At 31.1% G+C, this 71933-nt stretch overlaps 6 protein-coding genes and 1 long non-coding RNA gene across 12 annotated transcripts; 2 read left to right on the top strand and 5 right to left on the bottom strand.

Annotated features, from left to right (window-relative positions):
• Positions 1–3890: 3890 nt before the first annotated feature.
• Positions 3891–11421, bottom strand: ADAP (ARIA-interacting double AP2 domain protein). 2 transcript variants are annotated; one of them, XM_085758250.1, is made up of 8 exons: positions 11184–11421; positions 11010–11092; positions 10843–10851; positions 10460–10548; positions 10167–10240; positions 9889–9939; positions 7945–8021; positions 3891–4668 (listed from the first exon to the last, which is right to left on the bottom strand). In XM_085758250.1, exons 1-8 carry the CDS (start codon positions 11321–11323, stop codon positions 4202–4204), a joined length of 990 nt encoding a protein of 329 aa, XP_085614376.1. In that variant the 5' UTR covers positions 11324–11421; the 3' UTR covers positions 3891–4201. The 2 variants fall into 2 exon arrangements, with proteins under 2 accessions (XP_085614376.1, XP_085614377.1); XM_085758251.1 differs by having other exon boundaries at positions 3891–4665; positions 11184–11408.
• A 16487-nt stretch (positions 11422–27908) lies between these two features.
• LOC146925796 (cell division control protein 2 homolog C-like) lies at positions 27909–31728 on the top strand. Its single transcript, XM_085758248.1, has 4 exons — positions 27909–28760; positions 29544–29613; positions 30663–30801; positions 31314–31728. The coding sequence occupies exons 1-4, from the start codon at positions 28127–28129 to the stop codon at positions 31404–31406; spliced, it is 936 nt and encodes a 311-aa protein (XP_085614374.1). The 5' UTR covers positions 27909–28126; the 3' UTR covers positions 31407–31728.
• A 600-nt stretch (positions 31729–32328) lies between these two features.
• On the bottom strand, positions 32329–34808 carry LOC146925795 (Eukaryotic aspartyl protease family protein). The gene is made up of 2 exons (XM_085758247.1): positions 34417–34808; positions 32329–33853 (listed from the first exon to the last, which is right to left on the bottom strand). Exons 1-2 carry the CDS (start codon positions 34706–34708, stop codon positions 32580–32582), a joined length of 1566 nt encoding a protein of 521 aa, XP_085614373.1. The 5' UTR covers positions 34709–34808; the 3' UTR covers positions 32329–32579.
• Positions 34809–53536: 18728 nt separating this feature from the next.
• Positions 53537–57667, top strand: LOC146925794 (uncharacterized). Of its 2 annotated transcripts, none has more exons than XM_085758245.1 (6): positions 53537–53748; positions 53990–54235; positions 54584–54757; positions 55277–55383; positions 55656–55978; positions 56851–57667. In XM_085758245.1, the coding sequence occupies exons 1-6, from the start codon at positions 53614–53616 to the stop codon at positions 57417–57419; spliced, it is 1554 nt and encodes a 517-aa protein (XP_085614371.1). In that variant the 5' UTR covers positions 53537–53613; the 3' UTR covers positions 57420–57667. The 2 variants fall into 2 exon arrangements, with proteins under 2 accessions (XP_085614371.1, XP_085614370.1); XM_085758244.1 differs by having other exon boundaries at positions 56827–57667.
• A 574-nt stretch (positions 57668–58241) lies between these two features.
• LOC146925793 (Snf1 kinase interactor-like protein) lies at positions 58242–61229 on the bottom strand. The gene is made up of 3 exons (XM_085758246.1): positions 60979–61229; positions 58971–59296; positions 58242–58678 (listed from the first exon to the last, which is right to left on the bottom strand). Exons 1-3 carry the CDS (start codon positions 61055–61057, stop codon positions 58454–58456), a joined length of 630 nt encoding a protein of 209 aa, XP_085614372.1. The 5' UTR covers positions 61058–61229; the 3' UTR covers positions 58242–58453.
• A 2087-nt stretch (positions 61230–63316) lies between these two features.
• Positions 63317–64327, bottom strand: LOC146925792 (uncharacterized). Its single transcript, XR_015033941.1, has 2 exons — positions 63810–64327; positions 63317–63557 (listed from the first exon to the last, which is right to left on the bottom strand). It is a non-coding gene; the product is annotated as an uncharacterized LOC146925792 (long non-coding RNA).
• Positions 64328–65555: 1228 nt separating this feature from the next.
• Positions 65556–70490, bottom strand: LOC146925791 (COP1-interacting protein 7-like). Of its 4 annotated transcripts, none has more exons than XR_015033939.1 (3): positions 70230–70485; positions 67935–68006; positions 65556–66066 (listed from the first exon to the last, which is right to left on the bottom strand). XR_015033939.1 is itself a non-coding variant. In XM_085758242.1 (3 exons), the coding sequence occupies exons 1-3, from the start codon at positions 70306–70308 to the stop codon at positions 65872–65874; spliced, it is 393 nt and encodes a 130-aa protein (XP_085614368.1). In that variant the 5' UTR covers positions 70309–70490; the 3' UTR covers positions 65556–65871. The 4 variants fall into 4 exon arrangements, 2 of the variants coding, with proteins under 2 accessions (XP_085614368.1, XP_085614369.1); XR_015033940.1 differs by having other exon boundaries at positions 65556–66113; positions 67935–67978; positions 70230–70484; XM_085758242.1 differs by having other exon boundaries at positions 65556–66113; positions 70230–70490.
• Positions 70491–71933: the final 1443 nt, after the last annotated feature.

Genomic DNA, 71933 nt, shown 5'->3' with positions numbered 1-71933 from the left:
TGTCACCAACAATATAGAAAATATAATATAAATTCTTATCTTTTTGAATGACACCAACAATATAACATTCTTATATGCAAATTTCTTTAAGGATATAAAAGTGAAAAGATCACCCAAAACCATGTATTTCCTTTATATGTAGTATAGAAGTATAGATATAGCCAGGACCAAAAAAAAAAAGAAGTATAGATATAGCTGAAATATGTTTAATTGTATATATTTAATGTACTCGTACCATATTTTTCTTAAAATCATGTATCTCATACTTTTTATCGTGTACAGTACCTTGGGTCAACCAATGAAATGTTTAGACTTGTGTGTCAACTAAACTAATGGTAGTCCTCGTCTTAATCATATTATTAGAATTATTTTGTTTGTGCATAATTGTTGAGTTTGAACAACAAACTTAGGAGTCAAAGTGAAGATAAAAAATTTAAGTTGCAAGCTGACAAAAATAAATAAATTAAGAAAAAGTTATTAATATAGAATAACACTAGTATAATAAATGACCATTCAAAATAAAGAAAGACACTTTGTTTCAAAAAAATAAAAATAAAGAAAGACACCTCACTACATATCACACAGATAAAGATAAGAAAAATCATAACAAGCTACACAAGACATATACCAAGAATTATTCATTTTGTTGATATGGAATGAACTAAAATTAAATAACTTAAATCCTTCTAATAATTAAAATATATATGTATATATACACACGCATGCGCGCACACACATACACACAATTAATATATCATAGATCTTAACTTAAAAAATCAATTTTTAATATTAGATAAATAACATAAATTGATTTTATCTTACTATCATGTATTAAACATGACATTTGAAGTCATTCAATTTAATCACAAACAACACCACTAACAACATGCACGAACCACCAATATATCTTGCACATACCATATATCTTCTTCATTCTTCATGTATTAAATAAGAGTGTTTGAGTCATGTTAAGTGGAATGAATATTTTTTTTTGAAGAAATCAAAATGAGATATATTACCACAAGGTGTTTCCACTCGCACAAGGCGCGCAAAAGAAAGAAACACCGCAAATATTTACCACAAGTGGAATGAATATTATATATATTAGAAATACAAAGTGGCTATAAATTTTAACTTCTACATTTATGCATTATTTATTTATTATCATCTATCAAATAATTGTTTAAATAATCACATAACAATTTTCTCTAAAAAAAACCATATAAAATTTTATAACATTTTATTATTTTATTGACAAATTATAAATTACATTAGTTACATTTTAAAAATTAGAAAAAAAAACATCAATGTCGATTATTTTTTGGTATCACATTTGTCTTCATCTGTTTTTTTTCCTTCATTTATTGTCTTTCTTCTTTTTGTACACATTAATAATATATAAAAAAAAGTTTAAGAAAGCATGGGTACAAAAACTTATTATCACTTTAACTATTAATGTACACTATTTTTAGAGGTATTAAAGTATACTATTATACAAAATGTAATGACCCATGAAATATTGATACATATTATACATATTATTAGACACTAGCGGAAACACATGCACTCACAGACCGTTTTTCCATTTTTTTTTATCTCGCCAACGCGTTTAAATTATGAATGGTATTTTATCTGAAATTTTGATTTTGTTTAAAATTTAAGTACAAATATTGGTGACTTTCAAACTGTAACAAATTGAACAAACCGTGTTTATCTTTTACAATGATAACAATAATTTAATAAATATAATATAATTCTTATTTTTTTAATAGCACCAACGATTAATATTTATAATATAAAAACAACATAACATTAATATAGAAAAATTTATTTAAGGGTGCAATCGGAATAATAAAAAGTCATTTCAAAATCCATATCCCCTTTGTATATAGTATCGATAATATTGCTCCTATTGTGGTGTTATATTACTATTTTGATGGGATTTAATTTTTTTAACTAAAACTTAAAATAATATTATTAAAGGATAAATAGTAAATAAAATAGAATAAATCAAGGGTAAAAAAAGTAAGAAAAAATTCAGCTCAAACTCATGTATTCTCTTTATATATAGCATATATAGTATAGAAAATATACTCGATCTAGTTTGTTACAATTTTTAAAGAATAAAGGAAAAAAACTGGACATATATTCATATCATGTTTTATTTTGAGGGACTCATATCATGTTTTTTCTTTTTCAATTTTGTTTGTAACCTATTGGTAGTTTAGTTGGAATATTTCAAAGATGGAAAAATGAAGGTTAAGATGAATTCTCAACACATGTATGTTCACTTTGGACATGATTTCTACCGATATTGCAGAGGTTTGTAATTGCCAGTATGACCCTAATAGCATGAATATCGGTAGTTTTTCTGCCATTCCTACATTAAAACTAAAGATTTATTTTAACAAATCTAAACTAAAATACAATTTAACAATGTAAACAAAGTTTTAATAATTGTCGATCATAATTAAATATGTGTAATGTATCATTATGGTTATATTTATTTTAAACAATGTTTGAGAAAAGAATTTCATTACAAACTTATTTTGTAGCCATATATACTACTATGTCTATATATAAATCCAAGATAATTTTATAAGAGTATCTTTACAAGTTATAGTTACACAATCCGTTAATAGAGTTTCATACCTACAAAATCTTAATATCACTTTAACTTTAAACTATAATAGTTTTTTTTTTAGCAAAAAACTAAAATAGTTTATTCAAGTGTCCTTGCGTCTAGAATTATGCTAAAAAATATGTTTCTATTCAGGTATCTCATTATTTTGGATTTTAAACTGCAATCATGTGTCAATTGGAAAATCAAACACTAGGAGTTCAAACTTTTTTTACGCTTGAAACTTATGGATGGAAATGTCCTTGCTAACCCAAATGGTGCACAACATGATATTGTACATCCCATACTTTAAATGGATACATAATTTGTATATAATAAAAAGGTTATTTGTATCTAATAAAAATATTTCTCTTATATATGATGACCTGATGCTGAAACATAAGCATCCTACTAAGAAGATTTACGATGAAAAACCTGGAACGTGTTTCTACAATCTAGGACCGACTTGAGTCATACGACATCACCTGGTAACTATGATTTTGATTTAAATCGTTTGTTTCTCAAGAACGCTGGTATATAGTTTCATTTCAATGTTTCTAATCCTTGATAGTAGTAGTAGTAATAATAATAATAACAATAATAATAATAATAATAATAATAATAATAATAATAATAATAATAATAATAATAATAATAATAATAATAATACATTTGACTTCACATGTGTGACTTTTTTCTTCTAATATTTAGTAGTGGGTTAAACGATGAAGTGATGAAGAAGAGTTTGGAGTTTCTAAAATAAAACTAGGTTAAATTTTACTAAATAATATAAGTAAAGTTTAAAATTTGGTGGCAATAAAAACCAAATATTTTAATCTCTAAAAAAAACCAAATATTTTAAATTTACAAGGGGAAATATATTAAAAATGTTTAAAGGAGATCTAAATTACATTAACAAACCAAATTAACTACAAATTTAATAATGGCACGCATCACCTCTTAAGAATAAGGAAATCAAGATCTCCATGGAGTTTTCACGCATTCACGCAGCTCAGCGATTGTTGGAGATAAGATGATTCATTTCTAAAATTTAGTTTTATTATATATGGTCAAAAATCAAAATTTACAATGGTGAAATCAAATCTAGACCATCAAATTCTAGATTATGTTCACCAAAAATTAACAAAAAAATTAGAAATTTATGTGAAAAGATAATTAGAGACAAAAACAATCATTTAATAAGATTAAAAGTTTATTTAACTAAAATAAAAATTCAATGAGTGGAGGACTATATGAAAAAAAGAATATATGATGGAGAAATATATGATAAAAATAAATTCTTAATCCCCTAAAAAATTCTTAAAATCAAGCTCTTACGTGTCATCTTGTTGGATCACAGTTGTAAGAAATGATTGGTACAACAATTACCCAAATTAACAAATTCATTTTTTTTTCTCTTTAAAGAATCCCCATTCTCTAAATTGTTTACTCTCATTTCTCTGTTTTTTTTTCTTTTCTAATTCCCTTGTCATCTATTATTAAATGATGAGTTGAAAATAAAGTATATGGTAAATAATAAATAAAAATTGTACACGACTAAACCATAATTTCTCCTTCTAATCAAGCATCAAGCCCATAATGAAAAATTGGTGCAGCAATTGAGCTTAACTCACCAAATATGTTGTCATCATCATTTTCAGTGTAGATACTTGAATCTTGTGTTTCAAAAATTGTTTGAATATCTTCTGGAAATGTCCGACGTGGAATGGTTGATTTGACAGGCGGTGGAGTGTAACTATCTTCAACCGATGACGATGAATTTTCTAACATGTCTTCGAATTTTGGTGATTCTAAGATAAGATCAGTCGAAGATGCTGGTGTGGCACCACCACCAAGTTCTTGATTAAGATCCAGCTCTTGATTATTGCTAGCATTTTGACCACGGTTGTTACTATCGTCGTTGTCTTGTGGTTTAGGATGTAAGTAACTAATATAACGACTAAGATCAAAGTTTGTAACGGCATTAAGCCCTCTATACTCTATTGCTGCCATGTCATAAGCTGTGGCTGCTTCTTCTTGTGTAGCTGCTCCATAACACAAACATAAATGGATACGTGAGTAAAAGCAAAAGCAAAATTATTATTTAATGAACACAAAAAATATCATTATTTAATCAATCAGTTATTTCTATGGTTACATATATTGTGTAATTATATGAAGATGTAATATAAGTTGATTAATCTCAAATCAAAAACCGAGATAAATTAATACATACTTACTTTTTTTTGTGTGTAGTAAATCCGGATCCCTCAATTATATAACAAGAGAGTCTGTGTCAGTTAGATCTATTATTATTATTTTTTTAACTAAATAAGATATATTTTATAGAAAGAAAATGTGTGCCTAAGTTTGTCAAAAAAAAAAGTCTAAGTAGACATGAAAGGAGGTGAGTGCAATTTTCCAACAAATATGAATTGTACTATATTATTTAAACAAAAAAATTATAAACAAAAAAATTAGATTTTAGATTCATTCAATTAATGATGTATAAGGTCTTTATTATAGACCACATACGTCATTTAATGAATGAATTTAAATGTTGATTTTTGCTTATAAATTGTAATAGTGACTGGAGGGTGTAAATGTTATAGTTTGAAAATAAAATGGATGTATATATTATTTAAACAAACTTATTCTTGAAATGCTAACCCCGTGAAAGGAATTTAACCTTGCAATATTAAGTGACAATATTAAAATGATAGTTAATGTTAATTTAATTAATACTCTCTTTGAAGTTCAGTCGACAAAAGTTGATGTATATAGTTCAAATTTTAAACAAGATATTTTAACTTTTATTGATTCAACATTCTCTTGTATATAAAATTGGAGACATAATCCGTCCATTTCTTTTTTATATATAAATTGAAAAAGCTTAAAAAAAATTAGTGCAAATTTGCCTAATTAGTAAGTAAATTAATTAATCTCAACATGCGGAACCTTACTCAAAGCTTTTTTTTGACTCACCTTACTCATAAGCTTGCATAAGAGAAGAATAGTCAATTAATACGTCGTCATAGGTGGGTTTGGTGTTTAGTTTGAATGAAAGACCTAGGGTGAAAGAATGATATCATTCATTATTAAAAAAATAGCTTATTTATTAAGCAGTTGAAGTTTGGTTATCTATATTACAACCAACTAGATTTGATTGCATATTTTGACCTTTGGATTATCCTACTACTATTTTGTTATCTTTGTAGGACCATTTTGAAATGAAGTAGTAGGTACCTCTCTTGATTGCATTTGAAGGCAGGCACCGTCAAATAGATTCCCGAAATTTCAGGGGTAGATACATCATCTCTTAATTAATCCATTGAACTAGACTAGTTTGGTATTGTTTAGCTTCAATTAATATATAAAAACTTATGCTATAATTGGGTTGTTTAAATTTTCTATAGAAATCTATCTGTTTTTACTCCCTCCGTCCCTTAATGTAACCACCCATTTGATTTTATTTTTGTCCCTAAATGTAACCCCCTTTTCAAATTACTAGATGCATTTATTACTTTTTTCCTAAACATACCCCTAATTAATACTACTAACTTATCTTGAAATATGAAAAGTCAAATTTAATACACCTACAAACAAAGGACAATTTGGTAATATTAATACACAAAACAGACACATTAATTACACTGACAACTTTTCTTAAGAAATGTGAAAAATGCAAAGGGGGGTTACATTAAGGGACGGAGGGAGTATTTTATGGGCAAATGTTAACTTGTGCCCTCAAGGGCACATGTTAAGAAGCTCATTATAGAAATATACATATTAAAAGTCGTGCAGTCAACTTCTAAAAAGTTAAAATGCTATGTTTCTCAATGCAAAATTGTTTTTTTTGGGTTCCTTAACATGTGCCCTTAGGGCACAAGTTAACATGACCCAATATAGTAAAATATTAAGACGAGTTGTTCTCTAAAGTTTGTTGGGATTAGAGTGAATTTCATGACTAAATTTTTTTAGTTTCAATTAATGTATAGAAATATAGTGCATGTTTTGTTTCTCTTTTAGATGGATTAGAATTGATTTTGAAAGGAGAAATGATATCCGTGCAACCACTTTATTACAATTTTCTCTCTCATACTCATATTATATTCTTATTCTCTTTCTTCCTTTTTCTTTCTCTATTGCTTTGGACCAATAAGAAAAGAGAAAATGAAAGTTGTCATCAAAGTTGTCATAAATGGTTGTACATATATCACTACTTTTTTGGAAGTGGATAATTGATTTCGACATGTTTAGTTGTTGTCGAGTAGAATTAATTATGCCATTGGAATTGCTTTTCCTCGTAGTAGGACTTGCAACTTTTGATTTTATAATTGATTTTCACATACAAATTTATAGTTCAATTTACTTTTACATTAATGCATCCAAATATATATTACTTTTAGTTCGAATCAATTTTAACCAAAATCAATTATACATAATCAATTTTATCGAAATCAATTCTCCCCACTGCACGACTAAATGCACCTTTAGTATAGTAACTTGTGTGTTTAATATTTTATTAGAGTTTTTTGGTAGAGCTTGTGTGTTTAAATTTACAATTATTATACTCTTTCCATGTGTCATCAGGACACATGAGACCTATAAATGCTTCCAAATCCAAATATGTGAAGCCATACACCTTTGTCCACGAAAATGGGCAGAAATGATGCGCCAAATGCATATGAAAATGACATTTTCTTTGTTTAAAAAAAAATATATATTTTCTGTCCAAATTAAATGTGTTTGCTCGCTCACTCTTTGGAATATTTCTTTCAACATACCATAGTATCTTTTTTTGTTCTAACATATTAGTACTTTTTATTATTAATTAGATGAATTTAATACGGGTCTTAATCACATGGACAAACTCTAATTAGTGAAATTGACATGAAACCTAAGAATAAGGTGTGTTAATAGTAGTATGTAGGTACAATTCATGCATGCACCTATATAAGTACCTATAAAAACAAAATAAAAAAACATACTACCTCCGTCCTTAATTATAAGACCCTTTTGAGAAATTTTTTTGTCCCTTTTTATAAGACCCTTTTGCTATTTCCAACTACATTAATTTTTTCTTTACATACATGCCCCTATTTATTATACATCTTTTTCTTCAATCAACAATAAATAACATGTTGAAAACATAAACCAACCCTCTTTCTTAAAGGATAAAATTGTAAAACCAATAGTAATTACAAACATATTTAATATAAATATCGACTATCTTAATTCCCGTTATTTTTTCAAAAGGGCCCTATAATTAGGGACGGAGGTAGTATATTCTTTTGAAAATCATATATAGTGAGTGGAAGTACCATAAGTTCCAAGGTATAAATATTTGTTGCCGAAGACCCTGCCAATTCGAGCTTCCCATCTTCCATTGTGGTGGTGTCTAAACATTTTTAAAATCAAATGAAAAGTCAGATTATTTTCCACCAATTTAATTACCTAAACAGAAATATATGGAGGGTAATGTAAATGTCAATAGGAATGGACTATAAAGGTAGTTACCCATTTTTTTGTCATAAAAAAAGGTAGTTACCCATTTGTCACCAACTACCTTGTATTGAGAAATGCTAAAATTCAACATGAAATTTATTTGGAAAAAGTTGAAATTTATTAAGTACTATTCAATGCATTTATTTGTATAGTTATAGTAGTAACTCATAAGGTCCTTCATACTTATTAGTTTTAGGAAATGATAAAATGTGCCCTAAAAACATAATATGTTAAAGAATCTACATAGAAATTTTGTTTTAAAAATTGTGTCAATTTATTTATCAAAAAAGTTAAAAACTAATATTTTTAAATAAACATTTATCATTTATAAAATGTTTAACATGTATCTTAATATTTTTATAAATCTTTACTATTTGACCCTTTATTTTTTACTATTTAGTTTATTATAAATTTTTATAAACCACTTTTTGTAGGATCTTTGATACATCACACTAATTTATTAAGGTAACTTAACAACTTCAACCATTCAAATCTACTATGAGACTAATCTTTACGTTACGTTAATAGTTAGAATTAGAATTATAAATTTTTATTTATAATAGAGTTCAAATCTCAATTTTTATCAGTAGCAGACCACGTGGGTATCATGGGTTAATTTGTAATAGCCTACTTAAGCACATTTTGACTAAAGTTCTTGCCTATAGTATTTTAATATTTATGTTCAATGCAAACCAACTAAAATTCCAATATTTATTGAACTTGAATTTGATCCATAAAACTCGGGCAAAGATACAACTAATTTCTAAAAACATAAATACAGGTGTTCATTGCTGTAATCTAGAGAGAATAAAAAAAAATCCTTCAAAAAAGAATATAAATGTACATATTTTTAATATTTTTAATATTAGTTATATTGATTAAGTATCTTTTTTTTTTTTTTACAAAATTAGTTATATTAATTAAGTATTTATATATTAATTAGTTATATTAATCAAGTGTTTTTTTGAAATATTTGAAAATTTGTAGTGTTTATGTGTGGCAGAGTTGTGGGTAATTTATAATCAGGTGGTTAGTAATATGTTTATGGTTGTGGTCAAGAAGATTCGTAAATTGTTGACTATGGATTGAGAGGTAAAAGTTTGTCACTCCTATCGTGAAGTCAATTATTATGTCGATGTTCTAACAGATATATAGAATATGAGAGTGATTTTTCTTTGGTTCTCTGTGGACATTTCTTCCAACTAGCTTATTTTTTACTAGTGACCGGATGGGAGTTGCTTCTCCCATATTGATATCTTTGTAATTTCCTTCCTTTTCTAGGCTTAGGTCCTCTTTCTTTTCTAAAAAGAAAATATAGTAATAAAAATATCAATTTCTGTTTGGAAATTGAGGGAATCTCTACTCTAAAATTCGATGCTTCGAAATCTTGATTCAAATGAAAAAATCTCAAAATATGATGAGATCAATTCGCTCTGTTTATACACTTAAACAACCTATTTGTGAAAGGTAATATCAAAAAGGGTAATATCGTATATCTTATACAATAAGAAAATTAATCTCACCAAATTAAAGAGAGTATATCGTAAGTATTTTTCTTTTCTATATGTTACATTGTCATATGAAATTTGTTTGCAAATTATAACTACTATTTAATTTCATTTTACTAACTCAATCCTCACATTTTAAAACAAAAATATACCAATATATTGTTTGATTCATTTTAAGGACATTGACAACGAACAACAAAGAAGAGATACAAACAATAGAAAACTTTCATTTTGCAATGAAAATAGTGGTACCTTGCTACACCTCTGTATTTTGAGACTCCTCTAGAAAATCCACTGCTTTTTCTGTAAATCGAAAAACGATTAATCAAAATCAAAATCATATATATACCATAATAAAAGTCATTCAGTATCTCTGATCAACCTCTCCATCAAAGTTGTTGAATTAATCTAGTGGTCAAATTTATCATATCATGACCAACCATTAGATTTAATATAAGGATTATAATGTGATTAGAAAAATTGTAGAGTTTGTGGAGAATCATATATTATAAGGATTTTAATAACTAAACCTTCTTAAGGATCCAATATATTCTTCTTTTGACTGGCCTTCCATCCCTTTGAGCTCCTCTTGATAATTTGATACCTAAAACCAAAATAAAACACACACATATAATACACACATATAATGCATATATTTTCTATTTTACTAGATGCATATAAATTTCATATAATGCATATATTTTCTATTTTACTAGATGCATATAAATTTCATATATGGTTTATGAATAGAATTCCTTTTACCAAATAATGATGATATATTGCTCCAAAAAAATGAAGATATATGAAGGATAAGAGAATTTACTTGAAAATTGAGAATTGTGTCTTGGCCCCAGTACTTCAATGCTGCCAAGTCATAGGCACGTGCTGCAGCTTCTTCATCATCATATGCCCCTAACAAAACAAACCCAACTTTGCAGTCATTAAATATTTCGATCCCACTAGCTACTATCCACTTTCAATTCTTAAAATGGATTTTGGTAATCCTCAGTTCGACTACGATACGAAACAAGTAAAATTTGATCAATGATTATTTTCGTTAGGACTCGAATTTGGATTCTCCTAATTCGACCTTCACTAAAACTCATTTGACATTTGAATCCAGCCATTTGGTTTCTCAATGCCAAATCAACAATTTTTAAAACAAAAGAAAAACACAACATATATAAAGACACAAATTAATCATACCTAGGTATACTGCATATCCAATCGATTTCCATTGCCATCACCAACAAAAACAACATAACAAAAGATTACATCAAATCAAATTATTAAGTGAATGAGATCAGAACGATAAAACTTAATTATATGATGATTAAAGATTAATTAATTCAATTAATTTAGAATTAAATCACCTTGTCTTCCTTTCTTGCTTTGTGATTCATTCCAGCAATTCTTATCCCACAAATGAGCTTCATATCGACCGGTCCAACGATGTCTATAACAATATTATGAATGCTACCAATTTTAGAGGACACAAAAACATAAAATCAAAATGAAAAACATCAAAATTTGATTAATTAATTAACCTTGTGACACCCCTATAAACTGAGCTTCTTTGTGGAGGTGAGTTTCTTGGAATGCTTTTACGTTTACGTTTCACCGCGGTGGTGGAAGAGGAAGAAGAAGTAGAAGTGTTTTTGAGATTTTTCTGAGATTTCTTAGCCATGAATGGAAGCTTTTACTCACAAGAAGATCAGAGATGTTAACACTTCAGTACATACGTATACAGTTGGGAAGAGTGAAGGAAGGGAAATAGTTATATAAATATATGACTAAGTCATCATCCAATAAAAAAGGCATTAATTAAATTATTTACAAATAGTGGAGGAGAGTGAAAAAGTAGGTCTAAATCTTTATTTCTATGTTTTTTTTTTATTTCTCATTCTATATATTTTTTATTTTATTTTTCAATTTTCATGTGGTAGTGTAGTTGGTTTTTTATTTTATTTTTCAATTTTCATGTGGTAGTGTAGTTGGTAGTTGAATTGGAATATTTCAAAATGGAAAAGTGAAGCTTAAGGTGAATTCTCAACACATGTATATATGTTCACCTTTAGACCATGATTTCTACCTGTATTGTAGGGGTTGTGTAATTGCAAGTATGACCCTAGGTGAAAATCCTACTTTGGTTTAATTATGTGATGAACATACGTACATGCCAATGTTGACTCATATTGGGAGGCTAGTAAAGGAACCATGTCTATATAGCAGACAATGGGTAATGGACTATATGAATATCTCAAAAAATACTCACAAAGAATGGTGTGGATAAGTCCATTCTATTGCATGTAAGCCCATATCAAACTAACCCGTTTTAGTACTCCTAATATTCCTTAACCTATTTTAGATTAATTACTTTTATTCCACCCAAACTCAAGCAAAGAAACATAATGTGTTTGAGTTCACGTTGGAACACAATCTGTATTTATGTTTGAATTAAAAAATTTCTAGAAGTCTCACATATGAAAGTGTAGGTATACTTTGCCATGAGAGATATCAAATTTTGTAAATGAGAATTGGCAGACTAAGTATTTCCCTACAATTGTTGATAATAAGTCTAGATTTACATGAGTCAAACTTGTAACTACTAAGAGTGAGATTAGGAACGTTTTGACTAGTTTTATTTAATATATTAAAACTCAATTTATAAAAGAGTAAAAGTCACTCGTTCATACAATGATCATGAATTTATTGTGATAACATTTTATCAAAATGAAGCAATTTTACATCTAAAAATTTGAGTTGAGACACCTCAATAAAATGGTGTTTTTGAGCGTAAACATTAACATATTTCGAATATTGCTCGTAGTCTTTTTTTCCAATCAAATTTACTTTTATTTTTTCGAATTATGTTATCACTCATGTTGTTTTTGTCATGAACTTACTTCCTTCAAAACATTCAGATAACAAATCACCATATATGATTTGAGGAGTGCTAGAAACACTCTATTTAATACTCACTCTTTTATTGAGTGAAGTCTACGTTGATCCCACATAAAGTGGTGAGACTTTTATGTGGGATCAACATATATTTCACTCAATGACAGAGTGAGTGTTAGAAAGAATGTTGAAAAGAGTGTTTTCAACACTTCATATATGATTTTTCACAATTAAGTTCAAGTCTTAACGAGAGGTCTCCATGATGCAAATATGACACCCACAAATTTTGAAACCTAACTCTATGAATTAACATTCGAAGCATATTTATTTTTAGTTCATATCCACTAACCATGAAATGACTAATAAATATAGGAGAAAGAGCAAAAAATAATTGGATCATAGTTTTTTTTTAGGTAAGTTGAATCTTAGTAGCTCAGTAGAGGCAGAAAAAACTTTAAGACTCAAAGAGTATTGAAAAAGAGCCAAGTACTATTATCATAAGCTAGATGAAGAGAGATAACGAGAAAGGGGTGAACAATAGTGTATCAGTGGTTGGTGGTGGCGGTGGTAGGTGATAGCTGATGAGTTTGAAAAGTTATTGTTGAATGATATGATATATAGAAGGAGGGGGTAATTTGATTTTTTTTTTATTGGTAAAATTGGGGTAATTGGAAGATAAAAAAAATACATTGAGATTGTTTAATAGGCCCATGAAATGCTCACATGACCTTCAAATATCCCACAATACCCCTCTATGGACGTAACTCCCGATAGCCCCAATTTGTTGGTAACTCCTGGTCCCATGATACAAATAGGACACCCACAAATTTTGAAACCTAACTCTATGAATTAACATTCAAAGCATATTTCTTTTTAGTTCATATCCATTCACCGTGGAATGACTAAGAAAGATAGGAGAAAGAGAAAGAAAAATCCGATCATAATTTTTCTAGGTAAGTTGAATCTTAGTATTTTAGTAGAAGTAGAAGAAACTTTAAGACACAAAGAGTATTGAGAAAGAGCTAAGTATTATTATCATAAGAGAGTGTGAGATAAGCTAGATGGAGAGAGATAAAGTGAAAGGGGTGCACAGTCCTGTATCGGTGGTTGGTAGTGGCGACGGTAGGTGATGGGCGATGAGCTTGAAAATTTATTGTTGAATGATATGATATGTACAAGGAGAGGGTGATTGGAATAATTTTTTTGGTCAAATTGGGGTAATTGGAAGATAAGAAAATACGTTGAGATTGCTCAATAAACTCATGAAATGCTCACATGACCTTCAAATATTCCATAATATTCCTCTCGGGACGTAACTCCCGATCGCAGTATTTTAGAGGTTACTACCCGATCATTTTTTTTATAAGGATAATGATTCATGAACCAACCCGTTCGGAGGTTAGGATCCGAACCTTTCCTACATCAGACTAAAACAAATTTACAGAACCACCAATCTTAATCCAACCACAAACACAAACAATCATAAATCAACAACAATTACCAAAAACTCATAATTCAACAACAATCGCTAACATTCACAATTCAATTCAACAACGATAACCACCACACATAACTCAACAACAAACACTCATAATTCAACAACGCAATTTGATAATACAATTTAAAATTACAAACAATTTAACCAATCTTAACTAATACTTTTGATACTTGTAGTTTAAATGAACCCAAATATATAACATTTCATCTTCATACACCATCTGGGAAAACACAGAGTATGAAAAATGACACATTTCTTGTTATCAACCTTTAGATCTCTACATGAGACTTGAATTGCAATATGAGACACTGTTTGATTTTAATGAGTCTCAGAAATGGTTAGGATTTAATATGGTGCTTTCAAAATAATTGAGGAACTTTAGAAAGTTTCTACACACTTCTCGAAATTGCACAACAGCTTCAACGTATGATTCTTCAAAAATAGACCGCGCTATATTTTTTTTTATCTATTTTAGCCTCTGTGACTGTTCGGATTGTTAGTGCTCGAAAAGGCTCTTATGTTTGGCAAGTTGCTCAGGGAGTTGTTGGCTTGTGGATTTTGATACCGTGTTGGCATTTGATCCATACGCCAGTTTAAACCGTAATTGTTCTTTGCTTATGTTCATTCTTCAAATTTTGTTGTAATCTGGTTTCGCACTTGTACACGGGTTTGTTGACGCACTTATGATGGGTGATTGTCTGTTACGGTAGAATAGGATTCATCCACTTAATTTATCAAGATGTATTCCCATTTATCATTGTTTGGTGAAAATTACTATTAAAGATAGTGGGGTGCTATCTTGTTTGTTTGTTTGTGAGAATTTAATCGTAGGGTTTGGTGAAGATTCTTGTTGTAAAGATAATGGGGTGCTATCTTGGTTTGTATGGAAAGATTATTAGGGGGCCTTGGAGTACGGTTGCTTGTAACAAAGATTCTAGCATAGTGAATTCCTTTACACGGTGTTTAGGGAGTTGATGTAAAATTAGGTTATAAGGGGAACCACTATAATTTCTTGTGTCCATTTTCTCTTCCCAACACTCTTTATTTTATGTTTATTTTTCATTTCCTTCATACCTTCATCATAACTTTCCGGAAAAAATAATAATAACTTACATAATTGGTATAAAAAAAATCTATAAATATTCACTTCATACACTATATTTGACAAATCTAATCAATCAAAAGAAGTTATTTCAAATTTTTATCTTTATGCCTTTATCTGTATTTTTTATGCATTTTGTATAGTCATACTTAACGCTCTACTGCATAAGTTATGGAACCCACGTATGAGAGACAAAGTTCCTCCCTTAGAACAAGTCGCTTCAAGCAAAGGGAATTACACTTAAGGACATTCGGCCGAACCTCGACAAAATGCTTGCTCCATTAACACTTACTAATAAAAAAAAAATTAAGCATTAACATGTATGTGATTTGGTTCAATGTTGAAAAACCAATCCAAAATCAGATTCGAGCAGTTTTCAAACAAGGACATCGAAACAAATTAAAAACAATATTTGGTTGTGTTTTTTCATTTTTCCAAGCTATTTACGGTTTTAATTTGCATCGGTTTGCTGGAGTGATTCTTAGAGTATTGCGAGACATTGAATTGCACAACAATTATATTTAATTTTTCGTAACAAAATGGATTTGGAACGTCAAATTTATTTAGACAAGAAAACTATTTAACTATTTAGATTCATTTGCGTATATCTTTTTATTCGGAGATTCTTTGACTAAATTTGTTGTTTTGTCGTTGACTAAGTTATTATTTGACTTTGCTTTAGTCTTAATTTACGACGCATTGATGACATTGTTCACACATGGCTCTAATACTTACGTCACATACTCTCATCTCTCTAGGATCAACCGATAATACAATGCATGTGTCATTTGTTTACACCTAAAATAATCAGGCTTAATTGATCATTTGGTCCCCTAACCTAATTCTTTTTTTCCGAATTAGTCTCTTAACTATTAAACATTTTAATTTGGTCCTTTATCTTTGTTTTTCTCAATCAATTTGGTTCTACTTCATTAATTTAAATTCCCTCAAAAAGAAGAATGTTGGATTACGGAGGTCCATCTGATCTAACAATGTATTACCAACACTTAATTTATATTGTCAACTGCAATAGATCCCCCTCTCTCTTTTGTGAGCCGTCAGTTGAAACTCTAATTTCTTCTCCTTCATCCACCAAAGAGGGGTGGTTTAGGGGAAATTTTTGACCCAAAATCACCCCTCTAAATCGTTTTTCTCATTCCCTGTTATTTAAATAAATGATTTTCACATCGAATTAGGTTTTCCTTTTGTGATTTTGTCGTCTTAGTGCGACGCTGTTTTGTTTGTCGTCTTTGTGCGACGTTGTTTGTCTTTTCCCTCTTGTTCAGGTGTTTGTTCGGTTCAGATTGTCAGATCAGCTTCGATCCAGTGCAGATCCAACCAATGACTTTGGCGTCATCAACGTTGCAGATCCGGAGGCATAACTATTCCGGAGATTTTAATATAGTCATATTTGTAGGCTTATGTACTTTGTTGTTTTATTCTATTAACATGGATGATGTGAGTTTGTTCACAGATTCATCCTTTTTGTTTTAAGCAAATTTATATTGCATCGATGTACTCTATCAATTTGAATGAATGAATGTCGTTTGTTTTGTGTCAAAAAAAAACACTTAATTTATATTAATTTCTACATCTTCTTCCTTCATCCTTATCTTCATCTTCACCTTCATATAACCATCTTCATCTTCATCATTTTCAACAAAAAAACCCAACTTTTTTTCTTTCAAAAATTTATCATTTCAACTTCAACATAAACAACATAATCAAACTCTTAAATCCATAAAATGAGATTTAAAAAAACCCAAAATCATAATCTTTCCCCTCCCAATTTTATTTATTCAGCAACAGCAATAACAAAAAATCTTTCGTCATAGCTTCAGAAACACAAATTGTTCATCATCGCTTCAGTTGGAAACACGTTCAGGGAGTCAACATCGCATATCATCCAAACTAGCTTATATCATCCAAACTCAACATCTAGAAACCCCTTGGAGCTCTCTCACAAATAAGGTACTTCGATTATACTGCTTCAAGTGAGAGAAAAAGTCCTAACTTAAGAAGGTTATATGAAATTCATGAATCCTAAATTATAGAGGTTTATACTGCTTCAAGTGATCAAACCTAACCCGTTCGAACTCTCTCTCTTGAATCCTAAATTGAAACTCATAAATCCTAAGAATTCATAAATTGAAACTCTCGTAAAACCTAACCCGTTCCAAAATTAAAGCCCGTGAATTGTAACTTGAAGTTACTGAAAGCAAGATTTAAAGGAAACCCGAAAAATTCTAGTAGGAAAAAAAAGAAAAAAAACTTGTTTACAGGGAAAAAAACTTAGAAGGGGGTGAACTTTCTTATACGATTTTGGTTGAATCTGAAGGGCTGAATTTTCTCGATGCTTGCAGCTCAATCATCACAATATAATGGGTCAAAATTGAGATATGGATTGAGGTTAGGTTTGAGAATTGTGGAGGAAGAAGGTGAAGGAGGAGATAGGCGATAATTGAGAGACAAAATAAATTAGGTTTTGGTTTGGTTTGTGGGTGACAATGATTTTTTTTTCTCACTTGGAGTTGATTGTGTTGGTTGGTGAATAAAAAAAATGAGAGTGGACGTATGATGAAGAAGATTATAATTTTGTTGAAGATGATGATGATGAAGATGAAGAAGGTTATATGAAGGTGAAGATGAAGATGAGGATGAGGGCAGAAGATGAAGAAATTAATATAAATTATGTGTTGGTGAGACAGTGTTAGATCTGACACACCTCCTTAATCCAACAATTTTCTTTTTGAGGGGATTTAAATTAATGAAATAGGACCAAATTGATTGACAAAAACAAAGATAAATGATCAAATTGAAACGTTTAATAGTTAAGAGACCAATTCAAAAAAAAAAAAAAGAATTAAGTTAAGGGACTAAATGATCAATTAAGCCAAATAATTATCTTGTTAGCCGATCTCATCAGATACATAAGTAGACTATTGGCGAGGAAGCCTCCTAGCAGATGGAAGGTTAGAAAATGATAAGGCAATCGAGTGATGGGATATGATTCTCTCTTATGGTCACTTACTCAGTATGTGAGTTGTAGAAGCCTTAGGTTGAGTCAAAACGTAGTGGGACTAAACAACGATGCACAAATTCCACACTCCATGCTTTTAGCACCACTAAACACCAAGAAGATGAGATGAATGCCACTATCTTCAGGGAGCTTCGCCTAAGGATGATGTCAACAGATCACACCGTAAAAAGGGAGACCAAGGTCGAACACGGGGAACCGCGATCCCATGAAAAGCGGATTTTTCACGCACAACTTATGAAATTAGTCGAGCAAAGACTCGTCGTTATAGGTCACGTAGTTTGGCTAATTGGCAAAGTTATTTTTTCTATAAATACTCACTTCATACATTGTATTTGATACATCCAATCAATCAAACAAGACTATTTCACTTAGTGTAACTTAAACAATCCAAAAACAATCGTATTTAACGCTCTATTGGAGAAGTTATGGAACCCACAACTCAGAGACAAAATTACTACCTTAGTACCAATCGCTTGAAGCAAAGGCAATTACAATTGAGGACATTCCTACGAACCTCAGCTAAATTCTTTCTCCATTAACACTTACTAATAACAAATAATTAAGTATTAAAATGTAAATATTTGATTTGGTTCGCTTTGGTTCGATGTTGAAAAATCAATCCAAAATCATATCCGAGTGGTTTTCAAACAACGACATCCAAACAAATTAAAAGAAATTGTTTTGTATTATTTTCTATTTTTAATCGATTTAGGGTTTTAATTTGGATCGGTTTGCAAGAGTGATTCTTATAGTTTTGTGAGACATTGAATCACACAATCACAATAATGATATTTACTTTTTTGTAACAAAATGAATTTTGAACGTCAAATGTATTTAGACAAAATTATTTGACTATTTGAATTCATTTGCGTAAGTTTTTTAATGCAGGGATTCTTTGACTAACTTTTTTGTTTTGTCGTTATTCTTTGACTTTCATTTATCATAGACATTGTTTCTCTTTCTTCTTTTACCATGTGATAAGGACGAATAATTTAAAAATGGACAAAACTTAGGTGTATTATCTTAGGTGTTTTTCATATGATTCTTAACTAAATTCACCGTGATTTCTTCAAATCCACAAATTTCTTAAAGTTTGTTAAATCCAAAAAAGATATATTTTTAGTTGAGAACCATACGAAAAACACGTAAGAAAATGCATCTATGTTTTGTTATTTAAAAATCTCAAATTTCTTACCAATGACAATATATTTTAATGATATGAGAGTTGTGAAAGATTGACCGTGTAAATTTTGAAATTGATAATACTCTCTTTGCCTCTAATTGTAAGTCATTTTCAAGAATTATTGTTCCTAAATATAAGATTCTATGTAATTTACTAGGTGTATTTATTATTTCCCCCCGAACATACCCTTACTAATACTAATAAATCTATCTAGAAACGAGAAATTTTAGAACTTAAGCAAGCAATCGAGATAAAGTGGTTAATGAGCTCCACCAAAGAATGAATCATTCTAAAGAACTCGAGTTCAATTCCTGAGTAGAACAATTCTTGATCAAATTATATTTAACTCACAGCCGATCTCCGGATTACCAAGACCCTCTTTCCCTCAGAACCTGAGGGTTAACACAAAATGAAAAAAAAATAAAACTTTGTTAATAGGGAAAGGATATTTTTGGAATATCACATCCAAAATAGTTCTATATAAGATAAGTTCACTTGTCATCTCCACTCATACTCCTCAGTCTCCCCCTTAGAGAAGTTACAATTGCAACTTCTCTCTAATTTCTCATTTTTTCCATTTATCGTCTTTTCACTCTTATTTTTCATCGTTTGTGTTAAGAAGAACGTCATCATCATCATCAACATCATCATCATTGTAACTGTAAGAACCATATTTTTTCTCTTATCACTCGATATTTTGTGATTTGTGTCAACTGTATCATGTTGTTTATGTTTGATTTTTTTTGACAAAAATGTTTATCGATATTGTTTTCTTTTATTTGTTATCAACAAATATTATTATTGATAAAGTGTTCGCCATGTGGTTTGAATTGGTTTCAAGGTGAAAAAATGGTTCGATCCAAAATAAAAATCATGCGCGGTACAATTCGGTTCGGGTGACACTTTTAATTTTTTTATCTGATCTAATTAATTGTAGTTTTATTTGGAACAATATATGGATATCCAAAATATAATTGTAATTTTTTTATTAATATTACACAAACGCAATATATTATAGGTATAATATAAAATATATTAGAAAGTAATATTACGGAAAGATTTTATATTATAGGTATAATATAAAATATATTAGAAAGTAATATTACGGAAAGAAAATGACCGATTATGTTTGGAATACACGAAGTAGTAAAAAGATAGCTTAAATTAAACTGATAAGTATTATTTAAAAAAATAAAAATCAATAAATAATAGATTAATGCAATATATTATGTCAATAACAAAATATATAATTATTAATTTTACTTATGCGGTTTGATTTCGTTTGGCTTTATTTTAAAAAGGTTGCAATATATTATGTCAATAACAAAATATATAATTATTAATTTTACTTATGCGGTTTGATTTCGTTTGGCTTTATTTTAAAAAGGTGATCCAAAACCGATCCAATCTATTTTTACCAAATGATATCAAATCATATTTAGGTATTAGGCGCTTTTCGATTTTTTGGGATCATTTTGCGGTTTTATTTTAAGTCAATTTGGATTTGAACGTCCCTAATTATTGATGTATAATATTTATTGATGAAGGGGTATTCAAATCAAAATAAAGCCATAAACTGATTTAAAAAATCAAAAAAACCGTACAAAATTGAATATTATTGGATGTGTTTAGATGTTCTTTAAAAAAATAAACTGCAAGTATTTTCCAACATTGAACTAAACCGCGTACATATATTTTAATATTTATGTTTATATTAGTATTTTTTTTGTAGAAATGTTTATATTAGTATGTTATATTGCATTAATTTATTATTCGTTGGTTTTTAGTTTTATTAATACTACTTATTGGTTTGGAACTAGCTTAATACTAATACTACTTGTTAGTTTTTTAATTTATTTTATGAAAATTCAATAATCTATGTTTTAAGGTTTTTACACATTAAAAAGTGAGTGTTGTTTAAGATTTTTGCACACGAATGTAATAATATATTGTCTAAAGACATAACACTTTTACTAAAATAATCTTGTTAACTATTGGTGCGTTTGAGTTAGTTTTTGAAATTTCTTAAAGAAAGTTTTTTTTTTTTTATGGTTTTTCTTCCCAGGTTCTATGTGGTGTTTGTTTTTAATGTTTTTTTTTTCTTCTTTTCTTTGTTGGTAATGTATGTTGTTATTGGAAATGCACATGTTTGAGTATGTCTTTGGAAGTCTAGCTTCTAGTTTTGATTTTGTTTTCTATCCCCAGGTTATCCCAGATGTTGAACTTAGGAACATGGAGGAGTAACGGCAATGCTCCTATTAAGAAGAAGCGTACTACTATTACAAGGCCAATTAAGAGGCCATTTGATAACAGCAGTTCTTTGCAGGATTCTGTTACAAGGCCAGTTAAGCGTACTGTTACTACTACTACTACTGGTAGTGGTAATGCTCCTACTGCTGAAGAATCATTTTCTTTGTTAAAGAATGAAATTTCCTTGGTGGAAAAATTGTTTGAGGACTGCAAAAAGAAAAAACATGAAGAAGAGGAGAGGTTGCAGTCCATAAAGACAGAAATCGAAGAATATGACAAGGTTCTAGAAACAAGGGAAGCCGATCTCTCTTTGATGGAGGACTTGCTAGGAGAGTGCAAGCATCAAATCATGATAAAACAAATAAAAATTCAAAACATTGATAAGGCGTGTGAAGAGAAGGAGCGGGAAATGAAGGATCTTTGTGGAAAAATTGATGCAAAGAAAAAACAATTAGAAGGATGGGTGAAGGATCTAGATTTTAAAGAGGAGCAACTCAAAGGCCGAGCAAAGGAGCTTGATACAAAGGAGGAGAAATTTAAAATCCAGACAAATGAGCTCGAATTAGAAAAAAATCAATTTCAAGGGAAATTAGAGGGGCTTCAGTCAAAAGAAAAGTTGTTTGAAGACCAAGTGAAGAAGTTTCATTCAATAGAGGTGGAATTCAAGGGCCAAGTACGGGAGCTCGAATATAAAAAGAAGCAATTCGAAGACCAAGTGAAAGAGTTTGAAGGCCGAAAAAAGGCATTTGAATCAGAAAGGGGGGAATACAAAGCTCAAATGCAACAGCTCAAGTGTTTTGTAAGAAGAATGGAGGATTTAAAATCAAAAGAGAAACAATTTGAAGGACGAGGGAAAGAGGTCGAGTCAAGTGAGAAACAGCTTGAAGGATGCTCGGAGGATTCTGAGTTAAGAGAGAAACAATATGATGCTTTAATAGAACCATTTGATGAAACAACAGAATTGGGTAATTGTTCTTTTTCATTTAGTTTTTGACACAATTTCATTTCAATTGTTTCTTGTAATGATGCTGATATTTTTAATTATCCGATCTTTCTATTTTTTTTTTTATAAAATATGTTAATCATGTTAATGTTGTAGGTCTCAGTCAAATTGAAATCTTCACTAGTTTTCAATATCAGACAATGTCATTATTACTAATTTGGATTAAATTTTCACTTTCTTGAACATTTTCGGAAGCTCTTAATCACAACAAATTATTTCGTTTTTGCCATGACTATGTTTTATTTACATTGCTATGGTAATGCAAAAGAAAGATCAGTATATCGATCTAAGATAGGTTTTTAACTCTTTCATTTTATATAACATCACATATATTTATATTGTCATTTTGATTTATCTATCCTTCGATAAATACTGAGGAAGCTTAAATATATGCTAGCTAATTATTCAGTTACATCTTACGTAGGTAATCAATCAAGTCCCTCAAGTGAGCAAAATGTTAAACTTGAGTCGGTTGACGATGACCTTCTTGTACCAGATCCAGCAAAAGTTATCCTGGAAATTATACATAACCCCATTATGATGGGAGACAATTATGTAATTATTGATGATGGCGACATTTTTCTGCTCAAAGAACTGAGGAAAATCTCACCAGATATTAGACCTCATGTAAAAGAAGAACCAATGAAGCTAGCTCTGGATGTGAAAGCTTACATAAGTCAAAAGACTGAAAATTCAGTGGCGATTCTTGGTTTTCTTCTCCTTCTGTCTATTTATGGATTGGCTCCTTCTTTTGATGAAGACGAAGTTTTTAAGCTTTTTGGTTTTGTTGCTCAGCACGAGATTGCTGCAGAGCTGTTTGGAACTCTTGGTTTTGCAGATAAAGAACAATTCCAACAGTTTGTTTTGCCGGAGACTGCCTCAATGCATGCACTGCCAAAAAAGGTCACCACTAAAGGAGCTTCAAAGAAAAATAAACACTTCATTCAGTCGACGAAGCGAGCGCCATCGCTCTTGGAGATAGTTGATTCTCAAGAACAACAGACACAAGCTTCACATACAAATTCATCAGGGGCAAGTAGAAAGAGTGCACGGAAAAGCAACATGTATCCTAATCCTCCTAAGCCAATTCCCAAAAATCCAAATCCAACTTCCAAAAATCCTAACCCAACTCCGGTAAAAGTCCACATACCATACAAATACCAAATCCCAATTTGGATGGCAAAGAGAAAGAGTGCACGGAAAAGCAACATGTCTCCTAATCCTCCTAAGCCAATTCCCAAAAATCCTAAGCCAACTCCCAAAAATCCCAACCCAACTCAGGTAAAAGTCCACATACCACACAAAGACCAAATCCCAATTTGGATGCATGACTTTATTGAAAAAGTGGTGGATGTAGCTGGTGATGGTCATTGTGGGTTCCGTGCAGTTGCGGGTCTACGTAACTTAAGTGTTGACAATCACCAAATGATTCGTTACCAGCTGCACCAAGAGCTAATCGGTGAAGGAAATGCTCGTTATCGGCGATTGATTAATGATGATAAGCGATATAAAAAGGTTTTGGGCGCTCTAACCTATTCTGGTATTGGTTATGCACCACCGGATAAATGGATGACCATGCCGGATATGGGTTTTCTCATTGCTCAGAAATACAACCACGCCGTTGTTCTACTGTCCACCCAGAAAGGGCGATCTGAAACATTTTTTCCTCTATGGGGTGAACCGCCACTTGTTGAACGATTGATGTGTATGGCACATGTCAACGATAACCATTTCATGATTATAAAATTGAAGAATGATTCTCCTATTCCTCCCACTTGCCCGCTATGGAGACAACATGCTCGCGATGATGCCTTAAGCTGGCTTGATAGATATGCCAGTCGAATGGCCGACTATAATGAACTATGCCGGGCGGCGGGTTTTGAAGTCATAGGTGATGACCAAGATTTGTACATAATTGAAAATCTTGATCCAGAAGAAAAGGTTGTTGAGGGGAAGAAGCGTGAAGATGTTGTGAAGCTTGAAAAGAAAGATAGCTTTAATCTTGATGATATCGACATAGATCTTGGGGCGGTTTAGATTAAATGTGTATCATCAATTTTTGGGGGAATTTATATCATTAGTTGAAATGTATATCATTAGGTAAAATGTGTAATGATATGAATTCAACTTTTTTTGGTATAATGATATATATATATATATATATATATATATATATATATATATATATAAAATTATTTATTGGTGCAATTTTATCATAATTGTCTTTTACTTATTTTTTTTATCTTAAATGTATGACTTCACAAAAACTGTCAGTTCTGTCCAGGACTGTTTATACTGTGACCTTCTGGATTATACAATCCGGACGTATTCAGATTACATTTTTCGAATGACATTTTCGTAAAAAAATAGGGCGCATGAGTAACCAATAGAGTGGAAAAAGTAATAGTCTAATTCATTTATATACATATTTTTTATTTTGATTTTTTCCATACTATCATCTTTTAGACGTTGTAATGTTTGAATTTGAATCAAACATTCTTTTTCTTTTACAACATGATTATGAATCTTTTTTTAAGAGGTCATCGTCAAACATAATTACGACTCTTTTTCATTTTTGATTATTTTTCGATTATAAAATATATGAAAAATTGTAAATTATTCAAAAAAAAACATTTGAATGAAATTTTAAAAGAGATCTCTTTCAACTTAAATTATTTTTCAGATATACAAGATATAAAAAATTGTGAATTATTGAAAAACATTTGAATGGGATTTTAAAATAGACCTCTTTCGTCCTTATGAGCATAGCTCAGTTGGTATAGACAATGCATAATATATGCAAGGTCTGTGGTTCAAACCCCGACCACCACAAAAAAAAATAGACCTCTTTCGGTTTAACCAAATATCTCGAGTTAAAATTCAACATCGTTAATAAAAACATTTCCTTTCATTACAATATCATTGTAACACATTACTCCCTCCGTTTCAAAATACATGTCCAAGTCAACCACTTTACATATGCCAATGCACAATTTTGACTGTTAATATCTTTAATTATCTAAAGTAAAAAATTATAAAAATTTAATATTTTGAAAATATTTGTCGAGACAAATCAAACAACATCTTACATGCTAATATTTGTATTTATAGATTAGTTAAAAAAATATGGTCAAAGTAAGTCAAGTGAATAGTGCACATTGCAAAAATTGGACATGTATTTTGAAACGGAGGGAGTACAATATAACACCTTTCCAAATCAATTATTGTTTCGTTACATCGTGAGATTATAACCCTTCCTAACTCAATCATGTTTTTAAGAAGTGAAACCAGTCCACCAAAATCATCAACAGAGAGTCGAACTTGAAATTTTAAAAGTAACACACTCTAAAGTCTCAAGTCAACATAATCAGATCAACATGTTAATTCATTTACATACACATTTTTTATTTTGATTTTTTTTCCCTAAAATATCATGTTCAAACTTTGTAATGTTTGAATTTGAACCAAAAATTGTTTTCTGTTTTTTTTTTCTAAGGAAAAAAATTCTTTTTCTTTTTCTAAGGGATTTTAATGGAGGGGAAGGGATATATTTTAACTAAATATGTGTTTGGTTCAAAAGAGAGGAGGGGAGAGATTTTAATTAAAAATGTGTTTGGATCACAAAGGGAGGGGGAAGATTTTAAAATTAATTTACTATTTTACCCTTAAACTTAATAAAATATACAAAAATGCTTGATTTTACTATTTCATAGTCGACGAAAGACCGACTCAAAGTTTACGTTAGAGGAAATCAGAAGTAGCGGTTAGCAGCAACAAAGTAGCAGTAGGATTAGAAGAGTGGTTTTTAGAGATAACAAATAGGAGTGATAGATAATATCTATACTTCTATACTATATACAAAGAGAATAGAGGATCTTGAGTTGACTTTTTTGTTATTTTAATTATACCTTTAAACAAATTTTTCTATAATAATGTTATATTGTTGATGTCATTAAAAAAGATAAGAATTATTGTTATATTATTGAAAGTCACAAATATCTACATGAGTTAGCGTAATAAAAAGAACGAAAAGACAGACACGCGGGCCCTCCCCTCCCCTCCAAAACTCTCGAACCAACACATAAACTGACGCAGTGCGGTCCTACATCATATACTTAGAGATTACCCAATTCAAAGCATGGCCCACCACTAAATATAAACATATCAAGTGAAATTCAAACCTTGTTTGGTTATGTCGTGAGAGTATAACCCTTTCCGACTCCATCCTTATTTCGTTACGTCATGAGATTATAACTCTTTCCGAATCAATTCTGATTGTTTTTAAGAAGATAAACTAGTCTACTAAAATTACCAACAAAGAGTCGAGCTTGAGATCTTAAAAGTAACAACACTTCAAAATCTGAAGTCAACATGATCAAACCAACATATTAATTCATTTATATACATATTTTTTAATTTAATTTTTTCCCTAAAATATACATACTATCATGTTCTAAACATTGTAATGTTTGAATTTGAACCAAAAATTCTTTTTCTTTTACAACATATTATGAATCTTTTTAAGAGGTCATCGTCAAAAAATTGTAAATTGTAAATTATTCAAAAAAACATTTGAATGAGATTTTAAAAGAGATCTCTTTCAAATTATATTATTTTTCAGTTATACAAGATATAAAAAATTATGAATTTTTGAAAAACATTTGAATGAGATTTTAAAATAGACCTCTTTCCGTTTAACCAAATATCTCGAGTTTGAATTCAACATCGTTAATAAAAACATTTCCTTTCATTATAATATCATTGTAACACATTACAATATAACGCCTTTCCAACTCAATTCTTGTTTCGCTACGTCGTGAGAATATAACCCTTCCTAACTCAACCTTGTTTTTAAGAAGTCAAACTAGTCCACCAAAATCAACAATAGAGAGTCGAACCTGAGATTTTAAAAGTAACACACTCTAACGTTTCAAGTCAACATAATCAGACCAACATGTTAATTCATTTATATACATATTTTTTTATTTTGATTATTTTCCCTAAAATATCATGTTCAAACGTTGTAATGTTTGAATTTCAACCAAAAATTCTTTTTTTTTTGTTTTTAAAGGAAAAAAATTCTTTTTCTTTTTCATTTACAACATGATTACAACTCTTTCATTTTTTTAATTATTTTTCGATTATAAAAGATATAAATATTATGAATTATCCAAAACATTTAAATAGGATTTTTAAAAAATCTCTTTCAACTTAACCAAATATCACGAGTTTGAATTCAACATCGGTACTAAAAACATTTCCTTTTATTTACAATCTCACTATAACACGCGATTGGTCTCTGTAATTGCGTGCAAGTTGCGGAGGCAGATACATAGAGAAAAGAAGTGGGAATAGAATTTTGAAAAACGAATGAGCGCGTCTATCCAACTGAGATCCAAAAAACTACCCGTTGCAGAAATTTCCCCCCTATTTCATACCCTTCTTCTTCACTCTCTTCTTCTCCAATTTCAATTTCATTTCTGAATCACACACACTTTCGTTCAAAATTCGCAATGGAAAAGTACGAAAAACTCGAAAAAGTTGGAGAAGGAACCTATGGAAAAGTATACAAAGCAAAAGAAATCTCCACAGGCCAAATCGTAGCACTCAAAAAAACCCGTCTCGAAATGGACGAAGAAGGTGTTCCTCCAACAGCACTTCGCGAAGTTTCTCTTCTTCAAATGCTCTCACAATCTCTCTACATCGTTCGTCTTCTCAACGTCGAACACATCGATAAACCCCCCAAAAACGCTACCCACACCCCCTCAAAACCACTTCTCTATCTTGTATTCGAGTATCTTGACACCGATCTGAAGAAATTCATTGATACTTTTCGAAAAGGCACTAACCCTAGACCGTTACCGAATACGCTGGTTCAGAGTTTTTTGTTTCAGTTGTGTAAAGGTGTTGCTCATTGTCATAGTCATGGTGTGTTACATCGTGATTTGAAACCGCAGAATTTGTTGCTGGATCAAGCGAAAGGGATTTTGAAGATTGCTGATTTAGGGCTTGGGAGAGCTTTTACTGTGCCGTTGAAAAGTTATACTCATGAGATTGTCACTCTTTGGTATAGAGCTCCTGAGGTTTTGCTTGGTTCTTCTACTTACTCTACTGGTGTTGATATTTGGTCTGTTGGATGTATTTTTGGTGAGTGCTTATTCTTCATTCACCGATCAATTTTAATTTTTTGTTGATGTTGTTGTTAATTCATAGTAATTAGGGTTTTTGACTTGAATACTAAAAGTTGAGTTATTTGGATCTGCTATGAGATTAATCACTGAGTCAGTATTAGATGATCTCGGTCATTAAATTGAGATCGGACGGGTTAATTCTCGTTGACCAATGTTTTTTTTTTTTTTTTGCTAATTCACTGTGATTAGGATCTTGGACCCCACTAATGTTGTTAAATAATGGTGTTATATATTGTTATAGCATAGCAGAATTTGAATATGTGATATGGTGATTAGTATAAAATGTTGTCGGATAGGGGCGGGCTATTGTTGCTAATCCATTGTAGTTAGGGTCTTGGATCCACCATAACGCTAAAATGTAGTGGGTGCTATTGTTTCATGATACGCTATTGTGTGAAAAATGGTGTTGAATATAGGTTATGGAGGCGCACTAGTGGAATTTGAACGAACTATTTTTTCATGATCCACCATTGACAACACTTACCTCTACCGGGTATCGTAAGGCATCCGACGGGTTAGGTCATGTGGACTTGTTATGGGATTAATTTCTCGAGTCGGCTGTGCAACATCGGTTTCTTTTTTACCGAGTAGGGCTAGCTACCTCCCAAATACGTGACTCTAGGAATCAAATTAAGGGCACCTTGAGTTGGGGCAACCCGGTTCATTTTATGTTGGTGATTTTGATACTTTTCTTTCTCTATATATGATGGAATGTAATTGAATTTGTTTGTTTGTGCAGCTGAAATGGTGAGAAGACAGGCTTTGTTTCCAGGGGATTCTGAATTCCAGCAGCTTCTGAACATATTCAAGTATACCAAACTCAACCTTTTAATACTTTTTCTAATTCAAGTATATTGCTGTTTTGCTGTGATATAAGAAATGATAAAATGAGAAGTGTTAATTTACAGAAAAGTTTAAACTTTTATACTTACACACTGCTTAATAGTTTTTTGCAAGTAGAAAATTAATCACTCTTAACAGTTAAATTGAAAGTTTTCATATTGGAGTAGGCCAATTTTATAAAATTTCATATAACAGGACTGCAAGACATTGGTTTTATGTTTATTTACAATACTTAATAATTTTTATTTTTTATATTACGAGATATGAAATTCATCAATCTAACAGTTGGATTGAAAGTTTTCATGAGTAGATTAATTTTTAAAATATTATATAGATATTAGGACATTGATTGATGGTACTTCATTGCACTGTTTAATTTGAACTTGTAAATATTATTCAAGTATATAAGTAAATATGTATTTTTTTTTACATATAATATAACTATGAATATTCAAATTATTTTGAAATTGGAACTTTTTATGATAAAAAGATTCTCGTTAAAGATTTTACTGTAAAGGGTATGCTGGTACTATGGAGTGTATCATAAGAAAGCAGTCCTATGATGTTTTTTGTTGGGTGAGTTGGATGTGCTTGCTTATTCGGGGATGTCTCTTTGTTTTAAGGAAAGACTTAGAGGTTAAAGATTTGGCTAGAGGTATAATTTTTGATAGAATATTATGGAGTCGTTTGATCCATGTAGCTTACTAGTAAGTTAAGATTTAGTTGTTGTTTATTTAATCTAGTGGGCTTGGACTACTCTTATACTCCTGTTTAGATATAATAATAATAATAATAAAGATTCTGTCACATGGTTCTAATGTGAAAATTTAACTCTTATTTAAATTGATACTGTTTCTTAATAAAACTAGTAGAGAAGCTTTTTCACATTCTCTTGTACATTATTTCAAACTGTTTTGTGGACATTGATTTTGCATTTTTATTTACCACTTTCATGCTTTCTCCTTCTCTCAATTCAACTGTGGTGTTTACTTCTTTACTAAATTTATTTTTGAAGGCTTTTGGGGACTCCAACGGAGCAGCAATGGCCAGGAGTTAGCTCTCTGCGTGATTGGCATGTCTACCCAAGGTGGGAGCCTCAGAACTTGGCAAGGGCTGTGCCCTCATTGTCACCTGATGGAGTTGACCTCCTCACGGTAAGCATTCCTATGACTAATTTTGATATCTGTTTCCAAGTTCATATGCCTCTTAAGCAAAAGTGAAATTAGCTACCATATTGGATTCTTTTTTATGAGTATCAGTTCTGCATTGAGAAGAACCAACTAATTCAGAATTTGGTCATAAAAATTGCATTTTAATCAGAAGATGATAATATGGTTATGATTTATGAGACAATAGTGTTCTGCTTTTTTTTTTTTTTTACCTCAATGTTACTTTCCCCTGCTTAATCAGTGTCAGTTCACAAGATCATAATCACTCATTGATACATTGTAGTATATGTATATCTTAGTCTCACTCTCAGTAGTTATCTGAACTGAGGTTACTCTCACGTAATGACAGGAAATTATGATTGTATTGTGTATATACCATAACACTTTGAATAAATTCACGACATGCCACCTTCACCTTCACCATGTTCAATAATGTGTGTCTCTTCTTTTTCTTTCCACCGAACTATGGTTCTAATTATGCACTTATGTACCTGCAGAAAATGCTCAAGTACAATCCTGCTGAGAGAATATCTGCCAAAGCAGCACTTGATCATCCATACTTTGACAGTCTTGACAAGTCTCAATACTAATGATGGCTCTAGCCAAAATGTTTGGTGCAGAAGTGTATGTTAAGCAACATTGTATCACAGTCAGTGAAAATAAATTCACTACATGGAGTTTAAGGATCTACAAAGTGGTTGTTATACTGTTGTGTAATATTTCCTCATCATCTTGGTGATGCAAACAATTTACTCTCGGTTTAGTTCATGGTTGTCATGTCCCTCTCTGCAGGACCATTGAACAACTTTATTTACCTTTTAAAGTTGTATTATCTGTTTGGATTAAACTTGAAAGTGATAGTTCGTGAGGATGCTGCTATTACTTTAGTCAATGCATAATATTTCAGTTTTAGACCGGCATTTAATTGGGAAAGAGTTATGGGATATGCTTGTCATCTTTGCCTTTGTTTGTGCATTTCTAGTGTCTTGCCAGTGAGGGTGTTTTCTCTTTTCACAGGGAAGGCAAAAAGTAAAGGCTACGTTGGGGGAGTCAAAGATTTAGTATACTTGTTTCATGGGGTTAGCATTTCTCTTTTCACAGGTCACTATTGATCACTTAATCTCTGCTGGGTGTTTGGTGAATTCAGTCAAAGATTTAGTATACTTATTTGTTGCACATTTGTTGTTGCCATGATTAATTTGTGATTTTAATCAACTAATGATTTTTTATTTGACTTTTCAAATACTTTAATTATCACATACAATACAACTATTTTAATACTCAAGCTTTCCCTTCCAAAATTTTAACCTTATTTCTTATACTGTTTCAGCTTTCCTCAAATTGATGACTTTTTTTGACAGATTATTTTCTGTATTATATTTAATTTAGTTTAAAGCCTTAACATTTATTTAACTAAAGATGATTTTGGGATATTGTGATTAGAAAATCTAGGTAGCATGATTTGGTTGTACATTCTAACGACTAATGAAGGGATTAATCAGACGCTTAGTGTGATGTTGAAACAATACATTAATCAAAATGAAGAGCAAAATACTGTTAAGCCAACACAACAATATACCTAGGAAAACCTGATAAATGCCATTCTTATGCTAGTACCATGTTATAAGGCTAAACATAGCTGCATCTGTATATAAATTTTCGTAGTAGGAATAACTGGTAGTTTTTTTGCAGAAACTATTTGCTTAGTTTTGCTATGAAGAATTGTGTCCATGTAAGACATCTAGTATAGCAAAGTTCTCTTTTCAAATGAAACTGCAGTCTTCCCTTGCAAATCCAATTTTGGACTGTTTGGCATCATATATTACCCTCTGATTCCTTTGCTGATAATTCCCAATGATGGCCATGTCATTTTCATCAGAAAGACTTGCAACTGCCAAACAAACTTGTGAAACATCTTTTGGCATATACAATATACCAACTGCATCCACATTCAGATCAACATTGTTCTCAAAATGCATACTTAAGGTAGGTATGCTAACTTCCTCAATCCCAGTCAGATTGAAACATGTATCCAAAATTGAAAGCGCTGGTGCAGTAGGGTAACCAGAAAACTGTTTCAAAAACTCTGCCTTTAAAGCATTGTAGAGTGATGGAGCCAGTCTCGTGATCACCGTCCCCGAATCAATTAGAATGCCGCCGTTGCCAAAGCTTGTATCTTGTATAGCCACACCACCAACATCTATGCCGGTGAGGTTGAGTACATAAAAGTTTGACAGCTGTGGATTCGAAACCATACTGGTGTAAGCAATTGGAGTAAGATTCTTGAAAACCGACGACTCGTTACCTATAACTAACGAACCAGAAGCTCCACTATCTGTTGTTGGTAAACAGTATGAGAAAACTCCTCCAAATGTAGTATTGGTTTGAGATATCATTGATAGGTTACTTCTTCCTAATCCCATTATACCGGAAACTCCGCCAAATAAACCTTTGTTGTTCCTACCACAACCAAAAACAAAATTACTAACTGAAATACCTCCAAAACTAAGGTGTTCAACACCTAGCTCTCCATCAGTAAATGATCCATCACCATAATTAACAGTGTAGTTACAACTAGATGGATTATTACTTTCACATGCTTCTGTATTTCCTGTAGTAAATTGAAGATTTTGGCATGTTGATGAATTGCATAGTAATGAGTTATAGGAAGAGGAGTTAGAAGGGTTGAAAACAGGTCCTTGTTGACTATAACATGACATACAAGGATCACATTGGACCCATGTTAAGTCACTTCCGGTATCGATTATCACAGTCATGTTCTGATTACCCAATCCTATTGTCACAATGTAGTTTAAAGTCTCCAAATTTATACCAGAAGCTAATGGAATTTGGATTTCTGAAGATTGTTCTGAACTATTATGACCAGTGACCTTTGCTCGAATCCTGTTTTGCATTGAACGAACGCGAAGATCATCAAATATTAACTGTTTCTGAAGCTTTCTGTTCCAATTAATTTTCCTCTTTGAGCAATAACCTCTATCCTTCATTTCCAGGATAATAGCACCTTTCTCCTTTCCTAAAAATTCAGATTCAAAGAATTCAGATTAATAGCACCTTTCTCATTTCCAAGATAATAGCACTTATGAACTGATACAACATTAGAGATTTAAAATGGAAATTTGCAACACAATCTATTGCACAAAACACAATGCAATCTAAATAAATATATAGTCAAAATGCTTTGTCAAAACAAGTCAATATCTTCTTTTAATACTTTCGGGGATCACTCATAGTTTACTGATAAGTGGGCAGTTCGCTCAAGCTGGCGAAAAAAAGGTACGACGCAGACACAATTGACCGAACTTGTAATATCGCGTGTTCTTTGTTTGCATTTTTCATATATGTAACCTTACCTTTGAATCAGGGTTGCTATTCTAAATTCTAACAAAGACTTTGAAAGACAGATAAGAAACCAATGATGGGTGTTTTCTATAAAGGGAAAAAACAGTTCTTAGATTCTTATAACAGTAAAAAGGAAAGAACTTTTGATTTAATATTAAGAGATCCAATGTGAAATTTGAAAAAAAAAAATAAACAAAGTCCATAAAAAATCACATTTTTTTTCTCTGCTAAACTCACTTGATTCTGGGAGGATGCAACCCTTTGAACCAAATTGATGGTTCCTTTGCAACATTTGCACTTTGAACATCTTCTCTTCAAGTTCACAACCCCCATTTGCAATGATAAAGTAAAGAAAAACAAAAGAAAGAAAAAATGGCAACATAGTAGCTATGTTGAAAGCCATGAATTTGTGAAAAGAGTAAGAGAAAAAGAGAAAAATTCTAATGGAAGTAGTAAGAAAGAAGGTACATTTGAGAGTGAGAGTGAGAGAGGAAAAAGAGAGGAGATTCTGAGTGGTGGAATTTGGCATGAGAACAAAAGAGGAAGTGCTGTCTTTGTATACCCCACTTGTGCATGAGGAATTATTGGGGTTTCACGTGCACATATTGAGAAAAGAAAAACAAGATGTCTTGTGTTTGGATTTTGGTGTAAGTGGGTTTTAGAGACTTTGGATTTTTACATCATCTTATTGGCTTCTCTTAAGCCCTCTTAGATATCAATGAATAAGACCCAACTACCCTTCAAATGTCACAACTTTCCTTTCCCCTTGACCCGCCCTTACACACTTGGGGAATCATGCAGTCACATAGTTGACATCTCATAGTCGTTGGATCAAGATCAAACACTTTACAATATAAGTTGATAAATATATGTATGTCCAATAAGGATCAACCACTGAGATTATCAATTGTGTAAATGCAAGATTGCGTGGAATTCATTTTCCAAATTTCACATAGAAAATTGGTTTATTGTAACAAAATGTTATAGTCAGCCATCATTGATTATTAGATGAAGATCAGACAATTTGTATTTTAGCTTCTATAACCTTATTTACAATACAACTTAAACTCATGGCTCTTACTAATATGGTATGTGACACTGACATGTGGTAGATAGTCGAGTATGTCAATTATTTGGTCAAACGTTCAACTGTGGATGGTGCATATGTAATAAATCTATTATAGAGTTCAATCCTTTAAACATCTTTATCTCGAGAAATTAGTTTCCGCAACTAGATGCGAATAATGGCTAGTTTATCCACAGAAAGATGCCTTGGTTTATCCGCACAAAAATCACAATTGTCTGATCTTTAAGGGTACGAACAAGATTATAACCGTAAGAAATGTTGATATGCAATTCATTTCCAACCATAGAAATAAATTACAATAAATGGAATTTAGTGTATGGTTGGAGTGTGTGAGTGCTCTCACTGGTCTGAGATTATTATTATTTTTAGTGCAAAGTGGGGTATTGGATGTGTGTGTCTACTTGGCAGTGTTTATTTTGTTTTTTATACAAAGCTGAATCCTAACAGAGATATTAGTTATAGAAAGCGTTACTTAAAATAGTTTCTGCTCAAAACCAATCTGATCAGTCACATTTCTTCTTGCTTTTATTTATGTTAAAAATTGATCTGTCATAGTTGTTTCTCCAAGACATAGGCACTTGCAACTCAAAAGGAATACTCAACTTTTCTTATTTTGCATACCAATAAAACTATATTTTTATTAGTAGCTTTACATTTTTTCTTGTACTGATGTGCACATGTAAGAAAATGCTAGATTGTTACAATAACATTGGACCTCAGCAATTGGAATTCATGTAATTAAACTGGGCTAGATAAGCCTTATTTGATGTTACTATACTATTGGACTTCGTAGTGTCTATAATTAAAGAAGGGTGCTTTTTCGGCTCTCCACAAATGCGCAAACTGTTGAACGTTATTTTTGTGTTTTTTAAGATTTCGGGAGATAACTATCGGATGGTTTTTGGGATTCTTAGAAATCGTGGTTGGGTCTAACACACTCCCACAAAACCGGTTTATGAGGTGAGGATTGCATCAACTTATAAACACTTTTTAACATACCCCTCATGAGGTGAGGATTGCCCCCACTTATAAACACATGTTCGTGGACATAAATGGTGGGTGACTCGATAACAGAAACCACAACCAGCACTATTGGACTTGGTTCGTGGACATAAATGGTGAGTGACCCTTGTTCGATTGAGGATTCTTTAACACACCCCCACCTGGTAGCAGTAGCAGATGGTCTAATGGATCTTGGAGAGGTTTTGATACCATCTTAGAAATCGTAGTTGTGCCTAACACAATCCCACAAACCAACTTATAAGGTGATGATTGCCCTCACTTATAAACACATGTTCAAGCTATATTTTGTGCAATGTAAGAGACTCTTTAACAAGGATAACAAGTACATATGGAGGACAAATGAACAACCATCTAATTAAATTGGGCAGATAGGTTTGGTTTAATGTACAAGCACTTTGCACGAATTAAATGTATGTTAGAATGAATATTTGTAAAACATTATTTTAGATTAACTTGGTTTTGTAAATTAATTTAAAGTTGAATGATAAAGTGATAAAGTTATCAACGACAATTGGGTGTTGTAGAAGAGGTTACTCTATCAATCTACAAAGCATCGACACAAACATTTTGACACAACACAAAAATATCTACACAGGTAATAGTTTAAAAAAAAAATTATATAATTAAATGTAATCTTTTGTACCGGTGTCAAACACAGATATTTGTTAGACATAAAACATTCATTTGATCAGAAACGTCACTATTGCATAACTTCTCAATAAATAGACAGCACAACACCACCTCGAATAAGATTTACTTCAAACAGAGAAAATAATATATGTGAAACAAAAACAGTGATTTCTTAAAGTTTGATCATTTTTAATTTAAAAACAAAGCTTTTAGCGTAGTTTTCTTTTGGATCCAATGCATAAAATTTTGTATCACTTACTAAAATAAAATATCTGTCAGAAAAATGACTTATAATAATTAAGTAATTGTTTGCAGGCAAAATAAATTGTATACCTACTCTTGTGGCCCAGTGATAGTGATTAGCAAATGGAAGGTATCCTTCTCAGTCTCAGCTGTGACAGCTTGTATCATTGATGCTGTTTATGATACTTCTGAGAGGCCGCCAGAAAATCATTGTTTTTTGCTTTGAAATTGGGTTTCCAAAAAGTTTCTTTATTGCATGGTGATGCCTTAGTAGTAGTAGTTTTCTAGAATGTTCCAGTACAATTTTAATTAATTTGTGGTCAAGAGTTGTAATATGAAACTAGTTTTGTCCAATTTGCTAGATGAGACAAGACTTGAGATTTATGAACCATTTCTAATTTTTCTTCATCAATAAATGTTTCCCATTTTTTTATTAAAGATAAAAAAGATTCTCGTCAACGGCAGATTGCAAGTCGGATAAATAGAGGGTTGCGTTAGACCTCAACAACCAACGTAAATTTTTGACAGATCACTATGACATATGGTCAATCGTATTTAGTAGGTTAATATTTGGTTGTTATGCTATTGTTGTAGGTTAAAATAAATTATCAGTGTGATGAGATTAATTTCTTTCAATAATAGTTAGATATTTTTGTACATACACCTAATTAAATCACACTATTACACTACTTTTGGTTGATTGTGCAAACAAATTAAACTTTAATATGATTATAGTAATTACGTGCATTATTAAAAAGATATGCATGCATGGACAACACATTTCATGAAGCAACTGGTCCAACTTGACCTTGTAATAATACACTTGGTGTATGTTTATTGACGATGAGTTTGATAAAATCATAGGACACCGTTATGTTATTGAAACTTTAAAGTATAGTCTTTGTCAAAATTAGTAAATCATTGTGATTTTGATAAATTTACTATCAATTCAAACATGCATATTCAGTCTTTAGAGTATAATAATCTTTGTCTTTTTCTTTTAGAAATATCTGATGCTGGTCCACCTGCAGGTACTCTTCCCTTTCTCTCTCTCTAATTAAAGTTTTGACTTCTTTGATTAAGTGAAAGCAGTTACTATATTCCATCGCTTTCGATTTAAGAGTGGAGTAAACTATACAATTTGGACTTGAAAGATTTTCCGATGGGCCATAACCAGAAAATCTATGATTAAGTGTAAAAATAATTGTGCAAGTACCGATTAGTTTCCTTAATGATCAATGTCAATGATAGTACAGGTTACATTTATAGAGAAATATTGATCTCACGCTAGCTTATGATGTGCTATGGTGTAGAGAATCCCATAACTAACTAACCAATTAGCTTCATGCACAAGTAACCACTAGGATCAACTAGTTTTACCATGTAAGGGTATTGCTAACCGGTGTCCTTGAATCACTAGTTAAGGAACTAAAAGTAGAAAGAAAAGACACATTTTGTGTTGAAAAAAAAACTTTTTAAACTTTCAAAAAGTATAATACACAATTTCGAAGGTAGCATTTCCATTTATAATTCCTTAACAAATGTCTCAGGAACATTTGTTAGTATTTCCCTATAAACTAACTCTAATCTAACTATGTGGGGATCGATGTTTATCATCTTGATGCTCACGATGTAATAATACAATTCAAATCAAATAGAGTAATCATGTGTCATTAGTCTCCGTTTGACCGGACTTATTTTTGTACTTTTTTCACCATAAGCAAAGAAGTTAGGTCAAACTTTTAAAAGATGATCTTAATTGAAGAGTGAGCTAATCTTTTTCTTTTTAAATTATCTTTTATGGACAAGAAACTTTTTAAAATGTAGTTGAAACTTTTTAATTTTTAACAACTCTTTTATTTGTGTGAAATAAATTCCCATGAATGATAGATCAGAAAATTTCCTTGATTAAATTGAGAAAACTAATTGTTATACATGATGACTTATGCTCCCGTTGTTAGAGTTGTTAAGAGTCTATCGTGCATGATTTAATGGATTGTGATAAGAGTAACGAATTTTGAGAATTAATTATTGATCCAAATGAATATAGTTTTTTCTTCAGTGTTGGTCTTTACTGTCGAATTAATTTGAATCTTTCTTCTGGAAAATGCGGTCTTCGTAAAGAATATTAGGCTATTTTCTTTGGTGTTGCTTTCAACAATTCTACTATATTTGGAGAAATAGGAGTCAATGTTCCTGAACAAAATTACAATGAGGTTCAACATAACACGACAGTTAATGTTACTTGGTCCCCTCCTACTCAAGGATGTTTCAAGATAAATGTTAATGGTTGTTAAAATTTATGAAGCAAAGATACGGATACCGGACAAACACGGATACGAACACGTTGACACTACTAATAATTTGAGAAAATTACATAATTTAGTATAATTATACGTGTCGGTGTTGTATTGGTGTCGGACACGATATATGTCCGACACGGAAACACGTTCAATTCGAGGAATGTCCGTGCTTCATTGGTTAAAATTATATGTCTTTAATTGTGGTAGAATTGTAGAGATGCGTAATTCACCTAGAAGGGAAAGGAATAAAAGAAAAACAATGGACTAATGCTACCATATTTAGGATAAGATTGTTTTAGGCATATTTAGGATAAGATAAATTATATACTTTATCTTTTTGAAATAAATACTAGTATCACATAGAATTTTCGATGGTTGTCTTATTTATTTAAATTAAAGTTATGAGCCTCCCCGTGAGCTTAGTTCAGTTGGTAAGGACAATGCATAATATATGCAAGGTCCGAGGTTCAAATCCCGACCACCACAAAAACAAAATTAACCCGGCCACCACAAAAACAAAATTAAAGCTATGAGCAAACAACTTTTGACAGTTGCAGGGTACACACACTCACTCCTTCACAAAAACATTATGAAATTAAGATTGATGTTCCTGTTCAGCAAAACATCACACATTATGAATGATCTGTGTCTGACATTAATTAGTTTGAAGGCCAAAATTTGTCTGTGGCAGCATCATTACAAAATGGGCCTGCAGATGGAATTTCTTCAAAGTGCCATACACGATCACTCACATGGACTCACCATGTGTGAACAAAACCGTTTCTGAATTTTTTTTTTGACAATACAATATTTTGGGTCCCGACATGATAGTATTTGATGTTTATGTAACACACTGCATTAGTTGATACACATTCGGTGTCTCTATTATCATAGTATTTGATGTTTATGTAACACACTGCATTAGTTGATACACATTCGGTGTCTCTATTATCAATTGAGATATGTTCACAAGAACGTACAATGATAAAATTGAATATAGCAATGTAGTCCATGAGAGTGATCACAAGAAATAAAAGTGATTAGTCCCATATATTTAGTTTAGTTGGTAGTTGCACGAACATCTGATGTGTTGAGGTCCGAAATTCAATTCACAATTCTCTACTTTTTCACATGTAAGGTGTGATTTTCAGAATAATAAAGATTTTGTATGAGGGAAAAGGCGTATGATAGAGTGTTTAGAGAGATTTTGTGAAAAGCCTTGGAGAAGAAAGGGGTTAGGATTGCTTATATGAGAGCTATCAAGGATATGTATGAGGGAGCTTTGACTAGTGTGAGGATGCAGGATAGGGCTACCGAATATTTTCTCATAACAATAGGATTACACCAACAGACATTTTATAAGTTAGCCGAAGTCTCATTTCAATACCACCAGATTACGTTGCTCTAAACAAAAAGTCTTGATTGAATACCAAGAGATTTATTTATATTCTATAAAAGTTTTGATTGAATACCACAAAACTTTTTTATTTTTAAAAAGTCTTTTAAAATTCCATAAAATGCCAATTCAATACACCCCTTAATCAAACTTAGTCTCTATTTGTTATTCAAATCCTTACAGAAAAAGAAACTGATAACCATGTTTGATGGATAAACTGATATTTATAGGACATTTGTCTGATAGCAACTTTTTTACTATTAAAATTCGGATCCTCTCCACTAACTTGTTTTGCCGTGGCTGTTTAGCATAAAAAAAGATCAAGAAAAATAACATATTTTTAAAAGATGAATAGATTACAATATCTATAATTAATTACTGTCTGAATCACCATTCTGACTTGTAAAGTGTTGATCTCCCTCATCCGTTGGAAATGCTTCGTCATCCACTCATCCTTGACTTGAGGATTTAAAACTATAATTTTTATTTCTTGAGATTATCTCTTTGATTTTGTTTAATATTCTTACTTTAATTATATATAAATAATCAAGGTAAATTTCAGCTTTTGTTTGGAAAGGTGCTTGTTAGTGGCTAGCCACTTTAATAATAAAATGAAGTAATAGGATATAGGAACAAATTACATCTTGCAATTCTATAGGTTGTTTATTGTATCAAATTAAGTTTTACATTTTTTTTATTCAATTGGATTTGTTTTAGTAGACATACGAATGGTAATAGACTAAGAAAAATCACACATTAGTGGAAGAGCTGAGATTTGAACCCTAATTACAATTGTTTGGACTTGAAGTAATTCATTCTAGAGGTGCAAAGGATCCAGAGGTATAGAGGATCATCACAGTCTCGCAGAGAATGATTGGTGGAGTAATATAGTTTATAACTATTATGATGTATATACATTAAGATTAACATAAGTTTGTTACTAGTTAGAAGTTAGTTGGATAAGGATGAGTTAGTTAAAGATTAACTTACTATAGGATTTACTTGGTGGTCAAGTAACTGTAGTTAGTTAGAAGTTTTGATTTATGTGTATAAGTGATGTATTGTATTGAGAAAGTGTATCAAGTATCAAGAGTATCACTCGTATCTGTCATTTTGTCCTTTCTTAATCCACTTGAGCTCTATCACAAAATTAAGCAACTTATCTCAACAACAACGTTTAGCTAAATAATTTCGGCATTTTTACAATTAACGTACAAAGTTACATTTTTCACTCTCTCAGTCACACAAATATACAAATGTGTTTTATGTTATTGACATGACATGAAATGATCAGCTACTTAACCTATGTGTATCCTTTTGTCGTCTCTTACATGTAGATCATGTCATGTTACAAAATTAAGATAAATGAAATCATCAACAATATTTCACGAGACAAGATGAGATGAGAAGTTGTCCTATTCAAAATACAGAATTTAAAGAAAGAATGATACATGAAAATTTATTAACTTTAAATATAATTATAAAAATATTTTGAAAACATGTTACTTGATTAGATAGATAAAGGAGGATCAAACTGGAAATAAAATAGTCTATAATAAGGGTAAAATAAAAGAAAAAAAAATATAACAAAATTTGATATTTCTTCTTTACATACAGATATAAATAAAATTAGGGTCAAATTGTAAACAATTTTTTTTAAGTAGAAGTAAAATTGGAAGAAAAAAATTACATCTAAGACATAGATATAATAAAGTATCAAAGACCTACCCATCAATACTATAAAAATTGTTGTAACACATGCATAATAATATACACAATCACAAATTGCTTAATATTATTTAATTTATGATAGTTTTTTTACTTAAATCAAGTCAACTCATATTTTATCAATCCAATTCAGAATACAATCATGAGGAAATTAAAAGCCGCTACGAGGAACATATGATAATTTTCTAAAGCATGCATGGGTACTACGTACTATTAACTTGTCATCTTATAAAAACAACCTAAAAGTTATTATACTCCCTCCGTTTTAAAATGAGTGTCGCTTTAGCCAAAAAAAATTGTTTCAAAATGAGTGTCGCTTTCAGTTTCCAATGCAATAATAACTTTTTCTTTTCAATTGTACCCTCCAATTAATACTTTGCACACTACTTCCAAAGTATTACTTTTAAAACTAACCAATAGTCAATAAGGATAATTTGGTAAAATAACCATTCTCTTTCTCTTAATCATTGCATATCTTAATATGTGTGTAAACACCTAAAACGACACTCATTTTGAAACGGAGGGAGTATATGTTTAGCTAAAATGAATTGACAATTCTTTATGATAGAGTCATATTCAAATTAAATATATGAAATTTGACGTTGTGACCATCTTCACCTACTCATCAACAATCATATTCAAATATGACATTAGAAGTGTTTGATACAAACTCCAAGCCAGGACAAAACAACATTGATCTTGTGTCACTCGTATTCCACTTTAGGACCAAGATTGTTGATAAAACTTTGTTCCTTCAACATTATATTTGAATGAGCCTAAGGCAAGATGCTCCAAAAAAATATCAAAGGAAGCAGATAAACCTAATTTGAGTCTCTTTTATTCGTTAACGTTTGATGTTTGAAAAAGAAGATCCCGAAGTTTGATCGAGAGATAAGTAAACTCTAGTTAAAAATTGTTGCACCAAAAATTTAATTTGAGTCTTATTACTTTTGTGAGTATGTACTTGCCAAGAAGTGTTCAACAAGTCCATCATGTTCTCATTTTATTTTTGAGAGGCTCATGTTCTCATTTTATTTTTCTGAGAGGAAGTCCATGTTCTCATGAGTCTTATTTCTTTATTATTTTACAAAAGCTTGACATTTAATTAGTATATTTGATCCTTAATAAGTATTACATACCACTGTCAATCGCTATAAGACTAATTATCGTTGTCTGCAATAGATCATTCGATTTTTTTATACATAAAATCTGGCCGAGTCTCATATTAACAACTAAAAAATTACATCATAATTCTTTTCCTGAAGATCTATGAACATGAATGCAGACTTAGAATGGACAGAACACAGATACTGACACGTCAATACCATTAAATTTTAAAGAAAATCACATAATTCAGTGTAATTATATGTGTTAGTGTTTGACACGATCTGAGGACATGTGTCCGACACTAAAACACATCTAATCCAAGTAGTGTTCGTGGTTTATAACCGAAGATAAGTTGTGTTATTTACTGCCTTGATAGTCGATACAACTTCCATGATTAATAATTTAATATCATATATAGAACAATTTACTAATCAATATCATTGTGTGAATTCCGCAAAGAATCTTAAATTTTAGCAAGCATCTTTGTAATAACATGCTTGCTGCACTTGGGTTTGTTGGTCGTGTTACAATGATTTTATTCTAATTATCGATGAATCTTTAAGCTAGTAAAAACACTAATTTGTGTTTTAAGGATTTAACTAAAATGAGTCAAGAAAAGATTTTACTAATTTAAATCAGTCCCCTCCACAAAACAAAAATGAAATCAGTGATAATCGAATAAACTTTTCATTTTTTTACCTGCCTTATCTTAGTAAAAAAAATATTAGATAATGTTGTAAGTAATAATTTAATATAGAATGTTAAAATTTTAAGATGAATGAACTTTTAAACTAAGACGTAATGGAGGGGTGTATACCTACAGACACTCCGACGCTCAAGTCAGTAGAGGTCAGAAATGAGGTTGAGAGATATGAGAGATTATACCTTGGAGGGACTCCGAGAAGTCCCCTTTATATAGAGGTGTGTGTTTGCAGAGCCGTAGTACGACACACGTGTGTCCGGCGGTTACGAAAAAGACGTTACAGTTCGTTTGAACTGGTCTCTGTTTGCTCCGAGCACCCCTCGCGGGGAAGGGGTGTTTGCAAGTAATATTGCCAAATGTGGGATTTGAGCTCTAATGGAATTGTAACCGTCGGGGATAGATTCGCGGGAACGTGGGAAAAAAGACGTTACAGTTCGTTTGAACTGATCTCTGTTGCTCTGAGCACCCCTCGTGGGGAAGGAGTGTTTGCAAGTAATATTGCCAAATGTGGGATTTGAGCTCTAATTGTTAATGAACCTAAGCAATTGGGTCTTAGGACTTTGACCGGTCATAACAAATTTCATTAAAAACAATTAATTATCATTTGAATCAATTTTTTTTGACAAATTAATTAATCCAAATGCTAATCAATCAATTTTGTAAAAAAAAAATATGTAAAGAAATATGTTTCTTAATCATCTCACAACTTTCTCACATAGACGACCAACTTTATGTAAATTTTAATCAAATTGCAACGTTTTTCAAAAGAAGAAAAACAACTAGATTGCACATCTTGTTCTTGGTGGCTGGCTGCTCAAGTTTATCCATTTAGGATAATAAAGTAAACAAACAATTTACTAATATTATAATAAAAAAGTAATATTATCCAGAAACGCATATATGGTAGGACCCTATTATTAGCTTACGTGTTAAATCCACCCAAAGAATCCTTACACCTGTCCATACTACCCTATCACGCAACTACTAGGTGGAAGGTTCATGAACTGGGGCCCACATTCTGTATCTATATATTATAGCCCATGTTGCCACGTGGCATTGATCCTACACTTCATTCGACAACGCCGTTTCATTCATACTTGTGTGAGACTGAAATCTCAATCATACCCTACACTAGACGACAAATATGTACATGCAAGGATACTTACTCCAAGTGGCTTGGTAAAGTGGTAGGTGTAGGTCAACTTGATGTTCTAGTATCATTTTTTTTTAAGTTAACTTCATCAAATTAAAATTGGATTTAAAGTTTTAAAAGAAGAGTAATGATATTTTGACATCCATTTGATGACAATTTTGTTGACAACCTTGTTTTTCTCACTTCTTATTGGTTAAAAACAATGGAGAGAGAAAAAGGTAGAGAGAGGATAACAACATCATGTGAGTATGTGAGAGAAAGTTGTCTAAAAGTTGTCAAAAAGTGGTTGTCAAAGTATCATTTCTCTTAAAAGAAATCGATTCTTTTAAAAACTGGATCGGACATCGACTTGATAAGTTGGTGGGTAGCATGGTTTGTTGTCCTCCCTCCGTTCCGGAATATCTGACCCATTTACTAAAAAAAAGTGTCCCAAAATAACTGAGTCATTTCAATTTTCAATACAACTTTCATCATTCCCAATACAATATAACTCTAATTAATACTCCCTCCGTTTCAAAATGAGTGTCGTTTTAGGTGTTTACACACATATTAAGAAATGCAATGATTAAAAGAAAGAAAATGGTTATTTTACCAAATTATCCTTATTAACTATTGGTTAGTTTTAAAAGTAATACTTTGGAAGTAGTGTGCAGAGTATTAATTGGAGAGTACAATTGAAAAGAAAAAGTTATTATTGCATTGGAAACTGAAAGTGACATTCATTTTGAAACAATTTTTTTGGCTAAAGCGACACTTATTTTGAAACGGAGGGAGTACTACTTTCATCATTCCCAATTCAATATATTCCACTTTCCCCTTTATTTATACATTTTTTTTAATCTGTGTGAAAAATCAAACTGGCTCAGATATACCGGGACGGAGGGAGTATTCAATGGCTAATGTGCATGAGTTAAAAAGTGGAATGATAAGGGAATTGGAAGTTTGATCTCCACTTCTAAAATAAAGCTAAGTACTATTATGAACAATATCGATATTGACCGTTTCTATATATATATATATATATATATATGGGGGCTGTTAACTTGCACCCACCTAAAAACACTAAGGTGCAAGTTAACAAGCTGCACCTACTAGTTATTTATCAAAACACCCATGTTTTTCTATTATAAACAAATATTATTTATGCTATTTACAAAAATGTCCTTTTAATTAAAATAAAGTTTAATAGAGACAAAAGAGTGTTTTAGTAAAGTACAAGTAGGTGCAGCTTGTTAACTTGCACCTTAGTGTTTTTAGGTGGGTGCAAGTTAACAGCCTCCTATATATATATATATATATATATATATATATATATATATATATATATATATATATATATATATATATATATATATTCGCAACCTAAATAAAGTTAATTTGACCATATTTTCTCCTTGAAGATAAAAATAATTTGAAAATTGTTTAAGAGTCTGGTGATAGAAATAACATGTTGAATTAACATCACTTTTATTGTGCGTGATCTACTATTTTCTCACTAGATTCTCGGGCAAGACAAGGTTCAATTACCATCATAAATTGATTTCCGTACAAGTTTGAGTTCCATAAAGCTAAAGTAATTCTAGCTTCAAAATAAATTTTAAAGTTAAGTTGACAACAAAATATTTATGCATGTTTGGTTTAGAGGTTCAGTAGAACTTTTCCATATGAATTCGATTTTGTGCCCTATATTTATGCATGTTTAATTTAAGAATATTTATAGAAAGAAAAACAATTTGATTGATTACAAAATGAATATAACACACTCAACTGGGGGCTTGGTGGAATACTACATTTTTTTAGAACTCTCTAATTATGTTTTGGTGTAATTGGTTCAACCTAAGGGCAACGACGGATCCAAGATTTTTGAATAGTGGGGGCACTATATATAAAAACTTGTAACATTAATAATTGTCTTCTACGATTTTCTCATTTTCAATACCAATAAAAATATTTTATCTATATAAATAACTAAACAATCATTTAACTGACCATCTCTCATTCGATTTTACATCCGATTCTTGATAATATTCATATTATCAAGAAAGAATTTGAGATATACGATGATATGTGTGGATCAAAAGAGAAATGATTTGCGAGAAGTGTGGGCCATGTGATCAAAATGTCAACTATTGATGCATTATACTCCTAAAAAGAAAATTTTCTAAAAATTTTGTGCAGGCACATGCCTACACATCCAACTACATATATCCGTCTCTGCCTAAGGGTCTAGTGTCTGAAGCTAGGGCCTTTTTTTTTTTTTTTTTGAAGCATGAAGCTAGGACTTTTAACCGCAAAACTTTATGTCAAAAAAATAAGTTTGCGAAAAATTTAAACAAATATATAATATGACCAATTTGTCATAAATAGTTGCTCAATTCCATTGGTCAAAGAAGGGAAAATACTTGGGTGACATAATGTCACCGTGACATTAAATCTGGGCCACACAAAGGTGTTGTGTTGTGTGGTTCAGATGTGTTGTATGTGTTGTGTGGCCCAGATGTTATGTGGCAATGTGTGTTGTGTGGCCTAAATTTAATGTCACGGTGACATTATGTCACCCAAGTGCTTCCCGTCAAAGAAGAGGGTATTGTATCATCCTTAACCGAAGTTCAAACCTAGTATTTGTCCTCAAGAAAACTTTTATTTTTTATTCTATAACGACATCACTGTAAAACTTATTTTAGACCTTTAGGTATCTTGGGTTGTCTCCGATCTTATTTCTTTTCAGGCATATTATAAAGATTTTTATCGAGATGTCTTCTAAAATTACTGTACTTTAGAGTTGAGATGAGCAACGAGAGTATGAACTCTCCCTTCCTTGGTGGTGGGAGAGGCTTAGATTGAAAGAAACCTTGGTTGTGGTATACTAGATAGGACGATTGAAAAGGGGCGATTTGAGTACGAGCTCAACAAGGATTTTTCTGGTCCCGTATATCCCAAAACATTTTAGAGAATCGAAGCTACATAGTTTTCTATTTGTCTAGGACTTAGCCTTCACTATTTGAGTGAAGGCCACATTTATAGAGGTGGAAAACAACTTCTTTGCTATTGACAAGTGAACCTATTCCTTAGATATCCCCATTGTTAGTTATATTATGGTCGTTCTTATCCGATAGCTGGTGGCGAGCTTATTTAACACTATATTTCTTATGTTGTTCCAACGACAATATATTTGTAAATTTGTATCAAATCTATCCGTTTTAAGTCTTGTGTTTGGGTTAGAATTACATTTTACATTTAAAAAAAAAAATCATACTTTAAACCATTTGAAATGTCTTTTCAAATTTGGTTGTCAAAGTCAAACCGCCAGCTTATAAATTGTAGCTTATAGTACATAAACTTATATTTATACTATATATAAAGAAAATAACATGTTTTGGCTCTTTTGAGTTAACTTTTTTATTATTTCAACTATACCCTTAAACACATTTTCTTATAATAATGTTATATTGTTGGTTTTATTAAAAAACAAAAGAATTTTTATTATATTTGTGATATTATTGTTGTCGATATGAAAATATAAATATGATTTGTTGAGTTTGTTACATTTGAAAGTCACAAATATCTATACTTATAATTTTAATCTATATCAAAATAATATATAAAATATTATTTGTAATTTATACGCAAATTTTGAGAAAATATCGTTGATAATATTCACGCGTTAGAGGAATAAAAAAATGGAAAGACGGATACATGAATGCCCGTCTTTTTACTGGTATAGATAAATTAAGGTTGTTCAGTAAGTCTGTCATGAATTTATATCAGTTTTATATATAAAAAACTCATATTTTTTCTTTTAATATTACTTAAGCAGGAACCTATAAATTTTAGCTCTGCCCATCATGATATGAAAGAAACTCCAAATTCAACCAATAATTTTGGTTGAATATTTTTCTCTATAGACATGTTTTTTATATTCTAACTTTTCATTTAGGGTGTGTTTGGTTGAGAGAAGAAAGCGTGAAGAGAGAAATAGGTGAGAGAGAGTATGGGAAGAGAGAAATAGATGAGAAATAGGATGGATTTGATGTATTGTTTGGTATAAAAGAGAGATGAGAGAAATTGATGAGAAAGAAGTGTTGATTGTTTATAAAAGTACTAAAATACCCTTGATTTTATTTAGGTCCTAATAATATTTTTGAAAAATTAAAAAGTACAAAAATTATGTCAATGTGCTGATTGCAGCACTCCCACCGCCACTGTTGAGGCATCCACACCATTTCAATCCCTCATTATTCATTCCCTTGTCCACCGTTAAGGCATCCAACACAATAATATTTTTTAATTATATTTTATTTAATTGAAAAATCAAACCAAGCCTACCTCTCCTTCTTCAACTCAACCACGAGAATAATTTATAGACATGAGTGTGTGGTTCCTTCAAAAAGGAGTGTGTTGTTGGTCTTCTTCCTTTTTAAGGTGTAATGGTGGCCAAACAATTCCATGTAGCATTGAAAGCTTGAGAATTATAATGTTATTATTTTGGTGAAGAAAGCAAGGGTATAAAAGGAAATAAATTAAAAAGTAGAGCTTCTCTCCTCTTTCTTCTCAGTTTTGCGAAGAAGAGAAAAAGCATGGGGCCCACATCAAATAAGCCTCTCTCCCCTATTTCTTTGGTCTCCCAAACAGGAGAAGTGTGATACTTCTCTCCTCTTTCTCTCTTTCATACTTCTCTCCCCTTTATTTCTGTCCAACCAAACACAGCGTAAGAGATTTAAAGTCGAAGAAACTTTTAGATAGACTAACGCTGTGTTTGGTTGGACAGAAATAAAGGGGAGAGAAGTATGAAAGAGAGAAAGAGGAGAGAAGTATCACACTTCTCCTGTTTGGGAGACCAAAGAAATAGGGGAGAGAGGCTTATTTGACGTGGGCCCCATGCTTTTTCTCTTCTTCGCAAAACTGAGAAGAAAGAGGAGAGAAGCTCTACTTTTTAATTTATTTCCTTTTATACCCTTGCTTTCTTCACCAAAATAATAACATTATAATTCTCAAGCTTTCAATGCTACAGGGAATTGTTTGGCCACCATTACACCTTAAAAAGGAAGAAGACCAACAACACACTCCTTTTTGAAGGAACCACACACTCATGTCTATAAATTATTCTCGTGGTTGAGTTGAAGAAGGAGAGGTAGGCTTGGTTTGATTTTTCAATTAAATAAAATATAATTAAAAAATATTATTGTGTTGGATGCCTTAACGGTGGACAAGGGAATGAATAATGAGGGATTGAAATGGTGTGGATGCCTCAACAGTGGCGGTGGGAGTGCTGCAATCAGCACATTGACATAATTTTTGTACTTTTTAATTTTTCAAAAATATTATTAGGACCTAAATAAAATCAAGGGTATTTTAGTACTTTTATAAACAATCAACACTTCTTTCTCATCAATTTCTCTCATCTCTCTTTTATACCAAACAATACATCAAATCCATCCTATTTCTCATCTATTTCTCTCTTCCCATACTCTCTCTCACCTATTTCTCTCTTCACGCTTTCTTCTCTCAACCAAACACACCCTTAAAGTATTCCGTTTACAGTTTTATCACTGATTTTAATCCATAAATTTACCATCAAGAACAAACTTCTTTTTATAAGATATATTGAAAAAAAACTTTAAAAATAACTACCTATTTTGCTGAAATTCGCTTTTATAAATTCTGTTTTTATAATTTTTTTTGGTGATAAATATTTGAAAAATTTAGTCAATAGTATTTGGTCAAAATGTTTTTAGCCCTTAGTAATAAAGTTTTTTCCAAATTTAAATTTAAAAATATTATTGAATGTAAGATTTAGATAAGATCAAACAAGAAAAAAACTATTCATTTAATCTTTTGATGTTTTTTTTTAGTAAATAATCTTTTTAAGTCTTTTCTTTTAAAAATATGTAAATATAAATATTATAATTTTTAATTGAATTAAAATTCAACAATATTTACTTTTTTAGGAAACAATATCTGATTAATATTATCTAGTCCTTTTTTTACTAAAATAAAATTAATTTAGTCCTTAGTCATAAAGTTTGTTCTAAACATTTTTTTGACAAATTGTTCTAAACTTAAATTAAAAAATATTTTCGAATCTAAAGATTTAATTAAGATGAAAAAACAAAACTATTATTTATTTGATTTTTATAAGGGATTTCTTTAAAAATATATCTATTCTTCTATTGTATTATATATCTTTAAAAATATATCTATTCTTCTATTGTATTGGAACTGAGATGTGAACTTTTATATTCTAAATTACATTTTATAATCCTCTTAAAAATATATTTTAAAAGGATAAATCAATAATTTATGTACATTTCTATCATGTCAGATTGTAACAAAATTCTTATGTAGGGTTGGGTAATTCAACTAATTCAAGTGAAGAGATTAAATAAATTAAAGAGTCAAAGGTTGAAAATACAAGGTCTGATAAGAGAAAAATATTATCATACTGCTCCCTCCGTCCCATATTACTTGACCTAGTTGACTCTGTCACGTATGCCAATGCACAATTCTAAACTTAAATTTCTTTAAGGTAGAAAAAATTACGAAAATTTGATATTTTGAAAATATTAATCGAGACGAATCTAACAACATCTTATATGCTATATTTTGTTTTTATATATTAGTAGAAAAATAGAGTCAAAACATGTTACATGAATAGTGCAAATATTCTAAATAGATCAAGTAATATGAGACGGAGGAAGTAACAATTAACCCACTATCTTTGACATTAAAAAAAAAAAAAATACTTACTCATGATAAAAAGTTATAACATAATCATGTAAAATAATTTTCACTTTATCTGACAAGATGCAAAATAAGTTTCATAATTACTTTATCATGTATATATATATATATATATATATATATATATATATATATATTTATTTTATCAAAGTATGATACAATTATCACATCTACTCCTTTCGTTCTCAATTATAAATAAATTTGACTTTTTAGATTCATTTAATTAATGATATATGTGATTCATATTATGGATCACATACATCATTAATTAAATGAATCTAAAAAGTTAAATTTGCTTATAATTAGTAACATAGAAGGTATCCTTTTATATCGTCACGGGCTGTTCATATAACTTAGCTTAATTGACAATATCAAAATTGTTAGGTTGAATGCTTTCATTTGGATTTGAACCAAAAACTTTATAATGTGTGTGAGTTTTATTAGTGTTTATCATTTCGTCTACAAATAATTTTTTTTATTACAAGTCTTGTCTTTTTTCTGAAAGAATTTACGAGTCTTGTTAACGAGTATCTCTGAGACACTCTTTAAATATATTAAATTAAAAATTATTTTTTAAAAATCAAATATTTCAATTCTTAATATATTAAATAAATTTAGTCAAAAAAATATTAAATACATACATTTTCATAAAAATGTAGTGTTTGGTTTGCAAAACAGTAAGTACTGGACATAACAGTACAAGACAGAACAGCACAACACAAGGCAGAACAGCACAGGACAAATTTTTTACGGCAATGAGTAATTTTATTTTTTATACGATTTTTGGGGGACAAAATGCTATTTTGGTATTTTATACAACTTGTACGTGGGACAAAAAGTTGTGCTGTGGTTTGGTGAGGGACAAAAATATGAGTTTTTGTCCTGTCCCTTGCCTCCAGTTTGTCCTGTACCTGAAACTGTTTTACAAATCAAACACTTGACAACTAGAGTTGTTCTGTCCTGTCCTTCATTTTTTAGCAAATCAAACGCACTCTTAATGTTAGCATTTCCTTTTGTTTTTTTTATCCGAGTGGCGAAAATATTTGACTGAAAAAGAAAAATAATTTGACCAAACTTTACCATTTTTTCCTTATTCCGTTTTATCCATTCTCTACTTTCCCGTTCTGAGTAAAGGTCATATTCGTCATTTCCTTTCAACACTTGACTTATCCACTTAAATACGGCGCCGTTTCACGTGACAGCTGGACATCGTAGAAAAGCAGGAGAAAAACAATTTGGCTTCATTCTTTCTCTCTCTTCTTCTTCAAAACTCTCTCTCTCTCTCTGAAAATTCTGAACTCTTCTTCACAATTATCAACTATGGTTCAACTCATGAGATCTGATTCTGATAATAATCACTTCAAAAAAGTCAAATTGGAATCTCAACAAGATGATGATCATCAACTTCATTCTAACAAGCGTCCCAAATTCGATTTCAACTCTGATTCTCCTAAGGTTCTCTTTTTCTTTCAAATCTTTTATCTTTATCCAAAACCCATCATTAATTTCATTCTGGGTTGTTCTGTTTATTTTAATTTAGTTTATTCTGTTTAATTTTTATTATCATGCTAAATTTTCAATTTTTTTGTTAATTTCATATTGGGTGGTTTAATTTTCAGTTTATTATGGTTTATTATTTGTTCTAATTTTTCTCTGTTTTAAATTAAAATTGTGTTTTTTTGTTTGTTTGGAACAGTGTGATTCAGGTGATGATTCTGGTCCGATTTCATACAATCCTTTGGATGAACCAAGTCCACTTGGTTTGCGTCTGAAGAAGAGTCCTTCACTGTTGGATTTGATTCAGATGAAGCTTTCACAAACTTATGATTCCAAGAAGAAAGATCAGAAGGGTTCTGCTTCAGCTTCTGCTGCTGCTGCTGCTGATAGCAAGCTCAAGGCTTCAAATTTTCCTGCTACTGTTTTGAAGATTGGTACTTGGGAGGTAAGATCATAGTTTTTATTTTATTTTATTTTATTTGATTTATTTTTGTTTGTAGAAATAATGAAGGCCCTGTTTTGATAAATAACTTATTTGCAGCTTATAAGTGCTTATCATGATAAGCATTTATGCGTAAGCTATTTCTATAGCAAAAGATAAAATAAAGCTAAATTGTTTTCTTATAAGCTATAAGTTGTCTTCATAAGTTATTTTGGAGAACTTATGAATATAAGCTAAAAACAGTTTACGAAAAATATCATAAGCTGTTTTCGTAAGTTCTCTAAAACACCATCTCAAAACTTATGATGGTGATGAATATTGATGATGTGATTGTTATTTATGGTTTTGCAGTATAAGTCTAGATATGAAGGAGATTTGGTGGCGAAATGTTACTTTGCGAAGCATAAGCTTGTATGGGAAGTTCTTGATGGCTGTCTCAAGAATAAGATTGAAATTCCATGGTCTGATATCATGGCTCTCAAGGCAAACTACCCTGAGGATGCTCCAGGAACATTGGAAGTTATTGTAAGCATCTTTCTTATTTTTTTCAAAACATGTTTTTCGTCTTATTGCTTACTAGATTTTTAATCATTTATGTGTCATGGACTCGTAGTAAATCAAATTTTTCATTTTATTGCTTACTAGATTTTGGATCAGTTATGTGTCATGGACTCATAGTTTCGTTTTATTGCTGAATAGATTTTGGATCAGTTATGTGTCATGGACTCGTAGTTTCGTTTTATTGCTTAATAGATTTTGGATCAGTTATGTGTCATGGACTCGTAGTTTCGTTTTATTGCTTAATAGATTTTGGATCAGTTATGTGTCATGGACTCATAGTAAAAGTGTTAGATATATGCTATAATGGCGCTACAGAGTAGTGAAAATTGAAGAAATTACCATATTTTGCAATATGCTATTTAGTATAAATGTTGTCAAATAGCTTATGTAGCGGCGTTATAGCAGAATTGAATTTGAACGAAACACTATTTTTCGTGATCTGTGATTGACAACATATGCTAAGTTGGTGTGTATTTGTTGTAGCTGGCAAGGAGGCCCCTGTTTTTCAGGGAGATCAATCCACAACCAAGGAAGCATACCTTGTGGCAATCAACAACAGACTTTACTGGTGGACAAGCCAGCATACATAGGTATAAATAAATATTTGTCGAAATTATCTGTCATCTCAAGTGCATGATTGGAATGGCGGTAAAATCAGAACGGCACTGTGTTTTTTGTTCAAACTCTACAGTGTTGTAGTTTTCATCAAAATCAGCACAGTAACTTATTGTGATTCAGCTAACACACTGCCAATCCAAGAGTGCACAGATTTGTTTTATTTTAGTTGTTTTCAATTCATTTGGTAATGAAGTGGTTTTGTCCTGATGTCTTAATGATGTGATTCTGTATTTTGTTGTTATAGGCGCCACTTTGTGCAATGCCCTCAAGGTCTGTTAGGGAGGCATTTTGAGAAGCTCATACAGTGTGATCCCCGTCTCAACTTTCTGAGCCAACAACCGGAATTTGTGTTGGATTCTCCATACTTTGAGACTGGAACTGCAATCCATGACCACATTGAATTGAGTGATGGTTTGGATAGAAGAAGTGAAGGGAAAGCTGGGATTTTTGGACTGCATGATGTGGAATCAGGGTCTGGAGTTCAATCATCTTCCTCCAGAAGTGAACAAAATCTTATGGGTAAAGCTGTTGAAAACAATTTCCAAGAAATTACCTCACCTAGCTCAGGTAATTCCTATGGATATTTTTTTTATACATTGTTTTAATTTGGTCTGATGGTAAGTGCACCTGTTTATAGCCTTTTTTGTATTTCTTGAGATAGCAGCATGTAAAAGTAAAGTTCAAAACTTTTTTTTTTTTTTTTTTTTTAATTTCAAATTTATCATGGAATCAATTTACAAATCTTTTAAATTTTCCTGAATGGTCGGTGAAACTGTACTGTGTATGATCCAGAGTATCAAATGATTAAATTGGCAGTATTGTTTGGTTGTTTGGAAATCAAACATATGTTTAGATCAACCCTCAATGCCGGATCCTCGGCAGCCATATAGCTGGTGCAGCCAAATCTCGACCATTTAGTCTAGGTACAATCTACATCCAATGGTTGAGATTTGCATGCACAGGTTCAACGGTTGTAGAGGTTTCTGATTAATCTGCAATCCGGGTGAGGGAGGGAAGTTTTATTACCCCTCAATAGATCTTAATGCATTCAATTAGAATTGAATTTCTATTGAAGATAAATTTTTTAATTTATTGTGGATATCTACGGGAGATTGTTGCCAGCTGCACTAGTGTTGATTATGTTTTTGTTATGGCATGTCTGTTGTAGCATAGTTTAATGTGACATGTTAAACACATGTTTCCATTTTATAATATTATTCCTCTGTTCTGAGGTTTTTGATTTTGACCTGCTACTGTCTTTAATCATTAGCATTATATAATGGAAAAACATTCAGAACAGCGTACATTACATGTGTCTAAAATATGGATCATTTTATTCAGACTTATTCTACATGCCTTGTGATTTTATTATCACCCGAAAATGATATAATTCCATATTTTATTATCATCTGCAGTGATTAACCCCCATGCAATCAAAGGTTTCAGGAGCAGAGGACCTGAATCTGATAAGTTTCTCAGCAATTTGAGTCAGATTAAGTTGCCTGGTCTTCACCCTTCGATGTCGATGGATGATTTGGTTAACCACATCGGACACTGCATTTCGGAACAGATGGGACCTGAAAATTCCAGCTTCACTAATGACAGAGCTGTGTTGGAGGAATTCACACAATATCTGTTCAATGACTCTCAGTTTCCACCTGTCTCTGATGATGAACAGAATGTCATGACAAGGGTGAACTCCTTATACTGCCTTCTTCAGAAAGACCCTTCTCCACCTGAAGAAAAACAGGTTCAAAATGGTAACAATTTTTTCGATGCTGCTGAAGATAGAAAAGTTGATGAGGGCAATAGTGCTGAACGCAAGAGTAAAATGTTTGATTTGGGAATTCAACAAGATGATGATGATGCTTCTGGTAGCCAGCAGCAAGGAAATGGTCTGTCTAGGAAAGAATCAGCTGGAGATTTGCTTCTGAATCTTCCAAGGATTGCTTCTCTGCCACATTTTCTGTTTCCTATGTCCGAGGATTCTGATAGTCATGTTAGATAGTAGATATCTGATAAAGCTTAGCATCACAAAAAACCTCTTTATTGTAGTCTTTCGCACAGTGTGCATATTTTATGTGCAGTTGGTTACTTAAGCTCAATGGGATTCAGAGATTCTGATTGATGAAGAATTCCAACCGTGATATTTTCCATTTCCAGTTATAAACAAGACAACAAAAATATGTTCGTGTGTTTGGGATATACAACAGTTTTTTTCTTCAATAAAATAGACAGCAGCTTATGCTTTTTAAATATCGATGTTTTTTGTTTGCCGCAAGTTCCTTGACGGAAAGTAATCTTATTTGAGACGTGTTAAATGCTAGTTATGAGTCCGCCTCTTTTGAGGCCACCAAGCCTAGTAAGGTTTTTTCTCTGCTCTGTTATGCGAGAGTGGTGGTTATCTTGAATGACCGTAGCACAGATTCCTCTCTTCAGGTCAATACACCCTAAGATTAGAGATCGATTTTGTCAGAACCAATTCTCAGAATGTACTCTAAGTGCAGGACAGACGGTGGTCAATGTTTCAAAGCTTATCAAGCCATGATCATTTTCCATGACTCAAACTATAGTGCCGATAATTCATTCCCGTTATTTTAATACCCCACTTGGGTCATAGGCTTGCGTGACCAAGCCTGGTCAGTTGAACTAGGCCGAGAACGAAATAACAACTTTAAATCTTTACTGGGCCTGGGAAAAATTTGTCGAAAATAATTCCGCTTAAGAAATATGAAAATTTTGGTCCAAGTTCAATAACAAATGCCTGTCTTTTAGATTCTCCGACAGAGAACAGTCGTATATTGGTGGTAAATACTTCGTACTAGTTATATTAATGAAATGAAGTAATTTAATTTCTAATTAAAGAAAAGATAACACTGTCCTCTGTTTTTGAGAAAAGTAAGTATGTACTGTTTGACTGCCCCCATATTGATACTACTACTATATGCACTCGAATAACACACGATGAACAAAATCTTAAATCTATAAAAGAATTTAATAAGCACAAGCATGCACACACTGGAACTAAATTATAATTCATCTTCAAGGTTCATCTTGGCCTTCATCTCCCACTTCTTGGCCTTCATCTGCCATTTGCTCAGTTTCTTGTAACATGTTCATAAGCATGTTTACTTGATCTTGAAGCATTTCATTTTCTCTCTCGAGTCGAGAGCGTTTGCTTCTTTCGTCCACAAGCTGCACTTGCAAGTGCTCTAGACACCGCGAATCCTCCTCCAGCTGTTCGTTTAGTCCATCTATTTCTCTATCCTGCAACAAAAGTCGTCAAATGCATTAGCCTCGGTTCCATGCGGAAAATGCTAGCAATACAATTTACAAACCTCTTTTCAACACTTTTTCTCGTATATTGGTTGAAATTCAGGAGTCTTACTAAAGTCAAGTGGATAAAAAATAAACTGGTGGAATTCACTTGCATTTCAACAATCAGAGAAACATGTTGAAAAAGACTGTTAGAGTCTGCAATTGGTACTATTCAATTCAATATATAACTCATTCTTAGCTTTGAATTTAAGGTTGTTAAAAAGGAAACTTGGAATGTAACCTTTCTGTTCATTTCTTGGACAGCAATCCTTCGCATGCTTTCGACCACATCAACATTGACAAGCTTTCGTTTCTTTCCAATCAGCCATCCCTTTGGATAGTTTGCAGACTCAAAATCAGGTGGAGGAAGCAAAGACTCGGCAGAGAGTCGTCGGCCGTTGCTGTTCTTTATAGGTTCTAATGGTTCAAACAAGGCCTTTCGACGCTCCGAAAGCTCAGAAACTTCGGCAGAGTCCTGCATTTCCACATTAGGAGGAGTATCTTCCGGGTTGCCGGGTGGTGTTTTAGCTGTATCTTCTGATGATACCTCTAAATTCCTCCCGCTAGCTGTGGTGAACACGTTACCATTCTTTTTGCAATTCATTTAGATATAACAAATTTTGTAATGCAAATGCAAGATAATACTACACAAACAGATCAACAATGTATTCAACTCTTTTTTGAACCCTACCATGGCCAGGGATCTATCTATGAAGCATCAACACAGACACAAACACGACACTGACACATGGACACCGTAATAATTTAAGTGTAACCAATGTATCGTGTCGTGCCGATGTTGGATAGCAAACACACCTTCAATCTGAATTGTTTGTGCTACATAGAGCTCTATACCAGGTTTTCTTCCTTCTTATTTAGAGATAGTAAATTAACACAGCTAATAAAGCATTTATCACCGCAGAAAATAAGAAGGAAAATAAAATCTAAGAGCATAAATTTGACATTTATGCATATAAATCTAAATTGAACAGCACTTATGAGATCAAATCTATAACTATATTGTTTCCTTTAGTGATTCATCTCCCATTTAAGTTTCCTTGAAAAAGAAGATGTAAAATTGAATTATAATGGCAATTTTGTAGTTAAAAGTAAAAACATGAAATGAAAATTGAAACATTCATATATGGTAGATGAACAATAAAGGAAGAGTGATATCAACATTAAGAAGTCACATATGCAAGGAAACCAACATGGAGGCTACACTAAAGAGGGTTGGTTGAAGGTGGAGGCCAGGGTTAGCTGTCCCATAACTCAACACATAACAAGACAATGTCTACACTATCCAAACAGCCACATGGGTTTTTATTCCCCCTTGTACATCAAGAAATTCAATACATCATCAATTTCCATGATCACAAAAATAACAATTTTATTAAGGCTATAATTTTTTATTTTTTTGATGAATATAAAGTATTGTTTTGTTGGTTACTTTCATAAAGAGGTGCAACACATAAAGCGGTGCAACACAAAAACTTTCTAGGAGGTAATTTAAGCACGATTAACTCCGGAGTTCTGATGAGATCTAATGCATTAATGCTGTTATGGTCGCATCTAATATCAATTATTGTTCATTACATGAAAATAATAGTATTGGACTATTGTGTTGGTATCAAACATTGAACATGTTTTCAATCTAGGTGCTGCTACATATGCTAATATTCACTATTCAGTTGAGAAATTAGTTATGATTTCATCATTTTTTTTATGATAAAAATTTTGGTCCAAAAATATTATACTAACGTATTGTTTGGTGAACCAACCATAATAACAAATAAAGCAGCGTAACATAGAAGTTATACCAACTGTTAACCACTATTGTACGCTTCTCTCTCTTCTCTTGGTTACACTGAATAATTTTGCAGAAATTATACAAATAAATTCCAGCTTACAAAACAAAATGTTACATTCAAAATTTTAAAACCTCAATTTCAAATCATACAAATTTCACATACAAAAGATTTGTAACAAGAATTTTCACTTAGCATCTTAAAATTTCCAAATTCAATTAAAAAATCACCAAAAAAAGCTCAATTAAACACCTAAATACTATAAATACCATACAAGATAAAATAATAAAGTGATTCACATATTGATTTTAATTATATATATATATATATATATATATATATATATATATATATATATATATATTAGCACTACAACACTATATATATAGAGATAGTAAAAAATGAAGATAAGTAATAAAAGATGAAGAAGAAAAAAGGTACCTGATCTCTTTCTAGATTTCCAGAAAATCTGAGGAGGTGAAACAGGAGAGAAACCATCCAAAGCATCATCCATGACCATAGTTGCTTCAAAATTTTCTAGAAATATTCCAAAACATGCAAGAAATGAAATAATGAAGATATAAAAAGAAAGAGAATTTTCCTTGCAAGTCTTTTTGGTTTTATTTTTTCTTGTTGTTTACAACATATCCAAAGTTTTCAACAACCTTACAAACAAAGATGCTGATAAATGTGATTATCATGGGACCGTTACGATCAAGATATAATGATTTTCAACGGTTCAGATTATTATTATTATTACTTGGGTGGACATTTTAATGTCAGAGATTTGTTTTTGTCTCTTTTTTATTGTTCTAATCTTTATGTGGTCCCCATTTGGCTCCTTCCTGGTCTTTGTTGTTTTTTTAATTAAAATGTTTGTATAATTGAGAAAAAAAAAAGAATATTTTATGAGCACGTGATGGGTGGCATATGCTCTCCGACGATGATCCGGGTAACAGTTTTTTGTTTTTGAAAGAAAATGTGGATTGTAGTTTTTTTTTTTTTTGAAACAATGGTGATTGTAGTTATAAACAATGACTTATTTATAATTAATTTTTTTTGACTTAAATGCATTTCTCCTATATCTTGTTATAATGTTGTGATTTTGACATCGTATTAAAAAAAAAAAAGGAGAAGTGATCCCTTCTGTAAAGGCTCTTTTGTAAAATTTTAATTTTGATTTTATAACGTGTCACACTATTTAAGTGATGACAACTGTGTATCCCTAAAAAAAAAAGGATGACAACTGTGTACTTTTTGAATTAAAAAAATTGTAAAAGCCACTAATGTATTTACAAATTTTAAAAATTAAAGGATTAAAGAGAGAGGAAGCATGTGAGATCGTGAGCTTCTCCTTCTTTAATTTTTTCCCACCTCCTCTTAAATTCATCCCTTCAACTTCAAATTCAACTCAATATTCAACTATATGTAGCCTAAAAATCCAGCAATTCATAATCCCAAAAAGTAGATTGGAATCCCTTTCATATTGTTCACCCCTGTCTCTTTGATGGAACGCTTATGTAACTCAATTTTACTTGCAACGATACCATTTTGTTTTACTTTTGTTCTTGTTTTTTTTTCCTTTCTTTTGCGTTTATGTGGTTTTTCTCTTGTGTTTTTTTGCAAGGATAGTTCACCATTACGTGTTTCTTGAACCGGAAACTAAAACATAAACTTTAAATCTATCAACTAAGAACCTCTTATGGGTCTAACTTGAGTCCTAGATTTTGTTCACTAATAATTATTCAATGTATTAAAAACAAAAAACAATGCAAGATTTCACCTCCATAAATTTGAATAGATCGAACAAGAAATAAAATAAAATAAATAGATAATAATATGAAAAAGGAAAAGAAGCCATGGATGCACCGCCTCTTTCCTGGCCGTATATCAGAAAAATATCTCACACCAATATCAAGATCTATGAAACAGTGAAAAACAAAGCAAAAATTGGTGAGAGACTAGCAACTGAAGATGCACCCTGCATAGTGGAGGGTGTGGTGGTAGTTGCAGTGGGGTGCCATTAGAAGGCAAACCTTTCCCTCCCTTATGATGGTGTTGCAGAAGGCAGTAGAAGCGGCACCAGAAGAAGCTTTAACCTTAACAAAAAGCTTCATCCACCTATGCAATGTCCAGGAACAACACATATGAAGTAACATGTTCCTGCTTTTTTGAGGGGAATGGTTGTAGCACCATTGCTATCTGTACTGATTGAATTTACAGTTATGCATGATTTAGTCACTTTCTATAACTTTATCCACTGTGTGCACAACAACATAGTTGAACACCGTTTAGTAAAGTTACATACACTCATTTTCTAAATTGTGGTTGATATTGTGGATAATTGCGGCCAGTGTGCCTCAATTGTAGATGTATTATGATCTTTGATATTCTATTTTGTTTTTTTCTTCTAAACTAGTTGTCAACCCGTGCTTCGCACGGGGTGGATTGCTTTTTTCAGATAATTTTGTTGGCAATCACATTTGTTAACGGTTAGAAGTGAATTTATTCCAAAACAGAAGTTATGAATCGCACGGGTTGAATCACGTACTTTTTAAAAAAATTGCTTTAAAGGAGAGATGTTCAAATTACATAACATTGCTATTCTTCGTAAATTTGAGAACGAAGGTCGTGTGCTTCGCACGGGTTAAATTACGTGTTCTTCCAAAATTTGTTTCTAAAGGAGTATTGTTGAAATCATGGAACATTGTTGTCCTTCTCAAATATGGAAATGAAGTTTGTCTAAATTAAAAATATTTAACGTGTATTACATAGTAACTAACATAGCAACCATTGTTATTGCACATATAGTGTACTGGAGTCAAAATATAGATGATGTGATATAGTCAAGAACCTATTTAAGTTTGATTACCAAAAAAGGGTTGGATTATTATATCCAAACTATCGTTTGAACAGATAGTCATCGAAATATTATACAAATTATACATTGTTAACACATTTGCACGAGTGCAGCTCCCAGCGAGATCCAAATCATTTTTAGCATAAGCAGAGAGAGATTCCTGTTGCAATAAAGAGAGGACAAAATAATGTATAAGCAAGTAGATTTGCAATCCTAACACCAAAGAAACATGTTTCTTTCAAAACCTAATGATGACACCAAATAAATATGTTTCTTTGAAAACCTAATGATATTAAGTATAAAGTTATCCTACCAACTTGAATGAATCATGATTTTAAGATATTTTTGAAATAACTAACATTGTAGTGGTGAGTAATTGATTACGTGTATCAATTTCAAAAGTAACCACTACATTTTGTTGTTTATTGGCCGCGGATGTGTCTGACAAACATTTTGGTCGGTGGATCCTCCAAATCAAAGATCAACCTATCACCCTCTTGTAAGTCGCGGTCTACGATGAAGTCAAACCATTCACCACCTAAATTTTTCTCAGCATTCCCTCTGCCAGCAGTCCTAACCTTGCAATTATATGTCTTGTGTGTTTCCACATCTTCTAAAGTCATCCTTAGATACTTTCTTTTCAAGACTCTTTTGGATATTTGATTTGGAAAATGCTATATGAAATCAAAAATGGAATTGTAAAGGCACATAGATTGCTTGAGTGGAAACATGTAAACATTTAATATTGTTGTACCTATTAATATTGTTCTACGTCATTTTGATTTAAAGAGAAGCAAATAAGTTTCAGCTGAGTGCATATGTGCAATCAATTTCCACAACAGACCTCAAACTTTTTTTTCCTGTTTGCTTAATCTTCCACTCTTTTTTGAAGAAGCTTAACTTCCACTTGAAGATTATAGTTGTAAACATATTGAAATATAATATTAAAAAATAAAGAAAAGGTTCCCAGCGTGAGTTGAAAAGAGGTGCTTGTGAAATAAATTGTCAAAAAGTAGTTTTTTAAAGTAACATTCAACAGCTTCTGGTCAAAGCTCATTCCATTCAATTTTATGCGTTCAAAAAAGTACTTTTTTTAGTAAGTACTTAATTGATATTGTATTCGGCCTAACTTCTCCTTAAAAATGTAGAGAAGTTTGAAAAAAGTCGGGTTAAACGATACCTTAATCTCCCACAACGGCAATGTAGAAGCAATTGAATTTGGGAGGAAAAATTGAAAAATAGTTAAAAATATAAAAACAACAACAACGCCTTATCCCACTAAGTGGGGTCGGCTACATGGATCAAATGCCGCCATAATGTTCTATCAAAGACCATATTTGGATCCAACTCATTGACCTCTAAATCTTTTCTAATGGTTTCTCTAATAGTTTTCTTAGGTCTTCCTCTACCTCTTTTAACCTGACTCTCCGCCATTTGATCTACTCTTCTTACCACGGCGTCTACGGGCCTTCTCTCTACATGTTAAAAATATAAAAATTGGAAAATAATTAAAAGTTATTAAAAATAAAAATTAGAAAATAATCTATATGTTTTATGATGTGAATGAAGTGGAAACGGTAAACCTAATAAGATTGAATTAAAAAAATTTAAAATAAAAATAGGTTATTATTGAGGATTTTTAGGTGGGCGGTAAAATTTTCTTCAATAAGGTAACAACTTTAAGTAATAAGATATGATATATAAAGATATTTTAGTAATTTACTTAATTTATTATCGGGTATGGGTATCCGTGGTTATAGATACAATCAAATTCGTGTCTGTGTCCATATAAAAATGGGTAGTCAAACCCGTTTATTATACCCGTGGATACTCATTTAGCTACCCGCTCCATGCCCGTGACGGATTTTACCCACGGGTACCTGTGAGCATTTAGAATACTATGTTTTTGAAATTCTTTATTATATGTTTGAATAAGTTATAATTTAGAAAATCTGTTTATTACTAAAACCGATTCGTATTTGCGCTCAGGTTTCTACTCTTTTTAATAATATTGATACAATTTATCTAAGAACATATATGTAAATGTTGCAGATTAATAACTCTAAAATGATAAACAGTCAAAGTTGCACATTTATAAACTAAAAAGGATCATTATATCTACTAATGCGGGTGGGGTTCCAGAAGTGGACCTCATAAGTGGACCTCGATCCAACCGAAAAACTTTTTTGCTATAAACTTTTTAAAGTAATGAAGGAAATTTGTTCTAAAGGAAAATATTATTATTCCAAAACATGAAAAATGTATTATACTTGGTATCCTTCCTTAGTATGATAGCAATTCCAATCCACATGGTATTATTCTTATAAGGTGTGAGAAGCTAGAAACTATCTACAATCTTCCACATGACTACCATGTCATATGAATGAGTATGTTCAATAACAACAAATAATTCAATTTGCCAAATAAGTTCATATGAACCCCTCTGTGAAAAAGTATCAATCCACAAAGGTTCTTCAGCTCCTTCTTCCAAAGAAAATAAGCTTACGAAATCCTATCACCACTTTTGAAGAGTTCTCCTCATCATTTATCCATTTCTTCCTGTTGTGGATTGATTCTTGCATTGCTTCGTTACTCGGTGGAGGAGTAGAGATTTGAATCTCTGAGACTTTAGGTGAGGTAACATTACTTTCTTCTATTTCCTGATTCACCTTAGAATTCACAGCAGTATATATTAATGGTTTGTTAGGTAATGCAGCTGTAGAAGTTGTGATCATGTTAGTGTTATTACGAAGTTGGTTATTATCACCACGAAGTGAAGTTGTCATTGAAATATTATACAAAATATACATGCCAGAATACAATTTCCAAAAGATTAAAATATGAGTGAAAATGCAAACTTCATATTCATAAAAAAAAAATAGAACATTTACATGAGATTGGAGCATTTTCTTGTAGTTTTTTGAAGTAGCATTCAACAACTTTTGGCCAAAGCACATTCCATTCAATTTTATGCATTAAAAAAAGTACATTTTTTAGTTAGTACTTAATTGATATTGTATTTGGCCTAACTTCTCCTTAAAAATGTAGAGAAGTTGAAAAAAAAACGGGTCAAACGGTATCTTATTCGCCCACAACGACAGTGTAGAAGCAACTGAATTTGGGAGGAAAAAAATTGGAAAATAGTTAAAAATAAAAAATTGTAAAATAGTTAAAAGTTTTTAAAAATATAAAAATTGGAAAATATTTAAAAAAAATTGGTGAGGTAGCACTCAACCAAGCAACACTAAAAAAATTATATGCATTAGAGTAACAAAAAAAAGAGACAGACGGACATAAAATATTACTCTAAACGTTAATGTGTGTATACATTCGTGAGGTTGAAGAATTGAGATAAAAATATTTGGGATCATTAAATGACAGCGTGAATAAAAATATTTGTGAGATTGTGATGATTAAATGATATTGAAATTAAATATATTAGTGATAAAAAGATAATAAAATTTCTTTGAAAAACAGATAAAATTAAATGGAACCTCCTTAAAAAATTAAATGGAATGGTTAAAAAAAATAAAATTAAATGGAAGAAAAAAACATATTGAAATATAATATTAAAAAATAAGGAAAAAGTTCCCAGTGTGAGTTGAAAAGAGGTGCTTGTGAAATAAATTGTCGAGAAGTAGTTTTTTAAGTAACATTCAACAACTTCTGGTCAAAGCTCATTTCATTCAATTTTATGCGTTCAAAAAAAAATACTTTTTTAGTAAGTACTTAATTGATATTGTGTTTGGCCTAACTTCTCCTTAAAAATGTAGAGAAGTTTGAAAAAAATCGGGTCAAACGATACCTTAATCTCCCACAACGGCAATGTAGAAGCAACTGAATTTGGGAGAAAAAATTGAAAAATAGTTAAAAATATAAAAATTGGAAAATAATTAAAAGTTATTAATAATATAAAAATTAAAAAATAATTAAAAAAATTGGTTAGGGGCAAAAATGGAAATTCATATGCCAACCTTCAAAAAAAATAAACTCCAATAATTGATTTACCAAATTGCCCCTCATAGGGGCAAAATGGTAAATTCATAGGACATTAATTTTTATATTAGTCATAGATTTTATTGGATTCACTAAAAGTGAAAAGTGTATTGTTTTTCTTAAAAAAATTGGGAAAAGATAAATTTGTTTTCATAAAGTCTAACGACGAAGCTCATACATACTAAACATTTAGAAGTCAGGAATTGAAGATTCAAATCCTCATCCAAACATATCAAATTCTTATAATTTTTATGCACTAAAGTGATAGTAAATTTTATAACGGTTTTAAAGATAATTTAAATCCTATCTCTTAAGATTACAATATCAAACTATTTAAATCCAATCATCTGCAATTATCATAGATGGCGACCGGGTTGCAATGTAAAACTAAACGAATAATAAAATTTATAAAACTTCAACTCATAATTTTTCATTTCACAATTGTATCATTCCAACATTTTTTTCTCATTACGATAAAACACAACTATTCGTTTGTGTTTAATATTGAAAGGTTCATAGTTGCTACTTAATATTTACTTACCGAGATTGTCACCAACTGCAAGGTTTTTGTCACCAGCCCATGCACTGTAATCAAAACCAAATGCTCTAGTTGCTGATAGAGTTGGCAATATCATATTTATTAATAAAAAGAAGTTATCAGGATGTCGTTGGGATAATGCGTTTGCTTTATGTAATTGCAAGAAGAGGACGCCACAGTAAGTGTGGCAGTGATTAAGTGCAATACATATCTTTGTTTTTATTAGACATGTGTTCACGAAGGACAAGTTAGAAAACATTGCAGTAAAGGTCTTCCTAAATTTATCGAATCATCCATCGTTCACACTTTCTTATTGATTTAAGTACAGTATAAGAAATTCAACTTTAGTAAGATAATAGGAGATTGGAAATACAATAAGTGTCGTGATTTGAAATACACTTAAAACACATTGTTTCCTATTTTGTTTTATTTGCGTACTACCCCTATCATCGTTAAATTTGTGGATTAAGTATCAAATAAATTTTATATATCAGCTTATATTAGCAAATTTTAAATTATTTCTTAATTTTTACATTTTGTTTGGTGGAATACTCAAACTGAAAAATTGACAATATGACTTTAACCCAACTGAGCTTACTTTATACAATTGCAACACCAAAGTTTTTTTTTTTTTTTTTTTTAACAAACTTTTTGTTATTATAATACTGAATTCATCCTATCTATTTGAAAAATTTAAATTTTTTTCTAAACCAATTTTTGTTACACATAACAATGGATCATTTTTCTTTTAAAGGATATATAACAATGGATCATTTTTCTTTTAAAGGATATAACAATGGATCCCGAAGAGTAAAGATTCTAAAAATAACATTGTGATATTGTTAAAAAAATTAAGTTAAACCATAATTGAAACCTAAATTTTGATTTAAAGAAGTTGTAGGGAAGTTGAATAACATAGTTATACTTAATATGAAGTTGAGTTTTTGGTTTTACTTTACAATTATTAAAAAAAAAATTATGGGAGAGTTAAAATGTGCAAAAAAAAGGAGTCAGTTGGAGAGAAAGTATATAATTTTTTTCTGATTTCTTTTAACACACACTATCTGTTTGCAATAAATTTGATTCTCTGTCTTTCTCCGATACCAAAAATTTGTTATACTCTCTCTGCAACAAAATTGTCTTTTTTGTACACACTCTATCTCTACGGTTGCGTCAAATTGGTCGCTCGTTCCTTTCTTTACATTTATGTTTAAAGTTGTAACTACAATAATTTATAATTTTGTTCAAAATATGGAATATTACAAAATTCATTCGATTATTTAGATAAATAAGTTATTTGATACATAAATGTAATAGTGGTTAGAATTTACAATCATTTTATATTTCCAGTGCATATAATATTCATTATCACACGACATGTATGAATCCAACAATCATATTAAATAGATAAAAACTTAGCGGAGAAAGGATTCAAGAGTCATGCATGTAGTTGATTGATGAGTGTTCTTTGTGATTGATATGAATATAGTTGGTTGTTGGTGTTTTTTGGTGATTGATATGCATGACTCCAAGAGTAATATTATAAATGCTGTTATGATCGCAATAATGCTGATATGCAGATCTAATGCATTAATGCTGTTATGATCGCATCTAATGTCAATTATTGTTCATTACATGAAAATAATAGTATCGGACTATTGTGTTGGTATCAAACATTGAACAAGTTTTCAATCTAGGTGCTGCTACACATGCTAATATTCACTATTCAGTTGAGAAATTAGTTATGATTTCATCATTTTTGTATGATAAAAATTTTGGTCCAAAAATATTATACTAACGTATTGTTTGGTGAACCAACCATAATAACAAATAAAGCAGCGTAACATAGAAGTTATACCAACTGTTAACCACTATTGTACACTTCTCTCTCCTCTCTTGGTTACACTGAATAATTTTGCAGAAAATTATACAAATAAATTCCAGCTTACAAAACAAAATGTTACATTAATTCAAAAGTAAAACCTCAATTTCAAATCATACAAGTTCACATACAAAATATTTGTAATAAGAATTTTCACTTAGCATGTTAAATTTTTCAAATTCAATTAAAAAATCACCAAAAAATGCTCAATTAAACACCTAAATACTACAAATAATATATGGTGGGTTTATAAATATGAGATTTATAAATACCATACAAGATAAAATAATAAAGTGATTCACATATTAATATTAAGTGTGTGCCTATATATATATATATTAGCACTACAACACTATATATATAGAGATAGTAAAAAATGAAGATAAGTAATAAAAGTTGAAGAACAGAAAAGGTACCTGATCTCTTTCTAGATTTCCAGAAAATCTGAGGAGGTGAAACAGGAGAGAAACCATCCAAAGCATCATCCATGACCATAGTTGCTTCAAAATTTTCTAGAAATATTCCAAAACATGCAAGAAATGAAATAATGAAGATATAAAAAGAAAGAGAATTTTCCTTGCAAGTCTTTTTGGTTTTATTTTTTCTTGTTGTTTACAACATATCCAAAGTTTTCAACAACCTTACAAAGAAAGATGCTGATAAATGTGATTATCATGGGACCGTTACGATCAAGATATAATGATTTTCAACGGTTCAGATTATATTTTGTCAAAAAAAACGGTTCAGATTATTATTATTATTACTTGGGTGGACATTTTAATGTCAGAGATTTGTTTTTGTCTCTTTTTTATTGTTCTAATCTTTATGTGGACCCCATTTGGCTCCTTCCTGGTCTTTGTTGTTTTTTAATTAAAATGTTTATTTCAATGCTTAGAAATAACCCTTGAGAGATTATATAATTGAGAAAAAAAAAAGAATATTTTATGAGCACGTGATGGGTGGCATATGCTCCTGATGATCCGGGACATGTGGATTATACTTTTTTCTTTAGCAAATGTGGATTGTAGTTTTTGTTTTTGAAAGAAAATGTGGATTGTAGATATAAACAATGACTTATTTATAATTAATTTTTTTTTTGACTTAAATGCATTTTTCCTCTATTTTATTATAATGTTGTGATTTTGGCATCTTATTTTTTTAAAAAAAAGGAGAAGTGCTCCCTTATGTTTAGGCTCTTTTGTAAAATTTTAATTTTGACTTTGTAGCGCTTACGTGTCACACCATTTAAGTGACAAGGATGCCAACTGTATATTTTTTAAATTAAAAAAATTGTAAAAGCCACCCATTTATTTACATATTTAAAAAATTAAAGGATTAAAGAGACGAAGCACGCGAGGTCGTGAGCTTCTTCTTTTTTAATTTTTCCCCACCTCTTAAATTCTTCAACTTCAAATTCAACTCAATATTAAGCTATATGTAGCCTAAAAATCAAGAAATTCAGAATCCCAAAAGTAGATTGGAATCCCTTTCATATTGTTCACCCTAAACCCTAAAATAGATCTGGAATGGTATTGGACTAACATCCGACCACATACAAACATCTTACTGTGTCTTTGATGGAACGATGTATGTAACTCAATTTTACTTGCAATAATACCATTTTCTTTTACCTTTGTTCTTTTTTCTTTTCTTTTACGTTTACGTGTTCTTTCTCTTGTGTTTTATGCAAGGATAGTTCACCATTACGCATTTCTTGAACTGGAAACTATAACATAACTTTAAACCTATCAACTAAGAAGCTTTTATGGATCTAACTTGAGTTCTAAATTTTGCTCACCAATAATTATTCAATATATTAAAAACAAAAATAAAACCAAAAAGCAATGCAAGATTTGCTAGATTACTAATTAATACAATAAGAACCTCCATAAATCTGAATAAATCAAACAAGAAATTACACTAATATCAAGATCTATGAAAAAAAGAAAAACAAAGCGACAATTGGTGAGAGACGAGTAGCTAAAGATGCATCTGGCTAAACTTCCAATTATGCATGATTTATAGCCACTTTCTTTAACTTCATCCACTGTGTGTCCAACTCCATAGTTGAACACAAAACAGTCATCTATAGTTACATACATTAGTTTTCTAATTTGTGG

The sequence above is a fragment of the Medicago sativa genome, chromosome 4 (genome assembly GCF_051527215.1).
Source record: "Medicago sativa cultivar Bolivia chromosome 4, Bolivia_mono, whole genome shotgun sequence".
In the NCBI taxonomy this organism is placed as follows: domain Eukaryota; kingdom Viridiplantae; phylum Streptophyta; class Magnoliopsida; order Fabales; family Fabaceae; genus Medicago; species Medicago sativa.
Note: the sequence above shows the minus strand (reverse complement) of the source record. Positions and strands in the feature narration are given on the sequence as shown.

Excerpts from the sequence above, each read along its gene's own strand:
- ADAP (XM_085758250.1), bottom strand. The coding sequence starts at position 11,323 with ATGGCTAAGAAATCTCAGAAAAATCTCAAAAACACTTCTACTTCTTCT. Across the intron at positions 11,093-11,183 it reads GTTTATAGGGGTGTCACAAG|ACATCGTTGGACCGGTCGAT; the intron begins GTTAATTAATTA and ends ATATTGTTATAG. Across the intron at positions 10,241-10,459 it reads ACACAATTCTCAATTTTCAA|GTATCAAATTATCAAGAGGA; the intron begins GTAAATTCTCTT and ends TTTTGGTTTTAG.
- LOC146925796 (XM_085758248.1), top strand. The coding sequence starts at position 28,127 with ATGGAAAAGTACGAAAAACTCGAAAAAGTTGGAGAAGGAACCTATGGA. Across the intron at positions 28,761-29,543 it reads GTCTGTTGGATGTATTTTTG|CTGAAATGGTGAGAAGACAG; the intron begins GTGAGTGCTTAT and ends TTGTTTGTGCAG. Across the intron at positions 29,614-30,662 it reads CAGCTTCTGAACATATTCAA|GCTTTTGGGGACTCCAACGG; the intron begins GTATACCAAACT and ends TTATTTTTGAAG.
- LOC146925795 (XM_085758247.1), bottom strand. The coding sequence starts at position 34,708 with ATGCCAAATTCCACCACTCAGAATCTCCTCTCTTTTTCCTCTCTCACT. Across the intron at positions 33,854-34,416 it reads TTGCATCCTCCCAGAATCAA|GAAAGGAGAAAGGTGCTATT; the intron begins GTGAGTTTAGCA and ends CTGAATTTTTAG.
- LOC146925794 (XM_085758244.1), top strand. The coding sequence starts at position 53,614 with ATGGTTCAACTCATGAGATCTGATTCTGATAATAATCACTTCAAAAAA. Across the intron at positions 54,236-54,583 it reads TGAAGATTGGTACTTGGGAG|TATAAGTCTAGATATGAAGG; the intron begins GTAAGATCATAG and ends ATGGTTTTGCAG. Across the intron at positions 54,758-55,276 it reads CAGGAACATTGGAAGTTATT|CTGGCAAGGAGGCCCCTGTT; the intron begins GTAAGCATCTTT and ends TATTTGTTGTAG.
- LOC146925793 (XM_085758246.1), bottom strand. The coding sequence starts at position 61,057 with ATGGTCATGGATGATGCTTTGGATGGTTTCTCTCCTGTTTCACCTCCT. Across the intron at positions 59,297-60,978 it reads GAAATCTAGAAAGAGATCAG|CTAGCGGGAGGAATTTAGAG; the intron begins GTACCTTTTTTC and ends TGTTCACCACAG. Across the intron at positions 58,679-58,970 it reads TCCAAGAAATGAACAGAAAG|GATAGAGAAATAGATGGACT; the intron begins GTTACATTCCAA and ends CTTTTGTTGCAG.
- LOC146925791 (XM_085758242.1), bottom strand. The coding sequence starts at position 70,308 with ATGGTCATGGATGATGCTTTGGATGGTTTCTCTCCTGTTTCACCTCCT. Across the intron at positions 68,007-70,229 it reads GAAATCTAGAAAGAGATCAG|CAACTAGAGCATTTGGTTTT; the intron begins GTACCTTTTCTG and ends CAACTCTATCAG. Across the intron at positions 66,114-67,934 it reads TGCAGTTGGTGACAATCTCG|CTGCATTACCTAACAAACCA; the intron begins GTAAGTAAATAT and ends CAACTTCTACAG.